This window comes from Oncorhynchus masou, chromosome 9, assembly GCF_036934945.1.
Source record: "Oncorhynchus masou masou isolate Uvic2021 chromosome 9, UVic_Omas_1.1, whole genome shotgun sequence".
Lineage (NCBI taxonomy): Eukaryota > Metazoa > Chordata > Actinopteri > Salmoniformes > Salmonidae > Oncorhynchus > Oncorhynchus masou.
In genome coordinates, this window is record NC_088220.1 from 55,864,489 (window position 1) to 55,931,884 (window position 67,396).

Here is a 67,396-nt window from a genome sequence, read left to right on the forward strand (position 1 = left end):
TAATGTAAATATAGCAAAGTCCATGTTATGACTGTAGTGCTACAGTCAGTGTCTAATTGAGTTTTTGCTACAATAGCCTACATAATAGAAATGCCAGTGGCCTATTCATTTTTGATTCAGAGTAAACAATTAATCTCCAGAACTAAATTAATAATATGGTGGTTATAATATGATCTAATAATATGTGTGTAATATGTGTTTTTATGGATATGGTTATAATATGTTATTATATAGGTCACAGGAGCTTGCAGGTCACCAGTCCACTCCTGTGGGCCTTGAATTAGATCATTTCCATGGTTTCTGCTGGCTCTCTCATATTTGATAGCTGGCAAGAGGCTGGTTTTCTGTGCAGTACTTTGACAGTAGTGTGTGTGAAAAGTGTGTGTCCATCATCTTAAAAATATCTAACAGCATCAGAATTGCAAGATTTGGGTTTTCAAAAATTCAAGGAGCGGGACACTAACCCAGATGCTTATAAGAAATATAGCTACGCCCTCCAACAAACTATCAAACAGGCAAAGCTTCAATACAGGACTAAGATCGAATCCTACTTCACCAGCTCTGAAGCTCATTGGACGTGGCAGGGCTTGCAAACTATCACAGATAAACCAGCCAGCCAGAGGAGCTAAATGCATGGGCCCTCAGATCTTCAAAAAGTTCTACACCTGCACCACTGAGAGCATCTTGACTGGATGCATTACCGCTTCGTATGGCAACTGCTTGGCATCCGACTGCAAGACGCTACTGAGTGTTGTGTGTTCGGCCCAGTACATCACTGGGGCCAAGCTCTATGCCATTCAGGACCTCTATGCCAGGCGGTGTCAGAGGAAGGCCCTAAAAATGGTCAAAGACTCCAGCCACCCAAGTCATAGTGTTCTCTCTGCTACCGCATGCGGTACTTATGCACCAAGTCTGGAACCAACAGGACCCTGAACAGCTTCTACCCCCAAGCCATAAAACTGCTAAATAGTTAGTTAAACCAAATAGCTCCCTGGACTGTCTGCATTGACCCTTTTTGCACTAACTGTTTGACTCATCATATACACTGCTGCTACAGTTTACTATCTGTCACTTTATTCCTAGTTTTATGTATACAGTATCTACATACGCTATCTACCTCCATGACCTCGTACCCCTGCACACCGACTCGGTACTGGTACCCCTTGTATATAGCCAAGTTATAATTACTCATTGTGTATCTACTACTATCTATTACTTTTGTTATTATGCATTTTACTTTTTTATTATTTCTCTATTTTCTTTCTCTCTGCATTGTTGGGAAGGGCCTGTAAGTAAGCATTTCACTGTTAGTCCACACCTGTTGTTTTCAAAGCAAGTGAAGAATACAATTTGATTTGATCTGCCTGGGTGAAATGTAAAATGAGGAGTTTGGAGGATTTTCCAGTTGGTTCCATTGTGCCACTCAAACTAAATCAAGCACAGAATCCAGGTTAGCTGTGCTGCTACGCTGTTCTGGGTCTTTTCTAGAGTTAGTTGAAGTAATTAGCCACAGCTATAAGATCAGAATACATAAAGGTTACACCAAATATATTACCCTGCTGATTGAGCCTGCCAATCAATATTTGTTTAGTCCAATGCTTGACTTGGGCAGGAGCTCACCGGAACTGAGTACCAGCACCTAAAATGTTCTACTGCTTCAGTGTCTGCACCTCTGATATAATGTTGCCTTAAAACTATTGCAGAGTTCCTGCACATAAATATAAACAGAAACGGCACACAAAATGAGTACTGGCACCAATTTCAATCCAAGTCAAGCACTGGTTTGCTCAATTGAACTGAATTTACAAATGCATGCCATATCAGTGTTTATTGTTCAGTGCTACCTACACTCTGCAAGACATAAAAATAACATCTTTGACCATATGATTGATAGAAGGCAGGGGGGGAGCTCCAGCTATGCATAATTGGATCTAATCACTGCCTCTCTATTGTAGTTTCTTCACCACCCTCACTTCCTCTCATACCCAAGGATTATCAACCCTTTCAATCTGATAGTGAATTTTGTAAATCCTTTATAAACCAACTTCGTTAAAAAAACACTATATCCAGTTTGATTCATTACGTTTATGTCATTTATGGGGGTTAGAATATGCAGATATCCATCATTTCCATCATAACAACCTATTATTTTACTGTCAATGGTAATGTGATGACGTCGTATCAAAGATGATGGGGAGGATGAAGAAAACAGACAAACCAACCACTAGGAAAAGGGAATGGGTGTTAAAACCTCGCGAGAATATTAGCTTATTGGAGGAGTAAGCACACTGCAAGATTGGAGTTGCAAGAAAAAATATCTCCAAAAAGTAACAACTAAAGATGTCTGGAAGGTCAGGTCGCGCGGAGACACGAAGTCGTGCTAAAGATGATATTAAAAAGGTGCTGGCAGCAATTGAAAAAGTGCGTAAATGGTAAGTAAAACCGCGGGGATTATGTAAATGAAATGTAAACATCTGCAACGCCACACAACAAACTTCACACGGAAAATATTAGACGGGTTGGCGAGTGACTGAAACAACAGCCAATGGAGAGACGAAGCTGCCGAAGCCCGGCATTTCTATGGGCAGGACTAACGGAATTGTTCAGTCTGTCAAAATGGCTACACTTGTCCACATGTTGTTACAACGTTACGCATTCTGATATAACTGTGACCCACATTGAAAATATCCGTTGTCCATCTGAGCAGTTTCCCTCGGCGAGGTTCAAGAATATTAGGCAAAAGAAATGCACTTGAACATAGGCTATTTAGATAGCCTAGCTCTGTGCATAGCCACCAGTAAATGAGCAGCATCTTTGGTTCATGCTTTTATTACTGAATGTAGTAAATATATTCTCTGTTCTATTACATTTCATTTTCAGGGAGAAGAAGTGGGTAACTGTGGGAGACACATCCCTACGCATATTCAAGTGGGTGCCTGTGACAGACACTAAACAGGTTTGGTATCTAATAATAGATGACTGCATCAGACCATCCTATGGTTCATGAATCTAATGAGTTTGTGTACAGAACAACCTTATCACTCTGCCTCTTTTTTTCTCTATCAGATATACCGGAGCAAATCCATAACTGGAGAGGTTCGAGGTCTAAAAGATGTGGTGTTGGAAAACACCAGCTCTACCATGGATTTCCTAGGTGAGGCACTGACTGACTGAGAAGCACAAGCAGTTTGGAGCAGGTTTTAAATAACTGCAATACTCTATATAACAGGGTTGGGGCAATTCTATGGAATTTCACTGAATGCAGATAACAACTTTTACATACTTTTTAATTGGAATTTAAATTGACCTCCTCAATTGAAATTTATATTGGTCTGAAACCGTTCAAGACCGCTCCTGTTCTTTTCACCACAGATGAATGCAGCAACCAGAGTTTCCTGTCTGATGTCTACCAGCCCAAAATGGACAGCAGCAGCTCAAGCTCCCAGCATGCCAGTGAGGCAGTCAGTCCTCTTCCTCACACCACAACACTCCGCACGGCCGAAGATGCTCAACCACCCATGCTGGGCCAGGAGAGTGTGGACGGTACAGTTAGTTTAGCATAACTGCACCATCGCACTGCACAGTGCACCCATGTAGGGCCAGGAGCTTTTCCAGACCCTGTAACCTGACTAGGAAAAACTCTGGGCCCAAGCTATTATGTCACTCTTGTAACTGAGGTATAATATATTGGCTATATTACAGTTAATATCTCAATATCTTTTAAGTGTTTCACTCAGTCTTTCACTCTATATGCAGAGCCATCCCAGCCAGCACATGAAGTTGCTGATGAGCCTCCCACATTGATCAAGGAAGACCTGGTTTTGCCCCTTGGTGTTCGAGTAAGAGTTCCATGCACAGAGGTAAGTCATTTTCTGTAGTAATAAAGGAGATGACCATTTTTATTAGTGTTAAAAAAAATGCTGCAGAAAAGTTGTGATTGGTAATTGCTTAAGCTCTTAATAATAACATTAAAGAAATCACCACAATCAATTTATTTAAATATCAACATTTCCAACAGGAAGAAGAGGAGGAATCAGGAGCCCCTCCACTGAAGAAAATTTGCACTGAAAAAAAGTCTGTACTGAGATAACTAGTTGATTGGATGGACATGCATGCAACCCATGCACTCTATTGAAGGATTCAAATGGGACATACGAGTAACTGCCCAAATAATGGAAACACTTGAGTAAATGAGGGATACAAAGTATATTGAAAGCAGGTGTTTCCACCCAGGTGTGGTTCCTGAGTTAATTAAGAAATGAACATCCCATGTGCTTAGGGTCGTGTATAAAAATGCCGGGCAGGCCATTATTATGGCCATTATTTTGGCTACCATGGATATGTTTAAAAAAAAACATAGTATGACAAAACACCAAATTATGCCATTTCTTATGGAAGAATGGTGTCGCTTTCTCCAATAGATTTCCAGACACTTATATAATCTATGCCAAGTTTCATTGAAGCTGTTCTGGCTCGTGGTGGCCCAACGCCCTATTAAGACACTTTATGTTGGTGTTTCCTTTATTTTGGCAGTTATCCCTACATACATTATTATAAAATATGCATTTCTGTTAATCAAGTCACTACAAATGGAATACATTTAAAAAAGAAAGTTGAAGTTATTATTTTAAGTTGTTTTTTTAAATACAATTTTACTTTCTCAGATTTGAAAGTAATTTTAAGCCATTTTAAGCCACTGTACATAGTCGTGCTCAAAAAAAGTGCCTATCGCTCTGAAATATACACTATATATTTATTTTCTGTCAGACAAGTGTCTCATATGTTATGCTATTCGTAGAAATTGCACAGATCTAAATAATTATGGCCCCTATTCAATCAAATGGGTTTGTTAATTCTGAGGGATGAAGTTGAGCATATCTTAATCAACATTCTGTTGAGTTTCTTTTGTTTCACACTGTTAGCGCTGTTTTGTTAAATACATTTATCCAAGCAGCACAGGAAGTATGATGGGAAACTCATTCCGGTCACTGGATTTTATTGAATATGGGCTGAAGTTTTTGGAATATTTTTTTACATTTGTACTTCGCTTTGCAAATAAGATTAGACAACTGTTTGTCATGTCTATCCTTTTTGATATACTCTTAACTTGCTTCTTAAATATTCATATGGCATTGGATGTGACTGGTATAGCATGAGTTTGAATGGTGAACAAGGTTGAAAAGTAGTTAAAAGACCTTGTATTGTAATTCAGAGATCATTTCTTATGGTCAGGTGGGTAATGCTCTCAAGTGTTTATTTTCTGCTGCAAAAGTGATGCACATGCTGGAATATACCCTGCTCCATAGTAAAATATGGTTGATATTGTGTCTTCTTTTTGCAGTGTTTTGCATCTTTTGACTCCCACACTCTCAAATAATTGTCCAAAATGTTTTTCACCATATAGGATGACCACTTGACTTGGTTGCATTTTATCTTTCATGTAAATTATCAGATTGCAAATCCATGGCCTTGGGCCCTCAATTTATACATAGAAAGCTTGTGCTGTGACTGGCCATCCGTCGCCAGTCTTGGCACTGTGGGTTTTTTAAGCAGTCCATTAAATAAAATCATGACACTTGATAGAGATGCTAGAATTATTCTTGATTGAACGTTAAAATCCATGGGAAGTAAGTAACTCTTCACTATAGAACACTGGTTCCTAAACGTTTTATAGAGCCGTACCCCTTCAAACATTCAACCTCCAGCTGCATACCCCCTCTAGCACCAGGGTCAGCGCACTCTCAAATATTGTTTTTTGCCATCATTGTAAACCTGCCACACACACTATACAATACATTTTATTAAACATAAGAATGACTGAGTATTTGTCACAACCTGGCTTGTGAGAAGTGACAAAGAGCTCTTATAGGACCAGGGCACAAATAATAATATAATAATAATCAATAATTTTGCTCTTTACTTAGCCATCTTACATGTAAAATCCATATTTGTTCCTCAAAAATTGTGAATAACTCACAACAGGTTAATGAGAAGGGTGTGCTTGAAAGAATGCACAAAACTGCAATGTTGGGTTGTATTGGAGAGAGTTGGCTGAGAATCCACTCTCACATAGGTAGGTGGATGCAAAGGGCATCAGTGTCTTAACAGTGCGATTTGCCAAGGCATGATACTCTGAGTGCAGCCCAATCCAGAAATCTGGCAGCAGTTTCTGATTAAATTAAATTTTCACAGAACCGCTTGTTGCAATTTTGATGAGGTTGTCTCGTTCAGATATCAGTAAGTGGACTGGAGGCAGGGCATGAAATGTATAACGAATCTAGTTGTTTGTGTCATCCTTTTCGGGAAAGTACATGCGTAATTGCGCACCCAAATAAGCACTCAGGTGCTTCGCTATATCACATTTGACATTGTCCGTAAGCTTGAGTTAATTTGCACACCTAAAATCATACAATGATGTACAATGACAAAATCATACAACCTGTGTGTTGTCCTTGTTGATGCAGACAGAGAAGAGCTCCAACTTCTTAATCATAGCCTCAATTTTGTCCCGCACATTGAATATACACTGCTCAAAAAAATAAAGGGAACACTAAAACAACACATCCTAGATCTGAATGAATGAAATATTCTTATTAGATACATTTTTCTTTACATAGTTGAATGTGCTGACAACAAAATCACACAAAAATTATCAATGGAAATCAAATTTATCAACCCATGGAGGTCACACTCAAAATTAAAGTGGAAAACAACACTACAGGCTGAATGTCCTTAAAACAAGTCAAAATGAGGCTCAGTAGTGTGTGTGGCCTCCACGTGCCTGTATGACCTCCCTACAATGCCTGGGCATGCTCCTGATGAGGTGGCAGATGGTCTCCTGAGGGATCTCCTCCCAGACCTGGACTAAAGCATCCAACAAACTCCTGGACAGTCTGTGGTGCAACGTGGCGTTGGTGGATGGAGCGAGACATGATGTCCCAGATGTGCTCAATTGGATTCAGGTCTGGGGAACGGGCGGGCCAGTCCATAGCATCAATGCCTTCCTCTTGCAGGAACTGCTGACACACTCTAGCCACATGAGGTCTAGCATTGTCTTGCATTAAGAGGAACCCAGGGCCAACCACACCAGCATATGGTCTCACAAGGGGTCTGAGGATCTCATCTCAAATCAAATACTTTTTTTATTTGTCACATACACATGGTTAGCAGATGTTAATGCGAGTGTAGCGAAATGCTTGTGCTTCTAGTTCCGACAATGCAGTAATAACCAACAAGTAATCTAACTAACAATTCCAAAACTACTGTCTTATACACACAAGTGTAAGGGGATAAAGAATAGGTACATAAAGATATATGAATGAGTGATGGTACAGAGCAGCATAGGCAAGATACAGTAGATGGTATCGAGTACAGTATATACATATGAGATGAGTATGTAAACAAAGTGGCATAGTTAAAGTGGCTAGTGATACATGTATTACATAAGGATGCAGTAGATGATATAGAGTACAGTATATACGTATACATATGAGATGAATAATGTAGGGTATGTAAACATTATATTAGGTAGCATTGTTTAAAGTGGCTAGTGATATATTTTACATAATTTCCCATCAATTCCCATTATTAAAGTGGCTGGAGTTGAGTCAGTGTGTTGGCAGCAGCCACTCAATGTTAGTGGTGGCTGTTTAACAGTCTGATGGCCTTGAGATAGAAGCTGTTTTTCAGTCTCTCGGTCCCAACTTTGATGCACCTGTACTGACCTCGCCTTCTGGATGATAGCGGGGTGAACAGGCAGTGGCTCAGGTGGTTGTTGTCCTTGATGATCTTTTGGGGTGAACAGGCAGTGGCTCAGGTGGTTGTTGTCCTTGATGATCTTTATGGCCTTCCTGTAACATTGGGTGGTGTAGGTGTCTTGGAGGGCAGGTAGTTTGCCCCCGGTGATGAGTTGTGCAGACCTCACTACCCTCTGGAGAGCCTTACGGATGTGGGAGGAGCAGTTGCCGTACCAGGCGGTGATACAGCCTGCCAGGATGCTCTCGATTGTGCATCTGTAGAAGTTTGTGAGTGCTTTTGGTGACAAGCCGAATTTCTTCAGCCTCCTGAGGTTGAAGAGGCGCCGCTGCGCCTTCTTCACGATGCTGTCTGTGTGGGTGGACCAATTCAGTTTATCTGTGATGTGTATGCCGAGGAACTTAAAACTTACTACCCTCTCCACTACTGTTCCATCGATGTGGATAGGGGGGTGTTCCCTCTGCTGTTTCCTGAAGTCCACAATCATCTCCTTAGTTTTGTTGACGTTGAGTGTGAGGTTATTTTCCTGACACCACACTCCGAGGGCCCTCACCTCCTCCCTGTAGGCCGTCTCGTCGTTGTTGGTAATCAAGCCTACCACTGTTGTGTCGTCCGCAAACTTGATGATTGAGTTGGAGGCGTGTGTGGCCACACAGTCGTGGGTGAACAGGGAGTACAGGAGAGGGCTCAGAACGCACCCTTGTGGGGCCCCAGTGTTGAGGATCAGCGGGGTGGAGATGTTGTTGCCTACCCTCACCACCTGGGGGCGGCCTGTCAGGAAGTCCAGTACCAGTTGCACAGGGCGGGATCGAGACCCAGGGTCTCAAGCATGATGACGAGCTTGGAGGGTACTATGGTGTTAAATGCCGAGCTGTAGTCGATGAACAGCATTCTCACATAGGTATTCCTCTTGTCCAGATGGGTTAGGGCAGTGTGCAGTGTGGTTGAGATTGCATCGTCTGTGGACCTATTTGGGCGGTAAGCAAATTGGAGTGGGTCTAGGGTGTCAGGTAGGGTGGAGGTGATATGGTCCTTGACTAGTCTCTCAAAGCACTTCATGATGACGGAAGTGAGTGCTACGGGGCGGTAGTCGTTTAGCTCAGTTACCTTAGCTTTCTTGGGAACAGGAACAATGGTGGCCCTCTTGAAGCATGTGGGAACAGCAGACTGGGATAGGGATTGATTGAATATGTCCGTAAACACACCAGCCAACTGGTCTGCGCATGCTCTGAGGGCGCGGCTGGGGATGCCGTCTGGGCCTGCAGCCTTGCGAGGGTTAACACGTTTAAATGTTTTACTCACCTCGGCTGCAGTGAAGGAGAGTCCGCATGTTTTCGTTGCAGGCCGTGTCAGTGGCACTGTATTGTCCTCAAAGCGGCCAAAAAAGTTATTTAGTCTGCCTGGGAGCAAGACATCCTGGTCCATGACGGGGCTGGTTTTCTTTTTGTAATCCATGATTGACCGTAGACCCTGCCACATACCTCTTGTGTCTGAGCCGTTTAATTGAGATTCTACTTTGTCTCTATACTGACGCTTAGCTTGTTTGATTGTCTCGTTAGCCATAAGGCATACGCCCCCGCCCCTATTCTTACCAGAAAGATGTTTGTTTCTGTCGGCGCGATGCGTGGAGAAACCAGCTGGCTGCACCGACTCCGATAGCGTCTCTCCAGTGAGCCATGTTTCCGTGAAGCAAAGAACGTTACAGTCTCTGATGTCCCTCTGGAATGCTACCCTTGCCCGGATTTCATCAACCTTGTTGTCAAGAAACTGGACATTGGCGAGAAGTATACTAGGGAGTGGTGCACGATGTGCCTGTCTCCGGAGTCTGACCAGAAGACCGCTTCGTTTCCCTCTTTTACGAAGTCGTTTTTTTGGGTCGCCGGCTGGGATCCATTCCGTTGTCCTGGGTGAAAGGCAGAACACAGGATCCGCTTCGCGAAAGTCATATTCTTGGTCGTACTGATGGTGAGTTGACACTGCTCTTATATTCAGTAGTTCTTCTCGACTGTATGTAATGAAAGCCAACACCTCATTTGGCCACCTTTCTTTCCAGTTCTCTGCTGCCTGTGACTGGAACGAATTGCAAAAATCGCTGAAGTTGGAGACTTTTATCTCCCTCACCAACTTCAAACATCTGCTATCTGAGCAGCTAACCGATCGCTGCAGCTGTACATAGTCTATCGGTAAATAGCCCACCCATTTTTACCTACTTCATCCCCATACTGTTTTTATTTATTTACTTCTCTGCTCTTTTGCACACCAATATCTCTACCTGTACATGACCATCTGATCATTTATCACTCCAGTGTTAATCTGCAAAATTGTAATTATTCGCCCACCTCCTCATGCCTTCTGCACACAATGTATATAGACTCTCTTTTTTTCTACTGTGTTATTGACTTGTTAATTGTTTACTCCATGTGTAACTCTGTGTTGTCTGTTCACACTGCTATGCTTTATCTTGGTCACAGTTGCAAATGAGAACTTGTTCTCAACTAGCCTACCTGGTTAAATAAAGGTGAAATAAAAATAAAAAATAAAAAATGAAACCTAAGATGACCTGGGGTACTAATGTAAGAAATAACACGTAACAGCATAGTTTCCTAGAAACGCGAAGCGAGGCGGCCATCTCTGTCGGCGCCGGAAGTAGACCTAATGGCAGTCAGGCTACCTCTGGCAAGCACCTGGAGGGCTGTGCGGTCCCCCAAAGAAATGCCACCCCACACCATGACTGACCCACCGCCAAACCGGTCATGCTGGAGGATGTTGCAGGCAGCAGAACGTTCTCCACGGCGTCTCCAGACTCTGTCACGTCTGTCACGTGCTCAGTGTGAACCTGCTTTCATCTGTGAAGAGCACAGGGCGCCAGTGGCGAATTTGCCAATCGTGGTGTTCTCTGGCAAATGCCAAACGTCCTGCAAGGTGTTGGGCTGTAAGCCCAACCCCCACCTGTGGACATCGGGCCCTCATACCATCCTCATGGAGTCTGTTTCTGACCGTTTGAGCAGACACATGCACATTTGTGGCCTGCTGAAGGTCATTTTGCAGGGCTCTGGCAGTGCTCCTCCTGCTCCTCCTTGCACAAAGGCAGAGGTAGCGGTCCTGCTACTGGATTGTTGTCCTCCTACAGCCTCCTTCACATCTCCTGATGTACTGGCCTGTCTCCTGGTAGCGCCTCCATGCTCTGGACACTACACTGACAGACACAGCAAACCTTCTTGCCACAGCTCGCATTGATGTTCCATCCTGGATGAGCTGCACTACCTGAGCCACTTGTGTGGGTTGTAGACTCCGTCTCATGCTACCACTAGAGTGAAAGCACCGCCAGCATTCAAAAGTGACCAAAACATCGAGCCAGGAAGCATAGGAACTGAGAAGTGGTCTGTGGTCAGCACCTGCAGAACCACTCCTTTATTGGGGGTATTGCTAATTGCCTATAATTTCCACCTGTTGTCTATTCCATTTGCACAACAGCATGTGCGATTTATTTTCAATCAGTGTTGCTTCCTAAGTAGACAGTTTGATTTCACAGAAGTGTGATTGACTTGGAGTTACATTGTGTTGTTTAAGTGTTCCCTTTATTTTTTGAGCAGTGTAGTTGCAGAGAGTCCCTATAATCCTAGATTCAGATCTTTCAGGCAAGAGAGAAAACATCACCCAGAAAGGCCAGTCGTGTGAGAAACTCGTCATCATGCAAGCGGTCAGACAAGTGAAAATTATGGTCAGTAAAGAAAACTTTATGCTCAGGGGCCTTGCTTTAATAAAGTTAATCATTTTCACTGTAGTTTCCAAAACATCTTTCAAGCTGTCAGGCATTCCCTTGGCAGCAAGAGCCTCTCGGTGCATGCTGCAGTGTAACCAAGTAGCATCGGGAGCAACTGCTTGCACATGCATTACCACTCCACTATGTCTCCCTGTCTTGGCTTTTGCGCCATCAGTACAGATACCAACACATCTTGACCACCGAAGCCCATTTGATGTTAAAAAGCTGTCCAGTACATTACAAATATCCTCTCCTGTTGTGCTAGTTTCCATTGGTTTGCGGAAGAGGATGTCTTCCTTAATTGACCCCCCATAAACGTAAAGGACATATACCAGGAGCTGTACCAGGCCCTGTTGACTCATCCAGCTGTAATGCAGAGAATTCACTGGCTTGTATGCAAAGCAGCAATTGTTTCAAAACATCTCCTGCCATGTCACTGATGTGTCGTGAAACGTGTTGTTTGATAGAGGCATTGTCTGTATCGTTTTTTTTTGGCCTTTTCCCCTAGCATTGTCACAGCCATATCCGCAGCAGCAGGAAGAATTAAGTCCTCCACAAGAGTATTGGGACTTGCCTGTCATAGCCACTTGGTAGCTTATAAGATGCTTCTAGACCCTTCTTATTAATGGTATCTGTTACTTTGTTGTTTTTGCAAGAGTGAAGGTTTCATTCAGTTGTGAGATAGTGCCTTTGCACATGTGCAACACACTGTGGCTGAGGAAAGGCACTACTCCCAATATAAGTGAACCCTAAATCAATGTAGTTCTCATCATATTTGAACCTCTTCGAGGGTCCAACGTCCCTGTCTGTTGTTCAGTGCTTTCCCGGGTAAGGGGGCAGTAGCTCTTCAGCTGCATCAGATTCACATCTGTCAGTGTCCATGCTAGCTGGGCTAACAACAAATGTAGAATTACTGATGCTAGTATTGGATGTGCTCGTGGAAGCAGAACAACTTATGTCGTCGACAGATGCAGGTGTAGTACTGCTGGTAGTAGCAGTACTACCAGTAGAGCTGGTATGTGTCTCTATGGACGAGGGCCTTACTTTTTAAACCATTTTAACCATCAATTTTCGAGCAAACGAAATGAGCAGCAGCTACGTTTGGCTACATACAGACTGTTAGTGGAATTCCCGCGAGAGAGTAATGGTTAATGTGATTGGATGTTAATTATTTGACGAGGCTACCTGTATCTGACCTTGTGTTGTTATTTTGCTGAACACGAGATAGTTTAATTTTATTTTTGGCAGTGAAACGAGTCTACTCAGGCGAGAAAAAAACCTCACCCATTGGAAAATCTAAATGGACTGTTTGAAAAGGTGAAGAAGAAATAAATGGTTTGGGAATACCTGCATAGGAATAATTTAATTTCAGTATAAATTGTTTAAAAACGCGATTGTAGTGTTTTCATTATTTGTAAATAATACAATTTCCCTGTCATACTACACATTTTCATGATAGGACATATTTAATTGCTTGTAATTGAATGTAAAGGAATAGTTCACTCAAAATATAACCAAATGTGGATTATAGGGGAATAAGGTGAGTTTTCAAAATTCTAATGCATACAATATGTCTTCAGACAGGGATACTAAATGTAAAGGGAAATTATGTATAAAAAAACATGTCTTTCTTTTTCTGGAGGGGCCCAACGATGTCAATATATTTGATAGTTATGGGGGTACCCAGCCCACTCAAGCAACAGAGCCCCACAGTGGATGCATCATAATACCCATAAAACCTAGCGGTCAAACATGGAAATGGTTCCAAACATTTTCATTTACTGTTAGATATTTTATATAACTAATATTTGTTGTCTTATTTATGCATTTGGTCTTGTACAGAATACTATCCTAGTAGCAGTCAGATATTTACAATGTGCCATGAATACTAGACTATTTTATTTGCAAAGAAGCTAGCTAGCTAGCTACCTAAATGATGCTAGCAACATACCCTTATTTTACCAGATAATTTTCTCCTTCAGCCAGTGGAGATCTATATTTAATCCTTTATCATTTCTGCCAACTAAATGAATGAGGAGATATATATTTAAATTAATGGTGTCAGAATGCACGTCTGTATTAAAGCAATTCAGAACTAACTTGTGGACATGTTCTGTTAAGTCTTGCCGACTTTTTACAGAATTTAAACATAATCAGGAATTCATATTTATTTGACAAGAATGCTCCTAGTCTCCCATCAATCACGTCAAACACCTGAACTCGAACAATGACATTGTTTTAAAGAAATCAAAATGGAAAACAATGCATACATACAGTATGCCTTTCATACATAACATACTGTATAAATATCCGACTTGAAGTAAGATTAAATGATTTATTAATCAATGCTACAAACCTGGTACGTCGCAGAGCATCATATGAACTGTTATTACAATCAGAGAGCCACAGATTCTTCTGATTTTCCATTTTAGGAATTAGACCAGCACAAATAACACAACATGTAAAACAGCATATTGTGAATTTTGGTGGGTGAGTTACAAATGGAAAAACAACTGGATGTGTAAGGTCGGTTTATTATAAAATACTAGGTAAACTCCAGCAGAATGAGAAACAAAACAAGGAAGCCATGCCTAAACACAGCTATATCAACACCCATCTTGTCGATTGAATGTTGCTGCTGTCAATTTACCATAGACAGGACAGCTTTACAAGGGTGAAAAAAGTAGCAAAAACCGTACACCACAAAACTTTTAAATGTGTTACTGAGTCTAGATACTATCAATTCAGAAGAACAACAAGTTAAGGAAGCAACTAATGCCGGTTTGCCTGAGGCTGATGCCATGCAGGTGTTTGTACACATGTACAGTGGGGCAAAAAAAGATTTAGTCAGCCACCAATTGTGCAAGTTCTCCCACTTAAAAAGATGAGAGAGGCCTGTAATTTTCATCACAAGTACACTTCAACTATGACAGACAAAATTAGAAAAGAAAATCCTGAAAAATCACATTGTAGGATTTTAAATGAATTTATTTGCAAATTATGGTGGACAATAAGTACATTTACATTTACATTTAAGTCATTTAGCAGAATAACTTACAAAGTGAATTATCTGACATCCAGTGGAACAGCCACTTTACAATAGTGCATCTAAATCATTAAGGGGGGGGTGGTGAGAAGGATTACTTATCTTATCCTAGGTATTCCTTGAAGAGGTGGGGTTTCAGGTGTCTCCGGAAGGTGGTGATTGACTCCGCTGTCCTGGCGTCGTGAGGGAGTTTGTTCCACCATTGGGGGGCCAGAGCAGCGAACAGTTTTGACTGGGCTGAGCGGGAACTGTCCTCAATGGTAGGGAGGCGAGCAGGCCAGAGGTGGATGAACGCAGTGCCCTTGCTTGGGTGTAGGGCCTGATCAGAGCCTGGAGGTATTGCGGTGCCGTTCCCCTCACAGTTTAGGCAAGCACCATGGTCTTGTAGCGGATGAGCTTCAACTTGCGGGGTGACGTGAGAGAATTGGGAAGGTTGGCCGTTCTGGATGAGTTGTAGGGGTTTAATCCAGTAATCAGACGGGAGATGACAAGTGCCTGGATTAGGACCTCGCTCCTGTGAGGCACACTCTGCGGATGTTTAGAGCATTACAGGAACGGGCCACCGCCATGATGTTGGTTGAGAACGACAGGGTGTTGTCCAGGATCACGCCAAGGTTCTTAGCGCTCTGGGAGGAGGACACAATGGAGTTGTCAACCGTGATGGCGAGATCATGGAACGGGCAGTCCTTCCCCGGGAGGAAGAGCAGCTCCGTCTTGCCGAGGTTCAGCTTGAGGTGGTGATCCGTCATCCACACTGATATGTCTGCCAGACATGCAGAGATGCGATTCGCCACCTGGTCATCAGAAGGGGGAAAAGAAGATTAATTTTCTAGGAGAGACCATGAGGTTATGACAGAGCCAATGACTTGGAGACTAGAACAGAGCCCTGGGGGACACCAGTGGTGAGAGCGCGTGGCAGAGACAGATTCTCTCCACGCCACCTGGTAGGAGCGACCTGTCAGGTAGGACGCAATCCAAGCGTGGGCCGCGCCGGAGATGCCCAACTCGGAGAGGGTGGAGAGGAGGATCTGATGGTTCACAGTATCTGAAAGAAGGCAGCCGATAGGTCTAGAAGGATGAGAGCAGAGGAGAGAGAGTTAGCTTTAGCAGTGCGGAGCGCCTCCGTGATACAGAGAAGAGCAGTCTCAGTTGAATGACTAGTCTTGAAACCTGACTGATTTTCAAGAAGGTCATTCTGAGAGAGATAGTGGGAGAGCTCTTCAAGAGTTTTGGAGAGAAAAGAAAGAAGGGATACTGGTCTGTAGTTGTTGAAGGAGGGATCGAGTGTAGGTTTTTTCAGAAGGGGTGCAACTGAAGACAAAAGCCAGCGGTCAGGGATGAGTTGAATACAGGGAGAAGGTCCCCGGAAATGGTCTGGAGAAGAGAAGAGGGGATAGGGTCAAGCGGGAGGTTGTTGGGCGGCCGGCCGTCACAAGAAGCGAGATTTCATGGAGAGAGAGGGGAGAAAGAGGTCAGAGCACAGGGTAGGGCAGTGTGAGCAGAACCAGCGGTTCGTTTGACTTAGCAAACGAGGATCGGATGTCGTCGACCTTCTTTTCAAAATGGTTGACGAAGTCATCTGCAGAGAGGGAGGAGGGGGGGGGGAGGAGGATTCAGGAGGGAGGAGAAGGTGGCAAAGAGCTTCCTAGGGTTAGAGGCAGATGCTTGGAATTTAGAGTGGTAGAAAGTGGCTTTAGCAGCAGAGACAGAGGAGGAAAATGTAGAGAGGAGGGAGTGAAAGGATGCCAGGTCCGCAGTTTTCCTCCATTTCCGCTCGGCTGCCCGGAGCTCTGTTCTGTGAGCTCGCAATGAGTCATCGAGCCACGGAGCGGGAGGGGAGGACCGAGCGGCCTGGAGGATAGGGGGGAGTCAAAGGATGCAGAAAGGGAAGAGAGGAGGGTTCAGACTCAGGAGAAAGGTTGGAGAAGGTAGTAGCAGAGGGAAGAGATGATAGCCTGGTCCCTTTGCAGAAAATCGGATCGACCTTCTTTTCAAAATGGTTGGAAGACAGCACCAAAGAGCTTCCTAGGGTTGATGCTTGGAATTTTTCCACTCAGGAGAAAGGTTGGAGAAGGTATGAGCAGAGGGAAGAGATGATAGGATGGAAGAATCTCACAATAGTGGAAAGAAGGAGGCAGAGAGGAATGAGTCAAAGGTAGACGTGGGGATCGCCCAGGACTGTGGCCCAGGAAAGGAGCTTATCAAGGCATCAAGCTCATTGATGAACTCTCAGGGAACCTTGGTAACTGTGACAGCATGGAATTCAAAGGAGGCGATAGATAGATGGGTTGACCACTTGGGAGAGATGAGGATCCCGGTGCCACCACCCCGCTGACCAGAAGCTCTCGGGGTGTGCGAGAACACGTGGGCGGACGAAGAGAGAGCAGTAGGAGTAGCAGTGTTATCTGTGGTGATCCATGTTTCCGTCAGTGCCAGGAAGTCGAGGGACTGGAGGGAGGCATAGGCTGAGATGAACTCTGCCTTGTTGGCCGCAGATCGGCAGTTCCAGAGGCTACCGGAGACCAGGAACTCCACGTGGGTCGTGCGCGCTGGAACCACCAGATTAGGGTGGCCGCGGCCACGCGGTGTGGAGCGTTTGTATGGTCTGTGCAGAGAGGAGAGAACAGGGATAGATAGACACCAAAGGCTACGCTAATGCAAAGGAGATTGGAATGACAAGTGGACTACACGTCTCGAATGTTCAGAAAGTTAAGCTTACGTAGCAAGAATCTTATAGACTAAAATGATTGAAATGATACAGTACTGCTGGAGTAGGCTAGCTGGTAGTGGCTGCGATGTAGCTAACCTAGAAAATCGCTCTAGGCTAAACAATTGACTTAGATACAAAGACGGCTATGTAGCTAGCTAGCTACGATCAAACAAAACAAACCGTTGTACTTAATAGTTACTACAGTGTTTCATAGCTGGAGCTACGTTAAGAGAACGACAATAGCTGGCCAGCTAATAGAAAATCTCTAGGCTACACAATTGTCTTAGATCTTCTGGCTACGATCAAACAAAACAAATACTGTAATAGTTACTACAGTGCTGCTATTCGGGGGCTAGCTGGCTAGCTACGTATTTGTTCAATAACAAAAGTTTATCTGCTTAGTTTATAATTTGTGTTAACAAAAGTTTATCTCAATACTTTGTTATGTACTCTTTGTTGGCAATGACAGAGGTCAAATGTTTTCTGTAAGTCTTCACAAGGTTTTCACACACTGTTGCTGGTATTTTGGCCCATTCCTCCATGCAGATCTCCTCTAGAGCAGTGATGTTTTGGGGCTGTTGCTGGGCAACACGGACTTTCAACTCACTCCAAAGATTTTCTATGGGTTTGAGATCTGGAGACTGGCAAGGCCACTCCAGGACCTTGAAATGCTTTTTACGAAGCCACTCCTTCGTTGCCCGGGCGGTGTGTTTGGGATCATTGTCATGCTGAAAGACGCAGCCACGTTTCATCTTCAATGCCCTTGCTGATGGAAGGAGGTCCGATACATGGCCCCATTCATTCTTTCCTTTACACGGATCAGTCGTCCTGGTCCCTTTGCAGAAAAACAGCCCCAAAGCATGATGTTTCCACCCCCATGCTTCACAGTAGGTATGGTGTTCTTTGGATGCAACTCAGCATTCTTTGTCCTCCAAACACGACGAGTTGAGTTTATACCAAAAAGTTATATTTTGGTTTCATCTGACCATATGACATTCTCCCAATCTTCTTCTGGATCATCCAAATGCTCTCTAGCAAACTTCAGACGTGGTAGGCTTTGTTACTTTGGTCCCAGCTCTCTGCAGGTCATTCACTAGGTCCCCCCGTGTGGTTCTGGAATTTTTGCTCACCGTTCTTGTGATTATTTTGACCCCACGGGGTGAGATCTTGCATGGAGCCCCAGATCGAGGGAGATTATCAGTGGTCTTGTATGTCTTCCATTTCCTAATAATTGCTCCCACAGTTGATTTCTTCAAACCAAGCTGCTTACCTATTGCAGATTCAGTCTTCCCAACATGGTGCAGGTTTACAATTTTGTTTCTGGTGTCCTTTGACAGCTCTTTGGTCTTGGCCATAGTGGAGTTTGGAGTGTGACTGTTTGAGGTTGTGGACAGGTGTCTTTTATACTGATAACAAGTTCAAACAGGTGCCTTTAATACAGGTAACGAGTGGAGGACAGAGGAGCCTCTTAAAGAAGAAGTTACAGGTCTGTGAGAGCCAGAAATCTTGCTTGTTTGTAGCTGACCAAATACTTATTTTCCACAACAATTTGCAAATAAAATCATTAAAAATCCTACAATGTGATTTTCTGTTTTTCCCCCCTCATTTTGTCTGTCATAGTTGAAGTGTACCTATGATGAAAATTACAGTCCTCTCTCATCTTTTTAAGTAGGAGAACTTGCACAATTGGTGGCTGACTAAATACTTTTTTGCCCCACTGTATATACACACACTGATTAAAATAAACGCATACAAGAACACACACATACATGTAATAATGTCAGACATGCACACAAACATATTTTTTTGTTTTTTGTTTTAATTATATATTTTTTGCATTGTTATTTGCTGTTTTCTTCTGTCTTTTTCCTTTGTCTCTTTAGTTCATTCTCTTGGTTGTTGGTATATTGAGAGGTTCTTGGGGGTGGGGAATGGAATTAATTGTATTTTTTATTTTTATTTGGGGGTGGGGGGACTATGGGAGGGGTCTTGAATGGTTGAGGGACAGCTATTGGTTGGGGAACTGTGGGGGGCATTGAGGACAGCGTTTTGTTAACAACCTGGTGGTTTACACTATGTCTATGTGTGAATGATGGAAGAATCTTACCTCAGCTGTAGGTCCATTTCAGTGTGTGTGGTCACTTAGACCTACACATCAACCAGTACTGGGACCATTGGAGACTTGGAATGCTTGCTCTCAAAGTGCTGCTTGAATGTCTTCGGGTCTGCATCTACTGTATAAAGGTGAAGTACAAAATGGAGGAAGTTAACAATCTTTGGCTTATATTTTATTCAAAGTTAACACAAATTATAAACTAAGCAATAAGATGCAACAAACTACTAAAAAAATGAAAGACTGTACAAAACAAGCCAGTACAATAGCCTACACATAGAGAGTAACCTAAAAGCACATACAATACCAACCAATACTACTCATCTGACAAGACAGGGCAGGTGTGGACCAGTGCTGCCTTTGCTGCAGTCTTCTGGTCCACAGCTACTCCCTTCTTCTTAACATCCGCCTCCATGGTATCAGTCAACAAGTTCAGCTGTACCCATAGTACAGAATAATGACTTCAATGGGTGGGCGGGTCCAGATATGAATAGCAGGAGCGTGTACAGTATACACTTTTGTTCCAGCCCAGTTTATACCTGATTACAAATCAAGGCCTAGCGCGGTGATTCGTTATGATGATTATTTAAGTCTGGTGTTAGAGCTGGGCTGGGACAAAACCGTTCACACACTTCCTTTGGGGCGGCAGGGTAGCCTAGTGGTTAGAGCGTTGGACTAGTAACCACAAGGTTGCAAGTTCAAACGCCCGAGCTGACAAGGTACAAATCTGTCGTTCTGCCCCTGAACAGGCAGTTAACCCACTGTTCCCAGGCCGTCATTGAAAATAAGAATGTGTTCTTAACTGACTTGCCTGGTTAAATAAAGGTAAAATTAAAAATTAAATTCTGCTCTTCAGGACTTCCTGCAATGACCAAAACAGACCAAAGCAGGAGCACAGTGTTCCAGGTTGAAACAAATTACCTGGTTGAGAGGTGATAAGATAAGGCACACACATTGGCTCTGGAATAGAAAAGGTTCAAATAAGGTTTGCAATTTGGCATCAATAACATGACAGTAATTTTACCAAAAAACACACAGACGTGTGAATACCAATTTATTTAAAACCCACCATAGCAGGTAGGACTAAATAAGGTTACATAACCATGCCTACTAGCTATACTAATGATCTGCTGTCCAGAGGGTAACAGCAAACAGATCAATGTATTCCTGTAGTAAAGTAAGCACACTGTTGACTCAAGAGAGAATGATTATCAATCAGTCCATCTCTGAAACCTCACAAAAAGCCAGACCAAAATAATACTGCTAGCTAAGGCAGCTACAAGTCAATAAGTACTTGAAGTAGGCTACCCATCCCTTACACACATTCACAAACAAACATTATCCAGAACACCTAACTTCACCATCTAAGTTAGCTAGTTAGTTAACTACAGGTTTATATATTGATAAAATCAAAGATTATGGATATACTGACAAGATACAGGTGTCTCCATCCTAACAATGGGAGTCGTTGTCCACAAAGCATCATGGCGGGCTGTCTAGGTCCCGCCTATCCTTTCTTTGGATTGGTGTATACATCTTATTATTGTAATATTTTTTAAATATTCGATGAGGATTGTTGACGTCAGCCGCCAGTATTCAATGGTGAGAAATATTATGCCACCAGCCTCATGACATGAATATGCATAGCCATCTTGAGATAACTCCAATAGAAAGTGTTTTTATCTCAAAGATGCCGGGATGTCACGTGTCCTACTTATATCAGTACACTCGTAACAACTTAAGCATTACAAAACTTTTATTAGATCAAATAAATCTCACGTAGCAAATAACCATTATTTTTGTTGTTGAACTAATTTGACACTCTGTTATTGACTTCCATACAAAAACTCCTTACTTGGTGGGCAAAAACAATGAAAAAACAACCAATGGCTTAGACAGATTTTCCGCTGAGTTGGGCCTCTCTCTTCCTCTTCCTCTCTGATAAAAGTCACCTTGTCTGAGAGAGATTTACACAGTTATCAAAGCGTCACATCAGGGTAAGCCTACACGAAACACAGCCCTTATTTGAAGTTGTTCTAAAATCCCCCATGGGGAAAATTAATGGTTGAAAATCAATTGGAACCATTTCTAAGTTTGACCGTTAGGTTTTATGAGTATTATGACATACTGTGGTACTCTATTCAAATCCTGATTATGGTACTTACACTGTAGATACATTATTTACAGTGGCTGATGAAATTTTACAGCATGTCAGAAGCTGCTATCCACATGCTGTTACAGTATAATATATTTATTATTTTGATGACATATCCCGATAAAATAAAATATTCAAAAGGTCTAGAGTGCCATCTGCATACTCCACAGACAGTGGCCGTGTTCAAGAGCATCAAGACCATGATGTAGCATGGGTAAATTGTGACTGACTGACTGATCTACAAATAATATTGAGTAGTTATTTAGGATGCAAGCCAGGTGATTTGTAGATCAGTCAGTCTCGACTCGCCTTTAATGTCGGCTGCAATAGAGTTTGCCAGCTTGAAGCCCTAAAACCTGGAAATTAGCTATATATTCAGCCATCCCTATGGGAAAGATTCATGGCAAAAGAATGGGGTTTTGGTATAAACGCCCAAAAATAAGGTCTGAGGGTAACACTAGTTTAGGAGATTTTATACATTTTGTTCTATGAGATAATAGCAGTCAGTTAACAAGAGCTTTATGAATTATGAAGCCTTTATGTGCTTTACGTGTTTTTTAAATTACATAAATTCTTCAACTCTTCAAAATACACAAAAAGTGACTGATGAAGATTATCTCCCAAACCTGTGTTTACCACATACCTTATAGACAAATAGTAATGGTGTCTTTTCGTAGGAACTAACTACGGCATGGTTCGTTGGAGAAAGCCTATGAGGAAAATTAATGCCGTTTTTGTACGGTTTTTGGATAAATGCTGAAAAAAAGGTATGTGGTAAACAGGTTTAGATCTTATACATTTTGTTCCATGAGATAATCTTTAACTTTTTGTGAATTTTGAAGAATGTATGTAATAATAAAAAACACATAATCACATAAAGACTTCATAATTCATAAAGTTCATGTTAACTGACTGCTGTTATCTCATAGAACAAAAAGATCTCCTAAACATGTGTTAACCTCAGACCTTATTTTCGCGTTAATTCCAAAACCCTATTCTTTCACCATTAATTTTTCCCACATGAAGGCTGAACCAAAGATGGTTTAGTATGAAGATATGTAGAAATGCTTCTTCAATAGAAATTCCTGATCACGCTTGTAGGCAATGTCCTGGTGACGTTGGCTTGCTAAATGTATGCGCAAAAAAAGACGTAATCTGTTCTAACGGTCGTCTCGCTCCAAACTGCGCATGTGCAAACTCAAAGGCACTCCTATATATAAACAAAAATGTTTTGCCGAAAATAAAAACGTGTCAGCTTGTCACTTTTCGGAGGTTGGAGTAATAACATGTTCAGCTACAATTGACTCACATATAGGTTGTTTCTTTAGATTTCAAGAAAATCAACAACTAAGGAAGAATTGTCCACTTATCTCATTCAGTTCTCAAACCCTAAACCCAGGTCTGGTCTGCCGAGTCTGCTTCGCAAACGTTCCCGGAAGTCTCGCAATGTGTGGCCTTCTGGGTTTAGAAAATGTGGCTGAACGAACCAGAGATAACTAATTTCCGGGTTTTAGGACTACAACAAAGATTTTTATAACTAACCCAAGACAGACCACTGCCGGTCGTTTCCAATGGGAACAAATTAGTCATAGTGGGCAGAACAAGCGAGGGGGGGGGGGGGGGCAGAGCCAAACACGAGTTAGCGAGATTTTACTCACCGCCTTATTATTTAATATTCGTACAGCCCCCGTAGCTAAACCACGCCCCTAACATGATATATGCCTTAGTTAAAGGTCGGGTAGTGACAAATGTCTAAAATTACTTGTCATTAGACATTTGAAATAATGTGTTGACACAACAGCGGCAAATCAAAGTATACTAGCTATGAAACGGGCTTCATCACATTTCATTCTAGAGGAGGGCACCATTTTGAAATAGGGTTGGAAACAATAGAGCTCGCCAGTTTGTAGTCACAGATTGGACAATGAGCCAGGTATTTCACCAGATGTTATAAATGTGAAGCATCCGGTTTGCTTTTCCACTCACTACCAAATATGGGGATGAGAAAAAGCCTAGTTGCCAGCAATTGGAGAACATGGAGCGAAATGGATTTTTGGCTAATTTTCTCACTGATTGAACGTTTTATCTCAATACAGTTTTCTGTTCCAAAAACTAAAATATGTTACGAATAGAGTGAACTAAGTTTAGTCAAATTTACCCTTTGCAAAAGTCGTAAAAAAAATGCGTTGTTTATTAGTAGTACAACGGCGAATTGAGTTATTGCACACGCGCATTTCAGAGTAGGTGTTTCTTAACGGAAATATGCAAATTATAACTAGAACGCGCCAATAGGATCGCTCTTTGTTAGACCAATCGAAAGAGAGAGGGGCGGGATAAATCTATACGACGCTATTTGCTGCTGGGGAAATTGAGTTTTGGGGTTGTGCAGTATTTTTGCCGGGCGGAAACTCCCGCCATTTTTTTCAACCCAGTAATTCATCTCTTGCATATTTCAATTAAGTTATTACAACCCTTTACTATCATTGTAACAACTTAAACTTTCATGGACGGAAACTGCGAGTCAAAAAAATAATCGCTCCGTGAGAAGAGGCCTAGTCTTTGAGACTGGAGTGGAGAGCGCGCCAGACCCCCTGACGAGAACCTCCGCTGTTGCCGCGAGTTGGAGAATTCTGTCAGCTCGCCTCTCCATCCTCCTTTGGGAAAAGCTAGCAGAAGTTTCTCCGGATAGCCTACCCGAAGAGTCCATTATCATTGCACATTTTTAAGCAGCTGTTTTTGTCAAGTTTGTGTTGATTAACAATGTCACAACTACCGGCGAACAGAACAAGGATGCGATTTGACTGCTAGCAAGAAGTGCTGTGTTATTGTTTGCGAGGATTTAGCCGACTTGCTAGGTTAGCTAGCTAGATGCTACACGTTGAATGCTCCTGGAATATTTTTGGATACTTGACTACATGCTAAGGCCATATTGTCATATTTTGCGTAGTTTCGTGGTAGGAGTTTTATTTTTTAAGACGTCATCGCTGCCGTTTCGTATTCAGGATGGCACCACTGCTGGGCCGGAAACCCTACCCGCTGGTTAAGCCGCTAGCCGAGCCGCCAGGCCCAGAGGAGGAGGTCTACATCATCGAACACACCAAGGAGGCCTTCAGGAACAAAGAGTATCCTTTCACATTATGGCAAAGCCGACTCAGTTCGCCAGCTAGCTAGCTGACTGTCAAAGCAAAACCATTATGCACACTTATCGGAACATCGCGTTTTGTGTCAGTGTTTTAAATGTTGTTCAGCTTCTGAATATTAATAATAGCTAAATAGCTAACGTTAGCTATGTCGGATTTGTTGTGCTTCTTTGGGATTGTTTTCCCTATCGTAATATGCCAACAGTCACTCACTGTTATTTCGTAGTCAAAGTTGTGCTCTCTTTATAAAACTAGTTAACTGTTAGCTAACGTTACGGTTTGTCTAGTCAAGTACTACTAAAGTTACTACTATTACTTGACAATTGCGCTAACTAGCTGATCTATGCATAACTGGTTTTGGTGATTCTCACGGTCTCGGAGTTTGTCATGCCGTCTCGGTGGCGCGTTTACTAGCATGGCTAGCTAACTTTACAGTGTAGACTGAAGAACAAGCATATTATATCACGTCAGTTCTGACACTAACGTTAGCTCATGATCAAATCGGAAGGATTTGACTTGCAGATCAAACTGGTAAGTTTGACTTGTTGGAAATACAACGGTTGTAATATGACTTGTAAGAAAAGGCAAACGTGTTCATGAATCGCTTTCCAATCAAGTGTAGCCGGTGCATGGCCGCCAGGCATGCCCGATTTATATACTAATGCATCGTTCAGGTTGCTCAGCGGTGTAATAAAAATACAGTTCAATGCATTGTTTTGAGGTCCCCTAGCCTTACTACCAAAATATACAGAAGTATTTTGGTGCCCCACGTGAGTTTGACATGTATTGCTCCTTGAGGCTGCATAACTCACTAGGCCAAGATCCCCACTTTTTGTCTGTCTCGTCTAGAGGTACAGTACACTAACCTTATCTGATAAACAGCAAATTACGTGCCACCTGTAAACAAACCCTAATACTACTACTATACCAGTGCAAAGCATCATCAAACCAAACGTTTGTGCTCTGCATTTTGTGAGTCAGTGCAATATAACAAGTAAAGTTTGTACTGCTTAACATCTAGTTCTAGATGACAAGGTCCGAATGATATAAACATGTGTTTTAACACATTGCTTAGTCCCTACAGAGAGGAAGACTTGTCAGATTTAGTTTCAGCTTGAGCACGGCGTTTCTGGGGATTATCCTGCGCTTTGGCTCTGTTATGAAAGGATCCAGAATGTATGCTTGGTGTGGGACGTCCCTCACATCCGGTCTTTTAATTATTGAGATCAATTGCTCCTAACATGATTCATTAATTATGAATGCGGGGTCTCTCTGGGTATGCTGTAGCGCTAACTGAGTCAAGTGACTACGTGGATGTTCCTATCCTGTGTCCTAGTACCCACACTATGCGATTGAGGGGAATATATGTTGTTATCCTGATGAAATGGTTACAGCGAGTATGAGGCGCGCCTGCAGAGATACGCCGAACGCATCTGGACATGCAAGAGCACTGGCAGCAACCAGCTCACACACAAGGAGGCCTGGGAGGAGGAGCAAGAAGTCACTGAACTGTGAGTAACAAGCAAGTCTAGCTTGAGCGACATTATGACCGCTAACAGAAATGCTCTGTTTCAAAAGAAATATAAATCATCATTACATGCAGAGGCTAAAAAGATCAGTGTAGCACACACTGCTCACTGACTCCAGTTGAAGGTCACATGATTTACACCTGTGTTATTGGATGTTCCCCGCACTCCTCCTTCCTTTCTATTTGCAGGACATATGGATTGAGTCATCCTGGAATCTAGTAAATCCAGTGACGGGGAGAATGCATTTTATTTCATGAAAAGAGGAGGGTGCTAAATAGGAGTGTGGCCTGGTCTAGAAACAACCCCTAGGCACTTGTGTGCATCTGAAGGGATTGGATTAGGGATTGTTTATAGACCAGGTCTAGGTTCTCTCATTTGAAACGTGTCCAGATTGGCTGCCGTGGCATTGAGCGCTGTGGGAGGACATTAAGCTTTGAGTTCTGTGTGTACACGAATGACCTCAGAGCAGTGCCACAGCCAGGCTGTGCTCCTCCGGCACCCTCAGCGCAGGTCAGTCAGGATCAGCAGCCGTATTTAAAGATGTCTATTTATACCAGGCAGGGAAGCCAGGGTTTGAATTGGCTCCCCTGTTGGAGAAGTGGTTGTGTACAGATAGGATAGGCATTGGTGGTCCTAGCAGTCTGTTTCATTGAGGTGTGTGTTCAGTTGTATGTATTCCTTGGATTGGACTGCTCCGTGCATGTTTATGAATTACGGAAAGCATTTGCAGGTGACTTGATTAATGAAATGGCAGTAGCCGCAGTAAGCCATCTGTCAAAATTATTTGACTGGAAGTGCACCAATATACCCAAATCAGTTAGCGTAAGAAGATTGCTGGCATTTTCTATTGAGTGTTAGATAAATGAGATGTTTGACATGAGTGTTTTATGCCCAGGCTTCAGGAGGAATACCCACTATGGTTTGAGAAGCCGGTCCTGGAGATGGTCCACCACAACACGGTCTCCCTGGACAAGCTGGTGGACCAGGCCTGGGTGGAGATCCTCACCAAGTACGCCATAGATGAGGAGTGTGACTTTCTGGTGAGGTTTTTTTTTTTTTGGTCGAATGCTGTGAATGTTTGTTTTCATGTGGTGTGATAGTAGTCAATGAAGGTGGAAGAAATACTGTTAATGGAAAATATGTTGATAGAAAATTAACTAGCTTTTTACCCCCCTCCACCTATTAATTTTGTTTTTATCAAGGTGGGGAAGGAAAAGAGTTTGCGGGTTAAGGTCTTGAAGATACACCCGCTTGAGGGGAACGCTGAGGGGGAGACGTCAGAGAAGAAGCTAGAGGGAGCCTGCGATTCTCCTTCCAGCGACAAGGAGAATGCAAGCCAGGAGAACCAGAAGAAGGAACAACAGCTGCCCAGAGAGGAGGAGAGCCCCAGGGAGACTAGGGAAAGCAGGAGAGAGAGCCTCAGTGAGTACAGCACCTTTGGGACATGTTGTGCTAACAAATACAATTATTACATTTTGGGTAACCTACACCAAAATCCACCACAGTAGGTGTGTGAACGTTTAAACTAAATTGGGATCCTTAAAGTTAAGGAAAACTCTGACCCATTTTTTTTTTCAACAAAATGTTAATTGCAGTGCAGTTACAGTGGTGTGAGGTACTTAATATGGATAGGGGAGACGCTAGCATCTCAACTGGCCAGTTGCTGGGGGAAATGCAGAGCGCCAGATTCAAATAAAATTAGAAAAATTCAAACTTTCATTAAATCACACATGTAAGATAGTAAATTAAAGCTACACTCGACGTGAATCCAGCCAACATGTCAGATTTTTTAAATGCTTTTCGGCGAAAGCATAAGAAGCTATTATCTGATAGCCTGCACCATCTGCACCAGCAGTAAACAAAGGAGCTAGCATAGCAGGCGCTACACAAAACGCTGAAATAAAATATAAAACAGGCATTACATTTGACGAGCTTCTTTTGTTGGCACTCCAATATGTCCCATAAATATCACAATTGGTCCTTTTGTTCGATTAATTCCGTCCATATATATCGAAAATGTCCATTTATAAAGCGCATTTGAGCCAGAAAAAAACAGCGTATTTCACTACAAAATATTTCTGAACAGTTAGTCCTCTGGGTTTTGCCTGCTACATAAGTTCTGTTATACTCAGACATGATTCAAACAGTTTTAGAAACTTCAGTGTTTTCTATCCAAATCTATGAATAATATGCATATCTTATATTCTTGGCATGAGTAGCAGGGAGTTTAAATTGGGCACGCTATTTATCCAAAAGTGAAAATTCTGCCCCCTAGCTTTAAGATGTTAAAGGAAAACTATTTTATATATGAATGCAATGCAAAAAATAAACATGTCAGTTTAAACCATGTGTCAAACTCATTCCATTGAGGGCGGAGTGACTGCGGGTTTTCACTCCTCCCTTGTTACTTGATTGATGAATTTAAGGTCACTGATTAGTAAAGCAACTTACCTCAACTGGTTGTCTTAATTGAAACCAAAAACCATCAGTTTTGACACATCCCTAAAATAGAGCACATGGAGCTTTAAGATGTGTGCTAGTTCAGAGACCTCAGTTTTTACATTATTAAAGAGAATTGTCAAATGGACAAATTTGTACATGTAAAAATAGCATAAAATCCACACAGGCCTGATCCCCAAAAATTCACATGCGTGTAAAAAATATACTGTGTGCCTGTTTCCCATGAGGTGACCGAGCACGGCGCTCCCCCAGGAAAACTCCCACAGCTATGAAGGAGGAGAAGAAGAGATGGGTGATGCCAAAGTTCCTGCCACACAAGTATGACGTGAAGCTGATCAGTGAGGACAAGGTTGGTGTCCTCTCCACTGCTTTAAAATGTCTGGTTCACTTCCGCCCATCAAGTGTGCACATGTTTTATGTAACTGGGTCGTGTTCATTGGTTACACAATGGGGGGGGGGAATGGATCGGAACAGGAAGGGGCTACCAAAACTTGTCGAATAGGAAATGCACATTTTTGGTTTCCGTTACCAAATAGATGGAAAATATTTTCAATTGCATGCTGTAATGAACACAACACTGGGGTCTATGTTATGTAATTTATATACATTTTTAAACCCTACACCAACAGGTCATCAGTGATGTCCCAGTAGACAGCCTCTTCCGGACTGAGCGCCCTCCGACCAAGGAGATCATGCGCTACTTCATCCGCCACTATGCACTCCGGCTTGGGATGGGAGAGACGGCCCCCTGGGTGGTGGAGGATGAACTGGTGAAGAAGTTCAACTTGCCCAGCAAATTCAGCGACTTCCTCCTGGATCCACACAAGGTAAACCTAGATTTATATGGTGTTTTAACTTTTTTTGTTGTTGTTCAAAAACCTCCACATAATCTCCTGTTGATTTTGGAGCAATGGATTATGTGATGGACATGTTGATAAAATAAAACAGTAAGACAAAACAGCATCATACATTGCCTTTAGAAACTATTCATACCCCTGACTTATTTTACTTTTTGTTCTTACAGCCTGAATTGAAATGTTAAATCTCACCCTTCTACATACAATACCCCATGACAGTGAAAACATGTTTTTAGAGGTTTTTGATAATTTATTGAAAATTAAATACAGAAATATCTAATTTTTAAATTCGTTTTCACACCCACTGAGTCAATACTTTGAAGAAGAACGTTTGGCAGCGACTATAGCTGAGTCTTTCTGGGTTAGTGTCTAAGAGCTTTCCACACCTGGATTGTGCCCATTTGTTATTTTGTAAATTCTTCAAGCTCTGTCAAATTCGTTGTTGAACATTACTAGACAACAATATTCAGGACCTGCCATAGATTTTCAAGTAGATTTAAATCAACTAAATTGTCAACTCAGGAACATTCCCTGTCTTGGTGAGCAGTTCCAGTGTAGATTTGGCCTTGTGTTTTAGGTTATTGTCCTACTGAAAGGCGAATTAATCTCCCAGTGTCTGGTGGAAAGCAGACTGAACCTCTTAAGATTTTGCCTGTGGTTAACTCCAGTCTGTCTTTTATTATTTTTTCCTGAATATCTCCCCAGTCCGTAAAGATTACAAGCACACCCATAACATGATGTAGCCGCTGCTATGCTTGCAAATATGGAGAGGCTTACTCAGTAATATGTTTGGGGCAAATCCAGTACTTTGTATTCAGGACAAAAAGTGAATTGCTTTGTCAATTTTTTTGCAGTATTACTTTGTTGCAAACAGGATGCATGTTTTGTAATATTTTTTATTTTGCACAGGCTTCCTTTTCACTCTGTCAATTACGTTAGTATTTTGGAGCAACTACAATGTTGATCTATCCTCAGTTTTCTCCATTGATTGGCCTCCTAGAGAAATCCATGACTGGTTTCCTTCCTCTTCGACAACTGAGTTGGGAAGGATGCCTTTATCTTCGTAGTGATATGTATTGATACACCATGCAAAAGTGTAATGACTTCATCATGGTCAAAGGGATATTCGATGTCTGCTTTGTTTTTTACCCATCTACCAATTGGTGCCCTCCCTGGTTGAATCTGTTTGAAATTTACTGCTCGACTGAGGGACCTTACAGATTGTGTGTGGGGTACAGAGATGAGGTAGTCATTTAACAAATGTTCAACACTATTAATTCAGAGTCCATGCAACTTAAGTCAAGGGGTATGAATATTTTCTGAGGGCACTGTGTTTTTTATATAACATTTGTTTTTAAGTATGTGACTAATAGTTTTGTTTGCCTTCTAGTTTTTCACAGAGAATCCAGTCTCAGCCAAGCGCAAGAGCCTGACCTCAACAGAGGGCAAATCCAGTAAGAAGCCGAAGACCTCGAACACCCCGGGAGGAGGGAATTCGGGGAACGAGAAGAAAAATGATTCTCTCGGCATGCCCCTGAGCCCTACAATCTGGGGCCACATGCAGGTTTCTCAAATTTTATACATGCTGATGTAATCTCGTTTGCATATATTTTTAGCTGGCTTAGTGGTTTTCTAAAGAATCAGAGGATTTGTTAGATGTTCAATTGAATTTGCATATTTAGTCTTGCAATGGATTGAATCAATAAAGCATCCATTTATTTTGTAGATGAAAATGAATGGCTCGCCTCTGAAGGTAAAGAACTCCGGAACCCCCAAGAAAAGAGAGGGTGGGGCTTCTGTACTCTCCTCCCCCAAATCCAGCAAAAAACCTGGAGACAAGAAATCTGCTACTGGCAAAAAGACCCCCGGCAAGAGCTGCCAGAAGGCATCATTCAAAAAGGATGAAAAGGGTGGAGGCTCCAAGAAGCCCAAGATGAAGCAAATGACTCTGTTGGACTTGGCCAAGAGCCCTCATTCCGCTGGAAGCCCCAAGAAGAGAGCCCGGAGCACCAGCCTAGGGACCCCCAAGCTTGGCAAGTCCCTGCACCCCATGGCCCTGCATCTGCTGCGCTACTACAAGGAGCACAAGGGCAAGGAGGACAAGAGGAACGCCATGTCCTGTCTCATATCCAAGGCGGCCAAGGCCCTCTCGCCTGAGGACCGGGGCCGGCTTCCTGAGGAGCTCTGCGATCTTGTCCTGAAGCGCTGGGAGTTGCTGGAGCACAAGAAGAAATGGGCAGCCATGAGTGAGGAGGAGAAGCGGGACGTGATGAGGAAGAGGCGTGAGGAGATCAAGGAGAAGCTCCGGGAGAAGACTAAGGAGCGGCGGGAGAAGGAGCTGCAGGTGCGCCGTGAGCAGCAGCGCCGCTATGAGGACCTGGAGATCGAGGGCGGCAAGGCACTGCCTGTCTTCAAGCTGGTCGACATGCCAGAGGGCCTGCCCAATTCCCTGTTCGGAGATGTGGCCATGGTGGCGGACTTCCTCAACTGCTACGCGGGCCTGCTAATGCCCGATGACCAGTACCCGGTGACGGCAGTAGCCTTGATGGAGGCTCTGGCCGGGGAGAAGGCAGGTTTCCTATACCTGAACCGTGTGCTGGTGGTGCTGCTGCAGACCCTGCTGCAGGACGAGCTGGCCGAGGGCTACAGCGAGCTGGACATGCCCCTGTCGGAGATCCCCCTCACCCTGCACTCTGTCTCTGAGCTGGTGCGCCTGTGCCTGCGGCCATGTGACGCCCACGGCGATGACTCGGGCTCCGGGGGGGATGATTGGGGCACCCTAGGGGGCTTCGACCAGGTGGTAAGCAGTGAGTTCCTTGAGCGGCTGGAGGCGGTGGAGGTGTTCGAGTTGACATCAATGGAGAAGGCCAGCCTGCTGGTGGCACTGTCTCACCGCATCCTCATGACCTACTCGGTGGAGGACCACGTGGACTCCATGCAGCAGCGCTCGGCCGAGCTGTGGAAGGATAGGCTGGCCTCGCTCAAGGAGGTCAACGACCGCAAGCGGGCTGAGAAGCAACGGCGCAAGGAACAAGCTGATGTCAAAGGCGAGGAGGCTGCCAGTGGCGACACGCCGTCAGCCATCACCAAGGTGGAGAAGAAGAAAGAGGGTAGCACCAAGAAAGAGGTGAAGGTGAAAGCAGAGCCGGTGGCCGCGGAGCCGGAAGACATGATCAGTACGGTTAAGAGTAGGAGGCTGATGTCCATCCAGGCCAAAAAGGAAAAGGAGGAGCATGACAGACAGAACAAAGGTTAGGACAGCTGGACATGTAGATCATTAGACTGGGCCAGTTTTCCTTTTCCTGGTGAGGAATTACTCCCTATCATTAGGCAACAGTAAACATGTCGTCCCCACGAATGATGCAGCGTCCCTTTGAGCCAATCAGTGTAATTTTGAAAATGCCAGGTCTCTATGGCAAGACACATCATTCACTCAAGTTTTGTCAAAATTCAGCCAGTGGTGTTTTGAGTTTGTGGGTAAGGTAGACTCCTGTCCCAGAGCATGTGCCAAATTTCATCACTGAGTCAAACCGATCAAGAAATAGAAACGTGTCCGTTATAGCGCCACCGTGCGGTCGATATGATTGTTCTTGCATATGTTGTTTCTTGAGTGTTTTCAACATGTGTACCAAATGTTACAATATGAATATCGTTGACAGATTTATATGCATTAGTGCCAGACCACGCACACATGAGTTTTTTGGTCAATAGCGTCCATGTTTTTAGGTACTAGTCTGGAAAATATTGCTTGATGTGGCATTGGCCATAGATGCCACAGCAAGTTTCATGCAGATTGGTCATTCAGTGACAGAAGAGTCGCGGGGAAATCTTTTTGAATATATAAAATAAAAAGAGATGGGGGTGGGGGGGGGTAAATGGTGGAAAGTCCATGTCTGACCTTATGAGTCTGAGGCAAATATGTTCCTTGTGAGGAGAGGGACCTATGTTCCAAATGTCATGATTGTAGATCAAACGGTGAGGGGCTTGACCTTTCAAAGTTTGCATTTTCAATTTGTTACAGCGCCATCATCTGGCCATTTTGTAAATGCCACATCTCTATGGTAAGACTCATCTTTCACACAAGTTTTGTTAATGGGGCCAATGCGGTCTGAAGTCTCGTGTGACTAACTTATTAACAGACAGAGACAGATCCACAGTCCTCACCCCGATTTTCATTGTGGGGGACAATTAGAAAGGATAAGATGGCTTTGGTTGAGTCCATAGTTGCTTAGGTGATTTATGCAATGGCAATGCTCTGTTATGAATGAGTGCCAACTCAAATTCTGTTTTGTCTCCCCTCAGAGCGTATGGAGAAAGAGGCGGAGGAGGAGCGTGTCCGCAAGCAGAAGGCTGCAGCGGAGAGGGCCTTCCAGGACGGCATCGCCAAAGCCAAACTGGTGCTGAGGAGAATCCCACTGGGAACTGATCGAAACCATAACAGGTCAGCACACACAATTCAAAGGTTCACAATATGTTTAGGTGTTTTATTTACAGTCGACTCTTGATACATGCATATAGTGCTCTGGTTTAGTGCATGCATCCTCAACGGTCCCAAGACATTGGATATATTAGGAATCGACAACTATGTAAACTGTTTTACCACATACAGTTGATTCAGGTCACTGTTGGTTTATATTACCATCGGTATTGACCCGCCAACTCTTTGTCTGTGTGTTAGGTACTGGCTGTTTTCTGATGTTGTGCCTGGCCTGTACATAGAGAAGGGCTGGGTGCACGACAGCATTGACTACAGTTACACCCTCCCCCTGGAAGAGGCTACAGCCGAGCCTGAGGACGAGGAGGCTACCAAAGAGGAGACTAATGGTAAGTTTGTACACTGTCATCACAGCTGAGAGTCGAGGCGGCAGGGTAGCCTAGTGGTTAGAGCGTTGGACTAGTAACCGGAAGGTTGCAAGTTCAAACCCCAAATCTGACAAGTTCAAAAACCCAAATCTGACAAGTTCAAAAACCCAAATCTGACAAGGTACAAATCTGTTAACCTAGGAAATTGAAAATAAGAATTTGTTCTTAACTGACTTGCCTGGTTAAATAAAGGTAAAATAAAAAGTCTGCCAACCTTAGTACTAGTACACCTTATGCTCTTCACTAGCTATGTTTATGTCCCAGAAGAGTAAATAAATATAGCTGTGTGCACATGACAGAAAGGACACAAGATCAGTTGAATAACAAAACAAGCACTCGATCATGTAGAAACTATTATGTGGAATCATGAGTCTAAATACAAAATCTGGAGTGAATCTGTTGAATGGTTCATGAGGAGAATGCTTGCAGATTTTGAGCATTAACGTTACATGTGCAAAGAATGAGTTACAATAGTTTCCTTGTTTTAGATGTCAATACGAAATTCATTGGTTTCTTAAGGACATCCACGATAGCGATGACAAGTTGATGGTCCGATGTTGAGTGGATTTACACTGGTTTTAAATGGACACATCAAATAACTCTTGGCCATTTCTGTAATTTTTCTCAAACTATGTTAAGACTTGTACCATGGGCCTACATGTAATTTGGTTCTTTTGGTCATGAGAAAAAGTATTTGGTAGTATTTTTAGCATATGTGCTAATTTGCATCTACTGGTATAGTGTGGCAATATTTGAATACATCAACTTTATTTTCTTAAACTCTTTAGACTATTGTGATGAGTCAAAAGACCAAAATTTGAGTAAATTTGGAGCATTAGCTTTACATCAAAAGGTGAATTGTTAATGGTTTCCTTATTTCTTAAGATCTCAGTGCCAAACTTAGTTTCAAGTTGATAGGCCATTGTGGAGTGGATTTACAAAGGATTTCAATGGACATGTAAAATCTGCTTTCCTTATTTATTATTAACTCAGCCATCTCTTAACCTAAGTCAAAGTCGGGGTGTGTGGTCGACCTCATCTCTGCTCTCACATCCAACCTGGATCGATGTTTGGTTTTAATGCAGACAAGAGCACTAAATCCAGCTTCACACAGACATGAGCTGGCAAAGGGTGCCATAGGTTTTTATGGTCAAATCATGACTTCAGTGATCTTCAGGTCAGAAAGTCTGAGTTCTCGAAAGAGGCCTGAGATTCTGAGTTGTAACTGTTCAAAACAATTTTTCCTAGTCTGAGCTCTTTTTATTATTTTATTTTTATACATGTTCCCAGCTGTCTTGAACACACTGAAGTTGGAGATTTCCTAGTTTTGAACGTGGCATTAATGATCAAAATGAGACGGCAGGGTTTTCTCTTTGAGTCAGGAACCTAAAGACCTGCATGCTTCTGTTCAGTTTGTTCAGTTTCCCAAATATGTCTGTTACGTAAGCAAGGAGACACATTTTATTTTCATAGAAAGTCACCAAAGTTCTTCTCTCAATGTGAAAATCTCACGCGACCCCATTTTTATATCGGGTGATCCCTAGTTTGGGAATCGCTGTCTTAACCAATCCCTTCGTTTTTCTCAAACTAAGTTACAGGGTGCGTACGTCATGAAAATCCTGGAAGTAATGGAATTTAAAAAAAAGTTTTCCATCAACTTCTCCGTTGCTCGCAGAGATACTGTCGGACATTGCAGCAGCAGTTAGGCCTATATATAGCCTGTAAAATATGGTAGAGAACAGACTAGGTAGCCAGTTAAACTTATATTGTACCCTGTAGTTAACTGTTTAGCTGTAGTTAGCTTGTATGTTTTCGTCATGTTCCAAAAACAAATCCACTGAAACCTGCGAATAAGGCCATATAAAGTTGATTAATTTAAACCATTATTTTTATAACACACGATTCACTTCGCCATTGTATTAGTTGGGATTAGTTAGTATTAGGGGGTTAAAAAGATTAGCTGTAGCTTTTCTTTTGGATTAGCTTTTCTTTTTTCAACTTGTTTTGTAAATACTTTCAGTTGATTTGGGCATCCACTGTATGGGACATGACAAATCAATAGATGCTAGTCAGCCTGCAAAGTAAACACTTCTAAGGTAGCGAAGATCAAAATGACTACACTAAAAGGTACATTTTACTGAAAATTTGTGGGCTTGCTTCAACTGAATAAAAATATTTCTAGCCTACCATAGCATTTGATCTTTGATGTATTAAATTAGTGAGTTATTTCAAAAGGCATAATGTGTTTGGTTGCAATGTTATACATGACAGCTAGTGGATGTGCAGGCTGTTATTCCAGTACCCCTCTGTTTGAGCAGAGCTTGATCAAAAGCCTGCAGAACTAGTAGCTCTCCAGACTGAGGGTTGACCACATGTGTTTTATACAGTTGTCGAACTGGTATTCTACTTTGAGGTTAAAAAGATTAGCTGTAGCTTTTCTTTTGGATTATGTGGCTTCAACTTGTTTAAAAAAAATACTTCCACTTGATTTGGGCATCCAATGTATGGGACATGACAAATCAATAGATGCTCGTCAGCCTGTTAACCAACCAACCAATTAGTTGGGATTGGTTGGTTAAGTGCCTTGCACAATGACAGGAGATGCTACATGGGGATCAGAGCGCAGCCTCTGTCAATACCACATGACACATACTTTTTTTTAAATGTAAAAGTCATGATATACCATATGTCAAAAATGTATGAACCCTGAAGTTAAGAGAATCCTACGTACTGAGTTTGAGTTTAAAAAAATAAATTTCCAAAATGGAGGAAAATCAACCTGGGTGACCTTATGGGCCCTTGAGGCAAATTTGTTCAGCATTTAAAAGACGCCTACATACAAAGTTTAGTCTCTAGGGCAAACACGGCGACTGATATGAGGATTTAAGTGAAACCGCTTATAACGGTACCATTCTTTGCTAAATTACTCATAACCCTGTAGTTTGTTGGGCAACTTAGGAAAAATGTTAGTTATTTGAACATATCAAGAAAGAAATAAGAATTAAGAAAATAATATAATCACTTCTGTGAAACCTATAATATTCTTAATATTATTAGTTGTAGTTGCAGCATTAAACCTGGGTCGTATTCATTAGGTCACACCGTAGAAAAACCTAGTGCAACAGGAAAAACAAAAATAAGCTATTCTTATTGGTCAAGTTCAGAGAGTCCCTAACTTTCTTTGCCTTTGTGCCTACTGAACACGACCCTGTTCTGTTTCTGGTCCTGCAGATGTTGAGGAGGACGGTGGCAGTCTAGATGGTGCTCTGAGCGAGGGAGCCCACCAGGGGGTGCTAGCCGCCGTCTGCATCGAGACCACTACTCCCAACCAGGGACAGAACCTCTGGTGAGAAACTCACTGACAGAAGATCATTGGTTGACTTGATAACCATACAGATTAGTCGTTCAATAACAATGTTAAAACGATACTTACACCAGAGATCAGATTATATTTGTGCTATGGTATATTATGTGTTTACACCACGCTTGTGTTGAAGGTTTGTGTGTGATGCTCCACGGGAACTCGATGACCTGGTGGAGAGCCTCCACACGCAGGGTGTGAGAGAGAGTGAGCTGAAGACCAAGCTGCAAGTCAGGTGAGGAGACATTTGCCTTATATTCCACATACCGAGCCACTGTCGTAACCGGCCGCGACCGGGAGGTCCATGGGGCGACGCACAATTGGCCTAGTGTCGTTCGGGTTTGGGAGGGTTTGGTAGGTAAGGAAATCCTTGTCTCATCGCGCACCAGCGATTCCTGTTGCGGGCCGGGCGCAGTGTGCGATAACCAAGGTTGCCAGGTGCACAGTGTTTCCTCCGACACATTGGTGCGGCTGGCTTCCAGGTTGGATGCGCGCTGTGTTAACAAGCAGTGCAGCTTTGTTGGGTTCTGTATCAGAGGACGCTTGACTTTCAACCTTCGTCTCTCCCGAGTCCATACAGGAGTTGTAGCGATGATACAAGATAGTAGCTACTAAAACAATTGGATACCAAGAAATTGGGGAGAAAAGGGGTAAAATTCAACAAAAAAAGAAAGTAAAAGTGCAATATGTGCTAACGTTTCAGTTCCTTGCTCAGAACATGAGAACACATGAAAGCTGGTGGTTCCTTTTAACATGAGTCTTCAATATTCCCAGGTAAAAAGTTTTAGGTTGTAGTTATTATAGGACTATTTCCCTCTACCATTTGTGTGTTCATATACCTTCGACTATTGGATGTTCTTATAGGCACTTTAGTATTGCCAGTGTAACAGTATAGCTTCCGTCCCCCTCCTTGCTCCTACCTGGGCTCGAACCAGGAACACATCGACAACTGCCTCGAAGCAGCGTTACCCAGCGTTACCCATCACTCCACAAAAGCCGCTGCCCTTGCAGAGCAAGGGGAACAACTACTCCAAGTCTCAGAGCGAGTGATGTTTGAAACGCTATTAGCACGCACCCCGCTAACTAGCTAGCCATTTCACATCAGTTACACCAGCCTAATCTCGGGAGTTGATAGGCTTGAAGTCATAAACAGCCGCTGGCAAAACGCACAACAGTGCTGTTTGAATGAATGCTTATGAGTCTGCTGGTGCCTACCATCGCTCAGTCAGACTGCTCTATCAAATCATAGACTTAGTTATAACATGATAACACACAGAAATACGAGCCTTAGGTGATTAATATGGTAGAATCCGGAAACTATCATCTCGGAAACAAGACGTTTATTCTTTCAGTGAAATACGGAACCGTTCCGTATTTTATCTAATGGGTGGCATCCATAAGTCTAAATATTCCTGTTACATTGCACGACCTTCAATGTTATGTCATAATTACGTACAATTCTGGAAAATTAGTTTGCAACGAGCCAGCCGGCCCAAACTGTTGCATATACCCTGACTCTGCGTGTAATGAACGCAAGAGTAGTGAGACAATTTCACCTGGTTAATATTGCCTTCTAACCTGGATTTCTTTTAGCTATATATGCAGGTTTAAAAATATATACTTCTGTGTATTGATTTTAAGAAACTCATTGATGTTTATGGTTAGGTACAGTCGTGCAACGATTGTGCTTTTTTCGCAAATGTTAAATCATCCCCCGTTTGGCTGTCATTGTTAGGAAGAAAGTCTTCACACAGTTCAACCAGCCAGGCATCCCAAACTGCTGCATATACCCTGACTCTGTTGCAAGAGATGTGACACAATTTACCTAGTTAAAAGAAATTCATGTTAGCAGGCAATATTAACTAAATATGCAGGTTTAAAAAATATATACTTGTGTATTGATTTTAAGAAAGGCATTGATATTTATGGTTAGGTACACGTTGGATCAACGACGTTCCTTTTTCGCGAATGCGCACCGCATTGATTGTATGAAACACAGGACACTAGATAAACTAGTAATATCATCAACCATGTGTAGGTTAACTAGTGATTATGATTGTTTGTTTTTTTATAAGATAAGCTGAATGCTAGCTAGCAACTTACCTTAGCTTCTTACTACATTTGTGTAACAGGCAGGCTCCTCGTGGAGTGCAATGTAAGGCAGGTGGTTAGATCGTTGGACTAGTTAAATAAAGGTGTTTAAAAAAAAAAAAAAATTGTTAAAAAACTTGACATCAGCCCTACTTAATCGGCCATTCCGATGAATCGGCCGACGTCTATTACATTACTCATATGTATATACTGTACTCTCTACCATATACTGCATCTTGCCGATGCCATTCGGCCATTGCTCGTGCATCTATTTTTATGTACATATTCTTATTCATTCCTTTACACTTGTGTGTAGAAGGTAGTTGTTGTGAAATTGTTAGATACTACTGCGTGGTCGGAAATAGAAGCACAAGCATTTCACTACACTCGCATTAACATCTGCTAACCATGTGCATGTGACAAAAAACATTTGATTTGACCCTCCACCAATTCATTCACTCACCCAATGACTGCTTTGTGAGCGACGCCACACTTTATCTAGTCCTATTTATGCAAATGGCCCAGTGTTTTTCCTGGTTAGATCCCATGGATCAGGTTTATGTGTGTGACTGATTGACTGGGTATTGTACGCTGACAGGTACCAGGACATCCTCCACTCTATCAACCTGGCCCGCAAGGGGAACCCGGGGCTGAGGAGCTGCGACGGCCACCAGGAGCTGCTTAAGTACCTGCGCAGCGATGTCATCGAGGTGGCCTCGCGCCTCCAGAAAGGCGGCCTGGGTTACATGGACGACAGCATGGATGAGTTTGAGAGAAAGGTAACTATTTATTCACACAATCAATTGACATGTTTGGAATCAGGAGTTTATCCTGATCACATATCTGGTCAGGTCATATGGGCAGGAAAAACTAATGGCCATACATATTATTTTGTATCTACAAACTTTTCAAGATTTTTGTCAATACCCATTTACCTGTATTTGTCTTTGGGCCTTGCACATCCAGAAGAGTATGACCTCTGAACTTGACCATTCCCCTCTGACTCCTGTCTGTCTCTGTGTGTTCAGGTGCGTGACCTGGAGAACCTAAAGGACTTTGGGGAGTGCGTCATCACCCTCCAGGCCTGCGTCATCAAGAAGTTCCTGCAGGGCTTCATGGCCCCCAAGCAGCAGAAGAAGAAAAAGCAGGAAGGGGAGGAGAGCAGGAAAACTGAGGAGGTGGATGAGGAGAAGAAGCTGGCGGAGGAGGCAAGGGTGAGTAATACCTATTTTAGACAGAACATGGTATGTTACCTGTAACTTAAAACAAGGCAACCCCTTTTTGAACAGCCCCTTTTTTTTATCACCTTCTTGCAAGTAGCTCGGGCAGTGTAGGCCATCATTGTATATAAGAATTTGTTCTTAACTCATGCTCTCTAGTTAAATAAATAAAAATCTATTTTTTTGAATAACCCCTTTTATACATGTCAGTGTGTAACCGGCAATAGGAAGAGGGATGATTAAACCATGGGGCCTGTTTGCAATTCAAACTAGGAAGGTGTTAAACAGTAGTGTTATTGAATTTACCTGCATAAAACAGATATTTTCTCGCAGACCCATTACCAGTCTTTTGGTTACAGTGTCTTGACTAGGTCTCGAGGTGGGTTGTAATGTACCTTGTTTTTTTTACCCTCTACCTCATTCAGATATTAACACAATGTGGTATGAAGAAGACAAAAGTGGGATTTGTGTCTGTATATGAAAGGGGTATTACTGACGACTGGTCCTGAGTCCAATGTTTCTTCTTCCTGCTAATGGTTAAGGATAGGATTGAAGCTAGGGTAATCTGATCCTTGATCTGGTTTTAAAGGGCTTCTACCCCAAGCTGTATTTGAGCTTAAGGAGGACTGTCTTTTCAAATCAAATAAATGTTTTAAAGTGCACTTTAAACACACTTCTGTAAAAATCGATACAATTAAAAAAAAAGTTATTTAAAAAAGTAGTAATTTGTCTGCTGTGCAGGTGGCGACGGCAGTAGAGAAATGGAAGACAGCAATCCGCGAGGCCCAGACCTTTTCCCGGATGCACGTGCTGCTGGGCATGCTGGACGCCTGCATCAAGTGGGACATGTCGGCAGAGAACGCACGCTGCAAGGTGTGCCGCAGGAAAGGTGGGTGATCCTCAATGTCCTGGAGCTGTATGAGGGAGTCCGAAACTGGTGTCAATGGAAAGGAAATGCCAATTAGTAAGAAACCATTACAGATGGTGTCCTAAAAGTGGATCTGATTTTAACACTAAAGTCGATCAGAGGTAAATTAAAAACTAAAAAAAAATAGGGGGGGGGGGGGGTGTTGGTTGCATTGAGTCAGCTATACCAGCATTTCCCAAACTCTGTCCTGCCTCCGACACATTAGTGTGGCTGGCTTCCGGGTTGAATGTGTGCTGTGTTAAGAAGCAGTGCGGCTTGGTTGGGTTGTGTTTCGGAGGAAGCATGGCTTTCGATCTTTGTCTCTCCCGAGCCCGTACGGGAGTTGTAGCGATGAGACAAGATAGTAGCTACTAACAAATGGATACCACGAAAAAGGGGGTAAAAATAAAAACTACAGTTTTGGCAAGTCAGTTAGGACATCTACTTTGTGCATGACACAAGTAATTTTTCTAACAATTGTTTACAGACAGATTATTTCACTTTTAATTCACTGTATCACAATTCCAGTGGGTCAGAAGTTTACGTACACTAAGTTGGCTGCTTTTTTAAAACTGCTTGGAAAATTCCAGAAATTGATGTCATGGCTTTAGAAGCTTCTGATTGGCTAATTGACATCATTTGAGTAGGGTTTGCAACTGCACATGGGGACAAAGATCATCCTTTTTGGATAAATATCCTCTGGTCTGATGAAACAAAAATATATAACTGTTTGGCCATAATGACCATTGTTAAGTTCGTTGGAAAAAGGGTTAGGCTTGCAAGCAGAAGAACACCATCCCAACCGTGAAGCACGCTGGTGGCAGCATCATGTTGTCGGGGTGCTTTGCTGCCGAAGGGACTGGTGCACTTCATAAAATTGTGGATATGTTGAAGCAACATCTCAAGACTTCAGTCAGGAAGTTAAAGCTTGGTCATAAATGGGTCTTCCAAATGGACCATGACCCCAAGCATACTTCTAAAGTTGTGGCAAAATTGCTTAAGATATTGTAGTGGCCAACACAAAGCCCTGACCTCAATCCCATAGAAAATTTGTGGGCAGAACTTAAAAAGCGTGTGTGAGCAAAGAGGTCTACAATCCTGGCTCCGTTTCACCAGCTCTGTCAGGAGGAATGGGACAAAATTCACCCAACTTATTGTGGGAAGCTTGTGGAAGGATACCTGAAACGTTTGACCCAAGTGAAACAATTTAAAGGCAACGCTACCAAATACTAATTGAGTGTATGTTCCCAGTGGGAATGAATTCCCAGTGGGAATGGGATGAAAGAAATAAAAGCTGAAATAAATCATTCTCTCTTACTATTGTTCTGACATTTACCATTATTAAAATAAAGTGATGATCCTAACTGGCCTAAGACAGGAAATTTTTACTAGTATTAAATGTCAGGAATTGAGAAGAAAAAAAAGTTTAAATGTATTTGGCTACGGTGTATGTAAACATCTGACTTCAACTGTATGTGTTGATCTTTGCTCTAGTAAATGTATTACCTGATTTAACCAGCTGTGTTATTGGAACCCATTCTCTCCAGGGACAGGGCTGAGGCCTCCTGTCCTCGTGCTGCGGGACATGGTTAGCCCCAGTCCCAGGCAGGGCAGGTGGATGGGCCCAGAGCAGGGACAGAGTAGTGTCAGACAGGTGCAGGTGTACCACATGCTGCCACAAAGCCACACTACAGGTGAACGAGCAGTACGATACTACAGTATAAGGCCCTGTATAAGTATTGGTAATATAATTACTATAAGTAGAAGGACAATACTCAAGGCCATGTGTGACAACACACTGCTTTCTCCTATCCATCTCAACACACTGTTTTCTCCTATCCATGTTGCTGATCTTACATTAGCAGAGATGGCGTATTGGAAACCTACCCCCTGATTTCAGGTTAGACATGGCCTGTAACCTTATCTTGAACTACAAATATTTGGGAATGAGAGACATTTATATAGGTTATAAATGATTATGGTGAATCCTTGTTTTGGTAGAAATAATGGGCGTGCCCTTATCCCTGGGCGTTTGACCAACTGTCTCATTGTAAGTTGGGCCCTAGCCAAATGAACTTTGATGTGTGATGGCAGCTTCTTGGCTCAATCCCGTGTCATCCACTACTCCTTGTAGGTGTGGGTCCTGGGCTGTGAGGCATGCAGCGCGGACATTGTTTGCTCAGTTGTAGGTTTTGCACGCACACTCCATACAGAGAGGCTTCTCTTTATTTAATATAACTTTTGCTGGTCTTAGTGACTTCAGACAATTAAAAATGTATGTATAGAGTTAATGACTGTGTAGGCCTAAACTATTTACTAAGTCTGCGATGATGATGATTTTTCTCTCTTCTCCATCCTTCCTTCAGGTGAGGATGACAAGCTCATCCTGTGTGATGAGTGCAACAAGGCCTTCCACCTGTTCTGTCTGCGCCCCGCCCTCTACCGCATCCCCCAGGGGGAGTGGCTGTGTCCCGCCTGCCAGCCCGCCGTGCAAAGACGCTGCTCCCGCGGAAGGTAGGGTTCACACGCTAACACACATCTCACTGGAGGATTTAAGACTTAGCGGTGTCTAAACTTTCTGGTTCTTCGTCAAACTTGACAATTAAGCTGTTTCAATCTGAAGGTGGTACTTTAGAAAGCCACTAGGAAAATACTTTAGTGTTTTATTATTTTGACTCCACTGATGAGCCCCCAAATCAGCCCCTAGTTTCAAATGTTCTTCCAAACTTACGGCGTGTAAAGAAAAGCCTGTTTTGCTATTGGATGAACACTCTTTAACAGAATGCTGATGGCTACTTGTTGTTCCAGAAACTACAATGAGGACACTGAGGAAGAGGAGGATTCTGAGGACGAAGAGGAGTCTGAATCTGAGGACTCTGATGAAGAGGATAAGGAGGATAATGATTACAAGGCCGTGGGCCACAGCTGTGAGTATTATTGACCCCAGTAGGGACCCTTACTTACCATAACCCAATGTAACAGTACTGAGTCTTGCCAATAGATTTTGAAGTAGATTTAAGTCAACTTTAACTTTGCCACTAAGGAACATTCACTGTCTTCTTGGTAAGCAACTCTAGTTGTAGATTTGACCTTGAGTTGTAGGTTATTGTCCTGCTGAAAGGTGAATTTCTCTCCCACTGTCTGGTGGAAAGCAGACTGAAGGTTTTCCTCTAGGATTTGCCTAGTCTTAGCTCATCTCATTTCTTTTTATCCTGAAAAACTCCCCAGTCTTTTCAGATATCAAGCATACCATGATGCAACCACCACCATGCTTGAAAATGAGGCAGTTACTTAGTGACGTGTTGGATTTGCCCCAACCATGAGGCTTTTCATTTAGGCCAAACGGTGTATTCCTTTGGTGTGATAATAAAGGACGCATGTTTTGGAATTTTTGTATTATGTACATTTGTATTCTTATCACTCTGTCATTTAGGTCATTATTTCGGAGTCAAATTCAAGCTGCTTTATTGGCATGAAAATGGTGTCAATATTGCCAAAGCAACAATGTATACATTGTAATAAAATTATAACTTATAATAATAAATATGGTAGGAAATAATAATAATAAAATACCAATATATTAGAAATGTAATCACTACAATGTTGTTGATCCAATCTCAGTGTTCTCCCATCTCAGTCACCACTGTTTTAAAATCACCTGCTGCTTCATGGAGACATCCCTGAGCAGTTTTCTTCCTGTCCTGCAGCTCAGAAGGACAACTGTATCTTTGATGTAGCTTAATACATAATCCAGTGCATAATTATTAACTTGACCATGCTTAAAGAGCTATTTTAAAGTCTGGTTTGTTATTGTTAACCATTTACCAATCACTGCCCGTTTTCATGAGTTGAATCCGTGCTTGAAATTCAGTTCTTGACCAAGGGACCTTATGTACAGTGCCTTCAGAAAGTATTCTCACCCCTTCTTCCATTTTGTGGTTACAGCCTGAATTTAAAATGGATTACATTTAGATGTGTCACTGGCCTACACACAATACCCAATGTCAGTGGAATCATGTTTTTAGACATTTTTACAAATGAAAAGCTGAAATGCCTTGAGTCATGTGTTCAGCCCTTTGTTATGGCAAGCCTAAATACATCCAGGAGTAAATAAATAATGTTAAATCGCTTAAGTTGCATGGACTACTGTTGAACGCAGTGAGTGTTTAACAGGATTTTTTTTATGAACACATCTCTGTGCTCCACACATACAATTATCTGTAATGTCAAGCAGTGAATTTCAACCACCAAGGCCAGGAAGAGTTTCCAATGCCTTTCAAAGAAGGGCACCTATTGGAAGGTAGGTAAAAACAAAAAGGTAGACATTGAATATCCCTTTGAGGATGGTGAAGTTATTAATTACACTTTGGATGGTGTATTAATACACCCAGTTACCACAAAGATACAGGTGTCCTTCCTAACTCAGTTGCAGTAGAGGAAGGAAGCCCCTCTGGGATTTCACCATGAGGCCAATGGTGACGTTAAAACATTTAGTTTGTTTAGTGGCTGTGATAGGAGAAACTGAGGATGTATCAACATTGTATTTACTCAATAATACTAACCTAATTGACAGAGCGAAAAGGACACCTGTACAGAATACAAATATTCCAAAACCAGCTTCCTCTTTGTAACAAGGCGGTAATACTTTTTTTTTTAATGGCAAAGCAATTAACACTTTATTCAGAACAAAAAGTTATGTTTGGGGCAAATCCAATACAACACGTTACTGAGTACCACTCCATATTTTTTCGCGTATTGGTAGCTGCATCATGTTATGGGTATGCTTGTAATTGCTAAGGATGAGTTTTTCAGGATAATAAAAAAAACACAATGTAGTTAATCACAGGCAAAATCCTAGAGGTAAACCTGGGTCAGTCTGCTTTCCACCAGACACTGGGAGATTAATTAACCTAAAACACCAGGCCAAATCTTCTCTGGAGTCGCTTACCAAGAAGACAGGGAATGTTCCTGAGTGGACAAGTTGGTTTAGACTTAAAGGGCCTGCAGTGTAGCAGGGGTTTTACATAGATACTAGGGCCCAGACTTTCTCCTGTCCTGACCAGAGAGAACTGAACTGCCTGAGCATTTTACGGATGCAGAGAAAGATGGGAATGACAGGAATGTGGTGCAGTATTCTGAGCTCATTCTCTCCCCTCTTCATTGTCTGAGTGTCGTCGTCCCTTTTTGATCTGGTGGGCTTTTCACCCCTGGCTTGGCTGACGATATGTGGCAGAGTGATCCTCTGTGAGTTTAGGCCTGCACGTAAGGTAACCACACACAATTGGGTTTGGAAGACCGGTGGTTATAGTGCTGCCGTAGAGGGTTGTTTTTTTTTTTTTTTTCCTGCAGATCTGGCAACATAACATTGCAAACCAAACTGTGAGGGAGGATTCGGCCCAGTGCATTTTGAGGTCTCTTGACTTCATATAGCTCCCTCCCTCTGAGAAGTTGGGCTTGTTGATGAGCCTAGTCGACCAGATGTTTTATAGGATGTCTATTCAAAAAAAAAAATATTTATCTGGATGTTTTAGCATTTTACTTGTGATTATAGCTTCACCCCTATTCTTACAGTTCATACAGGTACAACAAATGGCTGATTTGAAATGTTTTTCTGATGTTGTCGGTGTATATTTAACTGGACTCTTCTGCTTCCCAGTGAGATCAAGGAAGAAGACAAAGAACTCTAAAGCATTGAAGGTGCCCAGTAAGGCGTCTAAGAAGCACTCTCCCCCCAGTAAACCCAGCAAACAGAGGGCCGCCCCTAGCAGTCCTGCAGACATCGACGAGCTGGTGAGAACACACACACCCTATGGCTCGTGTTTAGAAAGACTTTGATTCTGACCTTCCGACTGGTGCAGCGGTCTAGGGTGTTAATACAGACCCAGGTTTGATTCCAGGCTGTGTCGCAGCCGGCCCGTGACCGGGAGACCCATGCGGCTGTGCACAATTGGCCAAGCATCGTTAGGGGAAGGTTTGGCCGGCAGGGATGTCCTTGTCCCATCGTTCTCTAGCGACTCCTTGTGGTGGGCCGGCCGCATGCAAGCTGACTTCGGTCGCCAGTTGTACGGTGTTTCCTCCGATACATTGGTGCAGCTGGCTTCCGGGTTTAAGCGAGCAGTGTGTCAAGAAGCAGTGCGGCTTGGCAGGGTCGTGTTTTGGAGGAAGCATGGCTCTCGACCTTCGCCTCTCCCGAGTCTGTATGGGAGTTGCTGCGATGGGACAAGTCTGTATATACCAATTGGATTCCATGAAATTAGGAAGAAAAGGGAGTAAAGGTAAACAAATGGACTTTAGTAAGCCAGCTTCTATGCAGATAACTTGACCCCTTGCCAACACTAATATGGTGTATTTGGTTTGCTGCAGGTGCGTCAGAGCTCAAAGACAGGTGTGCGTCGGCAGGCCCTGGAGCTGGAGAGGAGTGAGGAGATCCTGCAGAAACTGGTCAAATTCCGCTACAGCTGGCCGTTCAGGTGAGACTGATGCACTACTAGTCTGTTAGACTGGCATGCAGTTAAACATTTGAAGCTGGGAAGTGTCTCCTGAAAGTGTTTAAGCTATGGCTTGACTGGCACAACTAACTTTGGACTTGTACTCCTATCTCAATGTAACAACATACATTGACACTAACTATATATAAATATCAGACCGTTGATTATATGCAGGTTCAGTGTAAGTGTCCATGTGAATTCCATGGAAATAGTATCAAGATATATGGATCTGAGACGGTAGACCTGACCCCTAACCTCCCTGTCTTCTCTCCTCGCTCCAGAGAGCCGGTGTCAGTAGAGGAGGCGGAGGACTACTTTGACATCATCTCCAGCCCCATGGACTTCCAGACCATGCAGGCCAAGTTCAGCGAGGGCCAGTACCGCCACGCCCAGGACTTCCTGGAGGACGTCAAGCTGGTGTTCTCCAACGCCGAGGAGTACAACCAGACGGGCAGCTCGGTGCTCTCCTGCATGGCCAAGACGGAGCAGAGCTTCACCCAGCTGCTCCACAAGCTGCTACCCGGCCTCGGCTACCTGCGCCGGCGCCAGAGGAAGAGGGTCAGTCGGAACCCTCAGGACGAGGAGGAAGAGGAGACGCCCAAGGTTCGGAAGATGCAGAATGGGAAAGGCAAGGTGGGTCGGCCCAGGAAAGTAGTGGTGGAGCAGAGGAGAAAGGAAGAGGAGGAGAGCGAGGAAGAGGGCAGCGTGAAGAGGAAGAGCAAGCGGGCGGCGGCCACGTCCAGCCGGAGAGACTACCGAGAGCAAGAGAGTGATGGCGAGGAGGGCGGCAACCGGAGAACTCGGCAGCGGGGGGGCGATGGTGGGGATAGTGACGAGGAGAACGGGGCCAGCCACCGACATTCCAAGCGGCAAAAACGTTCATAATGAAGTCCAGGGTGCTTCTTGTGTTTCTTTTCAAATTTCTGCCCCTAAAATGAAAACAGAACACCCCTCCCAATTCTGAGGAAATGGGACTCAACTTCTCAGATGGAGTTTTTTTGTGTTTTTGGTTTTATGTTAATATTTTTGAGTAAAAAAAGAAACGGATTTATATTTGTAATGCGATTTAATATTTGGTGACTTTTTTTCAAACAGACATTTACATCTAAGACGAGAGGATTTGTCAGAGCTCTTTGAGAATTTTAATTTATCCCCCCCACACCTTACATTCTGGTCATCCTCCCAGGTTTAAAGTTGTAATTTAGCTTCTGTGAGGGATGGGCTGTTAACCGTTGTCCAGGAAATAACTAATTTATGTCGATGTACAGTCCTCATTCTCTGGTTTTGCTTTTTGACGTGATTAAACACTGGCCTTTGGGCAACCCATCCGTGCGAAGGCACCAAAGCCCTTGGTGAGCATGTCTGAATTCTTCCTTCAGGCTACGCACCAACGGCCTAGCCATCATTCTGCCTAAACATTTGAACCATACATATAATCCAGGTTTTTACATATGCAATTCATTTTCCTGTGTTGACAATGAAAAGACCTATTGTAAAAACAACGGTACATTTTAACCCCCTCTTTCTCCAGAGGACTCTGTTCTTGTTGCAGTGTCTCATTCCTGGTCCACTGCGTTGCCTGACCTTTCACCTCCAGAATGTCCTCAAATTCAGTAGATGATTCCCCTTAAACTCCGCCCTGTAGTTCTCTCCCTGTAAAATTAGGGCTGCCTTTTGTGGTAGGGCTCTACTGTCTCATTGACATTATAGGCATGTATTATCTTAAACCACAAATCCAAGCATAGCCATGGTCTAAATGCATGGAAATGTGTTTTGTTGACTTGAAAATGGGATTTTCATGATTTGTTTTGTTGCACATTTTGGCCGAATTGATTCAAAGGAAGTGTATGAAATACTTGCGAGCGATAACCACTTCCTTCCTCAAAGATTTGTCAGCGGTCATCTTTATGCCGTGTCATCAATACAAGGTCTGGTTAGGTTCTAGTCCGATGTTGGCGATCTGTGTGTGGAGGAGGGTTCGTGGACCATGAGCCGGATTGTTCGGTTCAAATCCTTCAGGTTATTACCATTGCTTCAAACTCCTTATTGTGTATGTTTCCATTCATTAGCACCAGGTGGTGCTATACTCCTGCACTTTTAACCAGCATAGTGCAAGTCATGGTCCCTTGAGAACCTCTTGTCTTGTTCATATCCTTTCCTTCAACAATCTCATGCACATTCTACTGTGGAGTAGGTGTTTAAAAAAACAACTTCTCCCTCGCTAGTGTGTGTACCCTGTACCATAATCGAACCTTGGAGAGCGCTATGGTCCTTGGAGTAATTCTCAGATGGGGTGTTGGGGTATCTATTTACAGAACACCGGTTAGGTAGTCATACAATGCAGATGTCTTGACTATGACCTGTCCTGTATGTGCAGTTCTATGCAGTATGTTAGTGCTTTTCTAACACTACTGTCATTGAATCGTCAAGCCTATGATCTAATTTTTAGTTTGGTACTTATCATTTGGGCAGTTTTAAAAAGCTCCTTTTTTTTTGTACTACTTGAATTCTGTGTCTGAAATTATTGAAATGTAATTTTTGGCTGTTCAATTACATTGAATATTTAGATGGAAGAGCCGATCTAAAGAATTGCAAAAGTGACAGTCCTCCTCAGTAAAATTCCTGCTGTAAATACTTTCTTTCCGGAGGAACTAAAGTATTTTACACTTAAAAAATATTTATCGTCGCAACTGGGGTCTGGATTGGTTGGACAGGTGTGGGGCTCACATGTAAAGAATTCCCCCCCCGCCACATTTATTTTATTTTTTTAAGGATATGGGTTTGAAGTTTAGATCTCCCCTTTGTTTTGAGGTTAATATTATTCCCCCAGCCATCACTGCCAATGGTAAACCTGATAGAGAATTGCCAGTGGGGAGGAGTTAGCCATGGGACCGCAGGCTGACCTATGTTTTCTTTACTTTTTAATAAAACATCATACAATGGTATCGCTTTCTACTGTCTTGCTTATTTCTGTCATTATTCTTTGTGGTTGGTTTACCTTCCTCGGTTGAATGCAATGATTCTAAGTTGTCTGCTTAATGACTGAAATGTAAATGTTGATAAAGGTCCTTTGCATTGTGAAAGATGGTTACAACCCAGTACATGTATGCTTAGTGGAGAAATTAGTTTGAAGATGCCTTGTGGAATTAAAGCTGCTCCCAGTCATCTTTGCCTGAAACTGTCCTATTAAGGAAGCTTTTGTGGAGTCAAGTGAAACTCTGTCTCGGGTTTCATTGCCTTGCCGTGACGGCTGGAACACTGTCGTGGGGGCTTCAGCAGTCTGTCTCTCTGGTCCGATCTCATTGGGCCTGTACTCGCGCACACGGAGAACATGCCGTTATTTTAATTACAGACACTTGTGTTGTTCTTGGACCTCTCCGGAGGCACCAGGTAATTATCCCTAGTCACTTGCGAGGCACACAGACTCCAGACTTTCCACTGCTGCATGGAGGGAGGGAGAGGGCCTGCAGCAGGTAGGGGCTGCTGTGGAGTAGTTTTTTTATTTATTTTTATTTTACCTTTTATTTTACAAGGCAAGTCAGTTAAGAACAAATTCTTATTTTCAATGACGTCCTAGGAACAGTGGGCTAACTGCCTGTTCAGGGGTAGAACGACAGATTTTGTACCTTGTCAGCTCGGGGATTTGAACTTTCAACCTTTCGGTTACTAGTCCAATGCTCTAACCACGAGGCTACCCTGCCGCTCCTCAGTTTCTAGTTGGAGACTCAAGAATGGTTAACCATACAGGGAATTATCCAGACATAAAAGGTTTTTTTATACTCCTCATTGATACTATATCCAAATTGAGTGTACAGCCAGTACACATTATTTAACCTCTGTCCCAGTGCTTGGGAAGACCACTGTTGATATGCTTCAAGTATTCTGTATCTGGTATGGCTCATCATGGCTTCTGTTTATATTCAAGATGGGTTGTCCAACCTCCCTAAATCCTTTGGGATGTGTCAGTGGATCTGAAACTCCCTTACAAAGGTTAGAGCGTTCCTCTGTCCTCAACCAGTGTATTTCAGCCATGGAATACTTTCAGCCATATTCACTCTAATTTCGGGAAACCCCAGACCTAGGGCAACCCGTCTCTGGAGAGACTATACTCTGTCTGGTCAGGCCAGACCAATCGGTGTACACTTGAGTCTGCTCACTGGCGTGGGTGTGCGTCTCCTCTCCACCTCTTCTGAACATCTTGGTATGACGACAAGTCCTGTGATTCCTCAGAAGAGCCAAACTGACCAAACGCAGATGGAATGTACTATACCTGAAGGCACTAGTTGATTTTTTTTTTTTGTAAATTAGCCAAGATTACACTTTGAAAAGAAGTGTATGTTCAGACCACATGCTCATTTCTAAACACAGTGTCTTCTACAGACGTCTTCCAGCAATGAGAGGATGGAGTAAACAAACCATTTTGCTTACAGCTCTGTTACCTTTTAGGTAGGTTGGCCATGATGTGACCTGGGCAGGGAACATTTTTAGGCTCTAATATTATAGGCTATATAACTAGAATAGTGTTTTCCCTGTGTTAGGTCACTCCAGGCCCTACCTGTAGAAAAAATTTAGCTGTAGCCAGACTCAGCATAACATTCTAATGACCAGGCGTTTGCCCTGTAGGGATACTGTGTATGGATGTCAACGTGACCCCTTTTTTCATAAAGTACAGTCGGAATAATGTTCTTCATCTGAAAGTGTGGCTACACCATTAGGTCATTGGGGCAAAAGGTAAAGCAAACTGCCTCTAAAGTATGGAAACACACTAGCAGGGCTTCAAGCTACAGACATCCAGGGAATCTAAAGTTTTACACAGCTTGTCATGTTCATTCGGGCACGCAACAGGGGGAAAAAGACTTTTTGCAATAGAAAATGAACCCTAGTATTTCTTGTTTGAAAAAGGAAAAGACTACCTGTTCTTTGTTTTCTTCCATTTGGTGCCTAATGAACAGTACCCAGGTTTAACGAGGCAAATATCACCATCGTCAAGCAAACACTCGCCATGTGCAGAGTCCCCTTTGACCCAGCAAATATTGACCCACAACTTCTGTCCAAGGTCTTGCTCAGTGCAGAGGGCATTTCGCAGCAGCAAACAAACATATTTCATAGGTGAATCCACAGGGGATTGTGTGAGTATGTTTGTGTCTGTCAAGTGGCTGTGGTGTGGGTACCAATCTTCATATAAGGGCTGGTGATGAAACGTTTTCTGTGGAACAAAGTCAACAGACAAGAACAATCCTGACAGCCTGACTATGCAGACTGAGCCACAGAACCATACAGAGGGACAAAAATGACCTGAAAACGACTGACAGAACCAACTCCCAAGACCTCTGTATCAGCAACATCAATGCACCCAATTAAATCCCCTTCTCCCTTTCAATGTGAGCTCAGATGATTACTAATGCATTATTCACGAAACAGCCCTCTACTCCAAACTCCTTTACCCCAAATATCTCGACAGGAGTGCGTCCTCCTCTCCTTTGATGATAAATGTTGCAGAAATAGAGAGGTTACGAGGCTGAGATTCCTCCTGGGGAAAGACAGGGAGATCACCCCGATGGGAGTCTACTCTCCTCTGAAATCCTCCCTCCTTCCTTCCCTCATCCCAGATTAGTTCAAACTCACCCAGCATTTACATCACTGATTTATGCACTGCTGCGACTGGATCCGGAAATAGACCATTTTATTCGTATGCTTCGTAAACAACAGGTGTAGACTAACAGTGAAATGCTTACTTACGGGCCCTTCCCAAAAATGCAGAGGGAAAGAAAATAGAGAAATAATAGAAAAGTAAAACACCATAACAACACAAGTATTAATACACAATGAGTAACAATAACTTGGCTATATACACAGGGTACCAGTACCCGGTCGATGTGCAGGGGTACGAGGTAGTTGAGGTAGATATGTACATATAACTAGGAACAAAGAGACTAATTAACAGCCTACATCGGATCAGACAGACTTGGACTGCATACTGGCTGAATCCATTTGTCTTTCTATTTGAGAGGTTGAGCGGAGTGCTCAAGTGAGCCACTCCTGACCCCGGGGGTGCTGTGGTGTTTACTGGTTTTACATGTTACATCCTGGCACTTTGATCATTTTAGCCATGTTACATGTTGCAGCTGTTGTATTGGCGGGATTAGAATAGCAGTTCAGGTTGTTATTGAAAGCCTGTCTAACGTGGCAAAACAAATGACAGTAATTTCAATAGAGTTTTTAGACTTGTATCTTCACTTGTCAAAGGGTTCCTGTTCTACAATTTATTTCCCTGTTTCACTCATATGACAGTATGCGTGTCATGAGAAGCACATCTAGTCTTCAACAGTCTTCATCTTACTTGTCTGCTGATTTAGTTCCTGAGTTAAGCTACTCTAGAGTTAAGTACCCCCAGCCATTTCACTTATTTTGTCTGTGATTCAACTAATCCTGGATGGTTAGTTGAACAGTTGAATGCTTCTACACCTGCATTGCTTGCTGTTTGGGGTTTTAGGCTGGGTTTCTGTACAGCACTTTGAGATATCAGCTGATGTAAGAAGGGCTATATAAATACATTTGATTTGATTTGATTTGAATCAGATATGTTGGTGGTACTGGAGTAGATCAAAGTGGAACAGCTAGAGGCGCTTGAGGAGTTTTGGGACACATTGCTTTAGCCCAACACACTGCCTCTTCCCCCTGCCAATTTCCCCGTCTGTGTTTCAAGGACAAAGAAAACCAGAGAATTCAGTAACCCCGTTTATACCTGGTGCTAACATGGGTCGTTGGTCCAGATCTAGTCACATTCTAATTGTACCCACATTTCCAGAAATGTGTCTACACATGGTATTAAAATGTTTCTGTTATCCGTCCACTGTGTCTGCATTGTGACCAGATTCCCTGGTCCCTTCCTTTGTGTAGATTATTTCACAGCTATTCTTTCAGAATAACGTTTATTGTAAGACATATATGGTTGTAATTAGTCAATGGTGCCACCTGTCAATTATTTTAGAGTTCGGAATAATGATCATTTACTGGTTTCTCTGTCCAGATCGGTCTACACTTGTAACATATCCAGACACAATGTGTGTCTGACTACCTCCGGAGGTGGACATGATTACAATCAGATCACAATGTGTCTTTTGATTGTCTACACCTGTCTAAAATTGTGGGCACAATCACAATGTGGAAAAGATCAGGACAAAGGACGCAAGTTTAGAACCAGGTATAAACGGGGCTATTGAGACAGTTCTATAGGCAGTTCAGAAAGATTGGCTCCAATTTTTCCTATCATCAATTAAGCCTGGTCTCCGGCCAGGGGAGTATGAATTAGGCTGATCACTGTACATTAGACTGCTCAGCACTAAGAGGAACCAGCTGGCTGCCAATAGGCCACAGTGTCACACACACACTAGACCTTTTTTGTACCGCAAATTAAGGAATGCTCAATCACCCCAAACCTAATGAAAAAACAGTTATTGCATGAAAGTTGAACTTTATGTTAAGACGAACATGGTTCTCCATTGTGACGTGTTGAACAGTACATGCCAGCTCAATGTAGAACTGAAATCAACTGCCAGCCGATATAGGCGTTGGAAACTGAGGTGGTTGGCCGGTGATGATTTTGACAGCTTGTGATGGGGTTTTTTCAGGACTAGCTGCACCTAAGTTCGATACCTGTCTTAATTTTCTCTGTCGTCACACTTCATCATGACTTTCCTTGTTCTGGTAATAATACATTTCCTGTGTAGTTGGTCTGCTCTGCATCTGTTCTTGTTTACAGGCCAGAGAAGAGCCTCATTAAGGCTGACACAGTGCTGGGCGGATGTGTCCAGAAAGTACCTATTAGTGGCTCCAGACTGCAGACCAGAGCCAAACTGGGCCAGGTGCTCATCAACACCGGTTGGCCTTTAGCTCTATTACACCATGCCAGGCCCTTCAGCACCAACAGGGAACATGACCAGTATTGTTGTCCAGCTGCAGGGTGTCAGGGATAGGGCTGCATTTCTTTTGTTAGGTCGAGCCTGTGTGTGTGTGTGTGTGTGTGTGTGTGTGTGTGTGTGTGTGTGTGTGTGTGTGTGTGTGTGTGTGTGTGTGTGAGTTAGAGAGAGAGAGACATTTCAGAGTGATACCCTGAGAAAGAGGGTACTCTGAGACAAAGCCCTCAGTGAAGCCTGTGAGAGGAATTCCACAAGTGTTTTCAGTTTGAAGTGTCACAAAATAGTTCCTTGGGAGGAAAACAGAGGGGGGAGACAGAAGGGAAGGAGGGATTAGCAGTACCCCCTGTACTCTCATGAACTGCTGTCCTGCTCACACACAGTGTAACTGACAGCACTATCTAACACTCAATGTGTGACACGCAACACAACCAACACTCTTCCAGGGGCTCTGCTACTTAAACAAACGTCCATGGGGGAGCCGGGAACTCTGCAGCCACAAAATGCTGCAGCAGAGGTGGAAGTGATCCTCATGATTTACTCTTAACACAGGGGCCCCCCAGGGGTGTGTCCTCGGCCCTCTGTCGTTCACCCACGACTGAGTGGCTTTTCAAAACACCAACTCCATCATCAAGTTTGCTGGCGACACTACGGTTGTAGGCCTGATAACCAACAACAATGAGTCAGCCTATAGGGAGGAGGTAATTGAACTGGCATTGTGGTGCCAGGACAGGACAACAACCTCTCTGTCAACGTCAGGAAAACAAAGGAGTTGATTGTTGACTTCAGGAAGCAGAGGGAACATGCCCTAATCCACATCAACCAGACTGCAGTAGAGAGAGTCAGCAGTTTTAAGTTCCTCTGCATCCACATCACAGAGGACTTGGCATGGACCAACAACTCCACCACTCTTGTCAAGGGCACACAACAGTGTCTCTACTTTCTAAGGCGGCTGATGAAATTCAGCATGCCACCCCCGTCCTCCAAATACTACTGTTGCACCATCGAGAGCGTCCTGACCAGATGCATTGCGGCCTGGTACGGGAAATGCTCCATCCACGACCCCAAGGCCCTCCAGCGGGTGGTGAAGACAGCCCAGTACATCACTGGGACCGTGCTCCCACCCATCCAGGACATCTACTCGAAACGCTGCCCGAGGGAGGCCCGCAGCATCATTGACGACCCCTTACACCCCAGCCACGAGCTGTTCACTCCCTTACCATCGGGCAGACGGTATCAGAGCATGATGTCTGATAACAACAGGCTCAGAGACAGTTTCTATCTACAAGCCATCAGACTGCTGAACACTTGAACTGGACTGACCACCTGCTCTGATCCTCCGCAACTTAGCACACATGCACTCACTCATGCACACACCCACACAGACATACCCCCCCACACACACACACACACACGCACATGCACACGCACACGCACACACACACACACATTCATCACAACTGCTGCTACCAGACTCATATTATGATTGCTAAATACTGCACAATTTAAACACATTGCCCCCCAACCCCCCTTCCCCGAAACACGTGTTAATATTGGGTTTTAAATTGGGCCTCTTTATTATACTGATGATAAAAGACTTATTTCATTCTACTGAGTCATTTACTTCATTCGTATTCCTATCTTGTATTATTTATTATTGTTGTTGCATTGTCGAGAAGGAACCTGCACGTAAGCATTTCATTGGACGTTATATAGCATGTACGCCCCGTACATACAACGAATAAAACTTGAAACTTGAAGTGAGGGGAGGCTGAGGCCCGGGGTGTTTACACAGAGCGGTTAGAGAGAGAGCGGGAAATGCCACAGGAACATAATCCCCATGTTTGCCTTACCCTCGTTAATCCGACAAACGACACAGCGAGCAGATTGCCTTACAGAGAAAGCTGGCACTTCGATATTTATCCTCACTAAGGCAAACATCTGGCCTGCCGGGTCCACTTTCTCTGTAAGGAAGGAATGAGGGGGTAGTGGGGTGGCGATCCACTCGGACAAATTTATTTTGGGTGTTAAGTTTTCATTCAAAGTGAAAGTGATGCCGGGCAGTGAGGTGCACCCTGGGTCTCTGTTCCCCCCTGGGTCCCATTTGAGTGGAGGGACAGAGGGGCATGAGGAGAAGTTTGTGTGTGTAAGTCTGTGTGTGGTGAGGAACGGGGGAGGGTGTATTACACGGAAGGTGCTGATGGTGTGAAACTTCTCCCCTTGTTTGTTTTCATTATCGGTCAGGCGAAGCGGAACACCTTGGGTCACAGACAAGCCCCAATAACGCCCCCCCCCTCTCCTCTCCCCTCACTGGGAGTAGGATATGTTACTATCTTGTTAAATTGGAATTATGGCCAGCCCATTCTCCCCTCATCCTTCATAGGTTTGAACTGTACGTGAACATTTTACTTGAGATATCTTCACAGGAGTGAGACCTGTAATAGTATTACTAATGTACCCTATTTCACTACTTGTCCCCTATTTCACTACTTGTCCCCTATTTCACTGCTTTTCCAGATCAAACTAATCACAGGATTAAAATAACTTCAGTTTGTTTGTATTTAGTAAGCTACGGTAGCTGTACAGTACAGCAGGTGTTTATTGTACTCTAGTCAGAGGTGTTTGAATCACCTGTCTCCCCTGTGATCACCTGGCCAACGTGGCCCTATTGACAGATGACGAGTGTGTGAGAGTGAACAGGCCCTCTGTGTTACCTGGCACAGTGAAGGGTCTGAGAAGATGATCTTACCTGGCCATGTCGCCTTTGCGTCAGCAGCTCAGTTCAGACGGCGAACGTATCGTGTGTTACCTGGCCATGCTAACGGTGTGAGAGGATGTTAATTGGCCAAGAGGCGCCATCCTAGCCCCCGCTGGCGTCAGAGCCAGGAGACGTGGCATAAAGCCTACATAAAGCCTAGACCTCCAGACGCGGTGCGGTGGGTCCAGAGAACCAGAGTGTCTGCCCGCTGTCTGGCTACCTCCCCTGGACAGGACTCCTGTCGCCTGGCTGCGGAGGGCCACTCAACCTGGGTGGATATTCTTTCCTCCACATCTGCTGTGCATTAGCCAGAGCTCCGCCATTCAAAGGGTCCTTTATGGAGCCGTCAGCAGCCCCTCTGACTGTCGTATGAAAAAACACACACACACACACACACACACACACACACACACTAGAAGGGTTGCTCACACCTCTTGAAAAACCCTCCTTTTTCTTTTACAGGAATCTGACCTCCTGCAGGACACAACAGCTGCAGCCCGTTTTTTTTTTTATGAATCGCCCACGTTTAGTTCTGCTGTGTAGGAGGTGGGAGTCCAGGGGTGGTTAATACTCAGTTACACGCCTTAATGGTTTTCTCTCTGATTGAAGTCTTCTATCTGCCGAGAGCACACTCAGGATAAGGTTAAGGAGAGGTTTTGGGCTAAAAGATGTAGGCCTATATAGGGTGTTTACTGGTAATGGTATAGAACAGAGAACATGATGCAGAGCATGTCTAGTGGAACAGCTATACTCCACTGGTTGGTTTGATTGGTACAGGGGGGCGACACTCAACCCCCCTCCCCTTTGGCCCTCCTTCTTTCCACCTGGGTTGTGCTTAATTAAGTAGGCCCCCCACCTCTCCAGTTCCATTCTGCCCTCCCTGTTTTGGGGGTTGGGGTTGGAGGGGTATTGTTGTGGTGAGGGAGGTCGCTCTCCTTTACACCCCTCTATAAAGCTACCAGCAGCTTCACAATAGGCCAGAGAACACAATAGGCCTATAGACCTCCAGGGCGAGTGGGCAAAATCACTCCTCTGTGTGTATGTGTGTGATCTCCATGGGGAGATCCCAATCAACTAACACACACCTCTGCTATGCTGAACATCACACCACTGCTGAAAACCCTTCAGTACTCCTCAGTTCATTCATCTGTCACTCAATCGCAATGCATTGTTCTTTCTGGTTTGTTAGCAACACTGCTGGGTCAGAGTGCCAAGGTAAACTCACAAAATGTGTAAAAATAGATGTTTATTTATTTTACCCTTATTTTACCAAGTAAGTTGATCGAGAACACATTCTCATTTACAGCAACGACCTGGGGAATAGTTACAGGGGAGAGGAGATGAAACAGCCAATTGTAAGCTGGGGATGATTAGGTGGCCATGATGGTACAATATGAAGACCAGATTGGGAATTTAGCCAGGACACCGGGAATAACACCCCTACGATATGTGCCATGGGATCTTTAGTGACCACAGAGTCAGAACACCCGTTTAATGTCCCATCCAAAACAAAAGACAGCACCCTACTCAGGGCAATGTCCCCAATCACTTCCCTGGGGAATAAAATAAAATGACCAGAGGAAGGGGTGCCTCCTACTGGCCCTCCAAGACCACTTCCAGTAGCATCTGGTCTCCCATCCAGAAACTGACCAGGACCAACACTGCTTAGCTTAAAAAGCAAGCCAGCAGTGGGATGCAGGGTGGTATGCTTCTGACCTAAGTCCTCTGCTGTTTTTTCTGGTGGTACTGAAAAGGCTCTGACCGAAATAATGTTCCTTGGAGTGCAAATAAATATGAAACAGCACTCAGAGATTAAAAAGTTCAAATCAAAGTGTGGAGTGAATTCAAAGGCAGGGGAACTTGGAAGATTTTTGTCTACCCTGGGGAGAGGAGGAAGGCTGTGCTGGGCTGGCTTTCTAAGAGCACAGACCCGTGGGGGGAGCCTTTGATGGCTGAGCGTGACATGAGTATATTTTGGGACAGGGTAACAGTGTGACAGCCACACTTGCCAGCCAACAAAGATGCAAGCAGCTCTCATCCTCTTCACCCACCTCAGACACCTGCCAGCCTCACACACTTGCCATTTTGAAACGGTGTGTCATGTTGTTTCCTGGGATTAGGAGGTAAGAGTCAGTTAGTGTGACAGACAGGCTTGTGTTCTCGCATTTGAAAGTAATGGGGACAAACAGAAAGAGGCGTGAAGTGCAGGCAGACATACGAAGCAGGGTAGTGGAGAGAGGTGTGCAGGGTGAAGACAGACATACGAAGCAGGGAAGTGGAGAGAGGTGTGCAGGGTGAAGACAGACATACGAAGCAGGGTAGTGGAGAGAGGTGTGCAGGGTGAAGACAGACATACGAAGCAGGGTAGTGGAGAGAGGTGTGCAGGGTGAAGACAGACATACGAAGCAGGGTAGTGGAGAGAGGTGTGCAGGGTGAAGACAGACATACGAAGCAGGGTAGTGGAGAGAGGTGTGCAGGGTGAAGACGGACATACGAAGCAGGGTAGTGGAGAGAGGTGTGCAGGGTGAAGACAGACATACGAAGCAGGGTAGTGGAGAGAGGTGTGCAGGGTGAAGACAGACATACGAAGCAGGGAAGTGGAGAGAGGTGTGCAGGATGAAGACAGACATACGAAGCAGGGTAGTGGAGAGAGGTGTGCAGGGTGAAGACAGACATACGAAGCAGGGTAGTGGAGAGAGGCGTGCAGAGTGAAGACAGACATACGAAGCAGGGTAGTGGAGAGAGGTGTGCAGGGTGAAGACAGACATACGAAGCAGGGTAGTGGAGAGAGGTGTGCAGGGTGAAGACAGACATACGAAGCAGGGTAGTGGAGAGAGGCGTGCAGGGTGAAGACAGACATACGAAGCAGGGTAGTTGAGAGAGGTGTGCAGGTTGAAGACAGACATACGAAGCAGGGTAGTGGAGAGAGTGTGCAGGGTGAAGACAGACATACGAAGCAGGGTAGTGGAGAGAGGTGTGCAGGGTGAAGACAGACATACGAAGCAGGGTAGTGGAGAGAGGTGTGCAGGGTGAAGACAGACATACGAAGCAGGGAAGTGGAGAGAGGTGTGCAGGATGAAGACAGACATACGAAGCAGGGTAGTGGAGAGAGGTGTGCAGGGTGAAGACAGACATACGAAGCAGGGTAGTGGAGAGAGGTGTGCAGGTTGAAGACAGACATATGAAGCAGGGTAGTGGAGAGAGGCGTGCAGAGTGAAGACAGACATACGAAGCAGGGTAGTGGAGAGAGGCGTGCAGGGTGAAGACAGACATACGAAGCAGGGTAGTTGAGAGAGGTGTGCAGGTTGAAGACAGACATACGAAGCAGGGTAGTGGAGAGAGGTGTGCAGGGTGAAGACAGACATACGAAGCAGGGTAGTGGAGAGAGGTGTGCAGGGTGAAGACAGACATACGAAGCAGGGTAGTGGAGAGAGGTGTGCAGGGTGAAGACAGACATACGAAGCAGGGAAGTGGAGAGAGGTGTGCAAGATGAAGACAGACATACGAAGCAGGGTAGTGGAGAGAGGTGTGCAGGGTGAAGACAGACATACGAAGCAGGGTAGTGGAGAGAGGCGTGCAGGGTGAAGACAGACTCACATCCTGGCCTTTACACTTCTCCTTTTCAGTGTTTCTATAAAGCAGGTCGTAATGCAGCATGGTTTTGTGTCCTTTGTTGCTGTTGTTGATTTTGTTGTCTTTTGTGGTTTCTACTCTCTTTATGTCCTCTCAAAAGAGACTCTATGGTACTGGCGATTAAAGGGGTGCTGCCTAGCAACCGATTCAAAATGGCAGCTACCGAAGGGGTGCTCTCTCTCTTTCAAACGCCTGACCTACATAATCCCAAGCCTCTGATCTATGGCGCAACACAACCACACGATGAAAGGGGCAACATTATTCTTTAACCCTCAAACAAATGCTTGCCATTGCTAGCCTCCACCCCGAGTCACTGCACCCCGGGTCATATCAAAGGATGAGTTTAAATCGAAACAGAGGATGAGTATAAGCAACACAGAAATGAAATGAACTTGAAATGAAATCAGTGAATCTGAGGAGAAGGCAAAGCTGATTATGATCCCGGCGATGCTGTTAGCTTATTAGCGGCTACACAGCAAGAGAGGCAGAACCTCCCTCTGTTCTCTAACTCATCCACCAGTCCAGAGGCAGGAGAAAAAGGGACGAGACGCGTTTAGAGTTCTGTCTGATTTACTGATCACAGACTGTGAAAAAAATATATGAAAAAATATTTACAAAAAATAGAAATTTCAACTAATTACAATAATGGAGTTCTCTGTTCCAAATCCAACTGAACTGCTATCTGGGGTAAATGTTCCTGTAAACTCTTTGTACTGATCCTTACCGGATCAGTACAATTTCTCATATTGACATCAAATGTGATTGTACCATTGGTATGCATGTCATGACGGTTGAGACTGGGACTTCTTACAATGTGAAGATATCAGGGCTTTCAGATGTGAAAAGGCACATGATATGATACATCACTGGCAAGCCAGCAAATAACAGCGATAAAGACATTACATTATAAAGAGTTATGATTGTTCATACCAATCGTGTAGTTGGACAAACAACATCATGTTTTAAAGACATAGATGGTTTGGGTAACCATCTGTTAAAACAGGGATATTAGCTCTGTGTCGCAACAATAGGCATTTTATGATCCTTTATTTAACTAGGCAAGTCAGTTAAGAACAAATTCTTATTTACAATGATGGCCTAGCCCAACCAAACCCTAACCCGGACGACGCTGTTGTGATACAGCCTGGAATCGAACCAGAGTCTGTAGTGATGCCTCTAGCACTGAGACGCAGAGCCTTGGACTGCTACACCACTCAGGAGCCCCATCATTGCTGCTTACTAAATAGCTCATGAAATTCCAAGGCATTGGAAAATATACAGCAGATAATGAATGCTCTAAATCTTTGGGTTTTCCTCGGATTTAATTTAATTTACAAGGTAGATATTATCGCAATTTTCAGCAATGGACCTTTCTCTCAAATGCTGCTCTTTTTTTCAATCCAGGCTATAATAAGGTTATTCTTTCACACTAGTCTCTTTATTAGAAGTTTAGGCTTGGATTTTGTTGGAAGTTGTATGTACTGTATATATATGAAAATGTTGATGTTTTTGTATGTGTATTAAATAGTTCTAACTGTGTGTGCTGGTTAGTGAATGTGTGTGCATGTGTGCTGGTAAGAGAGAGCCAGAGAGACGTGTTGAACTGGCAGCCCAGTGGGAGGCCAGTAGTGAAGGGTCTGAGCTGTGTGAACTCTGCTGCTGCTCTCAGACTGAAGCATTTTCATGGAAAGCATCTCTTTGGTTCCTGCAGGTTTTCAATGCACTCATTTACACATCAAAACCGCCCAGGAAAGGGATAGTACAGAGAGGGAGTGGGGGAGGGCAGAGGAGGGACAGCAGCAGGGTAATGAAGGATGCTTTCTCCCCCGCACCCCCCGAGGGGTAGGCAGGTTTAGGGCCAGGAGGGAGGGGCCTCAGTGCCATAACGATCACCTCTAATCAGACGCATGATCAGACCGCCGGATTTCTATTCACACCGACTGCCCAGACAATCACATAGACCCTTTCAGCTCAGCAGTCCTTTAACTTTTAATAAACCCACCTCGAAAATAAATCAAATTCATCCAGCCTAAACAGTTAATGTAATACTCCACTGTGTGATAAATCAACCTCCTCCCACACAAAAACAAACCAGATACCGACCCCTATGTCATGCTTCTCCAGTCTGAGTCAATACACTGCAGGGATCCGGAGAGAGTAGCTAGAGACAAAGACAAGATAAAGTATATTGGAGTCCCCTCTAACTTTTTCAGATAGGTGCAGAGACAGACAGACACTGAGTCCAATCTGTCTCACAGACTGTAGTTAGAGAAGGATATCTCCTCAAGGCTAACCCCCTGAGCCTTGTGGTTTGAAAAAACAGTGCCTTGGCCAAGCAAAATCTTTCGACCAAGACCAAGCTTACTCACTCTTGAAATTGAGCATTTCTGTTAAAAAAACAATTGTGTGGGGATTCTTTCCATGGTCGTGCTGATTGGCTGGCACAGGTGTGTGTGAAGGGCAGGTGTTACCAGAGGTGTGTGTTTTCCTCTATATATGAAGTAGAGTTCGAAGCAGTCGGCACGTCGGATAATTTTCTACCTGATTCCTCGGATGAATCTCGAATTTTTCATCAAATGACTTTCTACCACCTGGTTTGTATTTAAATTCAGCTTTACACTGTTGGCCACGGGTATGGTGCCCCACAGGACACACAGCCCAAACAAACTCTGTTTCAGCTATTCTGGGCCCAGTCCCATACTCCCTTCCATCTACATAGAAGTGCAGTAGTGTTGTGAGTCTGAACAAGTTTTTCCTCTGGAGATAGAACAGAACAGCTAGAAAATTCCCAAACTACTGGCACAAAAATATACAGACAGCATTCAATCCTGGAACAAGCCCCATTGAACAAGGTTTATAAACAACACAAGTTTGCAAAAGCTCCCTGTTACTGCAATCACTGTATGTTGTCTTTGGGGATTTGTTTTCTCTGTCCAGCCACACAAATAAATCAAGTACCTCCATATTTCCTTACTCAAACCTTGTCCTCCGCACACTGCAGTTCCTATCTAATCACAGAAAACACAGGTGGGACTGGCTTTCTTAGATGTTTTTTAAGAGCAAATGTTTCACCTCACTGGGTCATGTCACAGAGCGTAAACCCGAGAGGAAGCCAGCAGCTCGTTCAACCGTATGCGAACAGATGCATGTGGATTTACCTCCAGTTACTGTGTTCCAGCGATGTGTTCCAAAGAAAACTAACACTCACTTTTAATAGTTAAATGTGGTTGGCGATGTCAAGACTTCAGCTCTCTTTGCCAAGCAATGGACAATGTCTACAATGTCCATGCAAGGAAAACACAGAGGTTAACCCCCATCTCCCTCCTTACATTTGCGAACACACACACACACACACACACACACACACACACACGCACGCACGCACGCACGCACGCACGCACGCACACACACACACATGCCACAATCTTCTGAATTTGAATGCAGTTGTTAAGTTTTTATAATCTTGAAGTTGATGGTATGTAACAAAGGTTAAATGAAAACCCTAAAACAACACAACTGTCTACAAAGCTTGACAAAATCTAAACGTTAAAGTGAGCAGCAGTCTGATGATGTAAATGTGACTCCTGGTCCTCACATCTTTCCATGCCATCACCCCACATGTTGCCTGACACTGAACACAATTACACAGACATAATAAACAATTACATTTACTGTCAAACACCATACATCCCAGAAAGCCTTATAGTGAAAAAGCTGGTCTCTTATATTCATGTGTGCTTATAATTGACATTGACACCCTAATTGTGTGTGTGTAATCTATAGGCCTACTGAACAGTTGCTGCCAGAATAAGGCTTTGATGTCCCAAATTCAGAGACAAAACCATGCAACCAATGACCAATATGCAGGATGTAGTATGACATTTGTGAAGCTTTTTGGTCAAATACAAATCTTCAATTAAATTCCTCCCAATTTAGGTGTAAAGCGTTGGACTAGTGCTGAGATCTAGTTGGCCTACTTCAAATTCCTCCTCCTGGATCAAGGTGCCGTGTATTTGCGTGGGGATCAAACAGAACGGAGGAGAGGGCACAATAGTGGTTCGGGGAAAGGATTAGCACACCCATTAATTAAATAGATTTTTCTGTGAACAGCTCCAGCAATTTAAAGGGGTACTTCGGGATTTTTTGCAATGAAGCCCTATATCTAATTCCCCAGAGTAAAATGAACTCTTGGATACGCCTACCATTTGTATGTCTCTGCCTGCAGTTTGAAGGACGTTTCTAACAAGCGTTAGCACTGGCTGGACGTCTATGGTAACTGCTAGCATGCTATAGTAGATACCATAGACTTCCAGTCATTGCTAGTTAGCGTTGGCTCACGAAACTGCCTCAAACGTCCTTCATACTAGATGTCAAGACATAATGGTATCGATGAGTTCATCTGACTCTGGGGAAGTAGATAAAGGGCTTCATTGACAAAATCCCCAAGTATCTCTTTAAAGATGATGACCTGAACATTGAGACTACTTACCACGGATTGTCACTCTATTCATCTTCAATTCTCTTTGCGGAATAGTGTGTCGATGTAGCCTATAGTATACACAGCCCATTCAGTTGGCGAGCGATTCTCACTGTAGAAAATTGCGCCAAAGCAAGAGAGGTAATTAAGGACC

The 67,396-nt window shown here is 43.6% G+C and overlaps 2 protein-coding genes and 1 long non-coding RNA gene across 4 annotated transcripts; 2 read left to right on the top strand and 1 right to left on the bottom strand.

Moving 5' to 3' along the window:
• The first annotated feature begins 2,259 nt into the window (after nt 1-2,259).
• LOC135546268 (B-cell CLL/lymphoma 7 protein family member B-B-like) lies at nt 2,260-5,327 on the top strand. The gene is made up of 6 exons (XM_064974559.1): nt 2,260-2,432; nt 2,881-2,956; nt 3,067-3,154; nt 3,373-3,543; nt 3,757-3,860; nt 4,019-5,327. The coding sequence occupies exons 1-6, from the start codon at nt 2,341-2,343 to the stop codon at nt 4,088-4,090; spliced, it is 603 nt and encodes a 200-aa protein (XP_064830631.1). The 5' UTR covers nt 2,260-2,340; the 3' UTR covers nt 4,091-5,327.
• A 13,744-nt stretch (nt 5,328-19,071) lies between these two features.
• On the bottom strand, nt 19,072-22,964 carry LOC135546270 (uncharacterized). Its single transcript, XR_010456557.1, has 3 exons — nt 20,309-22,964; nt 19,382-19,508; nt 19,072-19,297 (listed from the first exon to the last, which is right to left on the bottom strand). It is a non-coding gene; the product is annotated as an uncharacterized LOC135546270 (long non-coding RNA).
• Nucleotides 22,965-23,908: 944 nt separating this feature from the next.
• LOC135546271 (tyrosine-protein kinase BAZ1B-like) lies at nt 23,909-51,403 on the top strand. Of its 2 annotated transcripts, XM_064974563.1 has the most exons (21): nt 23,909-24,664; nt 26,077-26,193; nt 27,107-27,251; nt 27,414-27,633; nt 28,899-29,020; nt 29,301-29,498; nt 30,919-31,092; nt 31,255-32,779; nt 33,831-33,969; nt 34,207-34,352; nt 37,623-37,737; nt 37,889-37,987; nt 40,442-40,622; nt 40,872-41,057; nt 41,805-41,952; nt 43,518-43,664; nt 44,337-44,484; nt 44,779-44,897; nt 47,627-47,760; nt 48,334-48,440; nt 48,740-51,403. In XM_064974563.1, the coding sequence occupies exons 1-21, from the start codon at nt 24,546-24,548 to the stop codon at nt 49,341-49,343; spliced, it is 4,893 nt and encodes a 1,630-aa protein (XP_064830635.1). In that variant the 5' UTR covers nt 23,909-24,545; the 3' UTR covers nt 49,344-51,403. The 2 variants fall into 2 exon arrangements, with proteins under 2 accessions (XP_064830635.1, XP_064830636.1); XM_064974564.1 differs by lacking the exon at nt 43,518-43,664.
• The last annotated feature ends 15,993 nt before the right edge of the window (nt 51,404-67,396 follow it).

Bases quoted from the DNA above. Each gene is read 5' to 3' on its own strand.
- LOC135546268 (XM_064974559.1), top strand. From the start codon at position 2,341: ATGTCTGGAAGGTCAGGTCGCGCGGAGACACGAAGTCGTGCTAAAGAT. The intron at 2,433-2,880 runs GTAAGTAAAACC...TTTCATTTTCAG, and splicing joins ATTGAAAAAGTGCGTAAATG to GGAGAAGAAGTGGGTAACTG. The intron at 3,544-3,756 runs GTACAGTTAGTT...CTCTATATGCAG, and splicing joins GGGCCAGGAGAGTGTGGACG to AGCCATCCCAGCCAGCACAT.
- LOC135546271 (XM_064974563.1), top strand. From the start codon at position 24,546: ATGGCACCACTGCTGGGCCGGAAACCCTACCCGCTGGTTAAGCCGCTA. The intron at 31,093-31,254 runs GTTTCTCAAATT...TTTATTTTGTAG, and splicing joins CAATCTGGGGCCACATGCAG to ATGAAAATGAATGGCTCGCC. The intron at 47,761-48,333 runs GTGAGAACACAC...GGTTTGCTGCAG, and splicing joins CTGCAGACATCGACGAGCTG to GTGCGTCAGAGCTCAAAGAC.